Consider the following 72,089-nt stretch of genomic DNA (forward strand, 5'->3'; position numbering starts at 1 on the left):
GCCTTTTCCAGAATACAAAGATACGTCACTATGAAACAGTTTTGAAGTCAGCAATTTTGAATGCTGCCGAAACCTTATCCCTAAACGCTGATAAAACACTCCTCGACGAAGTTAAGACCGCAAAATTATTAGAAGAATCCTAGGATTCAAGTACAAGAATGACATTGATCAAAACAGATCCAACAAGGAAGTCTTCGAAAAAATTACAGACCCTATTGGTAAAGGACGGGCACGATTTTGTGGTCACGTCAAATGAAAGGCAAGAAATAGGTTAATCAAAAGCATATTTATCTTTTTTGATTCAAAACCAAAACCTACGATGCCATGGTTTAAAAACACCGAAGAAGACCTCCACAAACTACATATCAAACCCGAAGACGCTTTTGACAGGGTTGTTTTCTGAAAGAAGATAGTGACAAACGGAATAGCCCGAGACGATCAGCCGAAAAGAAGGCACGGTTGTACTTTGGACAGAAGAGGGCAAGCAGGCCTCGTCACAACGAATGAGGGAAATCTGTGCTCAGGTAAAAGCCAGGCTGAGTGCTAAGTGCAACTAGAGTTAACGTGGTCCTAGATGGTCCCAACGAAAAAAAAAAAATAATAATATGTATGTATTCCAAGAAAATGGCCTACTAATCAACAGAATGAAAGCTGCCATGCTATGTCATCACTCACATACTGGATGCAGCGTGACGTTCTGCGAACCTTAAACTGCCGACGACGGTTTCGCTCATAGTTGAGTGAGTTACCCAGATGTCCTCTATCTGATCAAAAGTATGCGGACAGTGCTATGTTATGTGAAACTGACCACTAGATGTCACGGGAGACGGACCTGCCAGTATATTAGGAGGCAGGAAGTATTGTGACGTCAGCGGTGAAGCAGAAACAGCAGAATGGGTCGGCAGGAGACCTCAGTGACTTCAAACATAGACTAGTTACTGCGTGTCACTTGAGTGGAAAATGCATCATGGGCATTTCAGCCTTTCTAAAGCTGCCCAAGTCGGCTTTTCGTGGCGTGACTGTGAAGTGGAAACGCAAAGGAACAGTCATAGTTCAACCAAGACCAGGCAAGCAACATGTGCTGATGGACGGGGCGGCATTGCGGAGTGTGGTTGTAAAAAGTCGCATGCAGTCACCCAAATGAATCACTCGTGTATTCCAAAGTGCTACCAGCTGTCCAACTAGCACAGTGACTGTGGGTATGAAGTTACAAAGAATTGTACACAATGATTGAGCAGCTCCTTTGAGCCGTGGTAAAATTTGCTGTTTTGAAGGGCGCGCCGCAGCGCGTAGTGTAAAGCAGTCGCCTTCCGTTTCTGGCGGTGGAGCCGCTGTGACAGTCGCAGCTTTGGTGTCTCCCTCTGGTGGGAAAGGGGAAAAGTGGGGCGCTATGAGCTCGGCGATAGGTCAGTCCGCGTGAGGCTGGGTCAGTCTCGCGTCACCAGTTGCTGGTCTGTCTCTCGTTTGCGTTTGTGCGGCAGTGAGTGTCAATCTGTCGTCGGAGTGCTAGTATGGCTGTCGTTTCGATCAAACTTTAAAGACAGAAAATGAGAGTTTTGCCACTCCGCCAGTGACAGAACTCAGCTAGTGGTCGCCCGGACGGGGCTTAGTTCCTGCATCTGAGTATGCGCGTTAGGTCGCCAGTCTGCTCGAGTTGCTTGGGCGACGGTCATTGGCGGTTGGATCAGTCGGTTGTTCGGTCGCGCACCGACACACAAGATGACTGGTCCGCCTTGAGCGTCGGCGCATGTGAGGTCCCCACGTGAGTCCAGTGGGCCGCGCAGTATAGAAAGGGGTAGTGGATTCGTGGTCGACACCAGAGCAACAGGAGTCAAACCACGACGTCGGTCTGGCCGGTGCGAGCTGCGACGCCGTGAGACGGGAGATCGGCGCGCCTTCCTGCGTCCGTTGAAGCGGCTGGCAGCGGACGGTTCGGGAGAGCGTTTTGAGGGTGTTGCGCCAGGTCTTCGCCAGAAATCGCGGTTTATTAGAAGTTAAGTAACTGGAGATATGTTGTTTCATTTACTTGTTAAATTCTACTTGTTTTCTTGATGAGGTCACCAGCCGCTTTTTTTTTGGGGTCGTCCCACCATTCTTCTCCGTTTGCCCACCCGCGGGAAGATGGTTATTTATGAATTGGGTGGTCCGTTTTCCCTTGTGGAGTTGTTCAGTAATCCCCCTGTCAATCTGCCATACATTAATAGCTGCCTCTGTCATGTTTGTCGGATTCGGTGTTAACGAATTTATTGCTTAAGGTGTAAAGGCCGAATTCCTGAAAAATGTTTTTATCTTTCCTATCAACTTGAGAGATGGTATATGTGTAATGTAGAGCATTTTGATACATTTTATGTAAAACTGCATTTCATGGATTTTATTTAAATGGTCATTTTAGTATATAAAGTTGCCACCCTTCCACCGTAAGAGTTCTTTTAAAAACAAGTTGCACTTTCGGTGGCAAATAATTTTTAGTGTGAGTGTTTTGTACCATTTCCATCCCTCTTACCAGGTTCATAGTTTATGTGTTTGTCTGAGTTGTTAAAATTTTTAGTTTAAAGGAATCTGATGTGTTCCAGATTTGCACCAGTGTAGGCTTTCAGAGGTTGTTGTGAGCGGTCGTGACTACGGGCGTGTTAAAAAAAGGGAGCGGCAAGGTTCTCAGCCCGAAAGCTCATACTATAAAAAAAAATTGTTATTTCTGCCTCTGAATAAATTGTAACTTTATATTTACAGGGTGCTTTCTGATTATAATTTTAAATCTGTTTAGAAAGAAAAGGACTTTTAGGAACAAAATTTCCGTTTATTGAAAACAAAAATTTTAATTTGTCTCATCAGTTACACATTGGCAACTACTTCCACGCTCACATAGTGTGATTAAATGTGTTAATGTTCTTGATGAATCGCTAGTAAACAAAGTAAATTCTTAAGAAAAGGTTTTGAAAGTAAATTCACGCTTCATCCTTGTAAATAACAAATTTCTGCAGTCAATGTTAAGGGATGCATGAGGTGATGCAAAAAACGACGCCGCTGGATGTGGTATGACTGGAAACGAGTGATTTGGATTGATGACCCTACTATTTGGAGAACGCCTGGAAAATGTTACCTGCCATCGTGTGTAGTGCAACAGTGGCGTACGGGGAATGTAGTGCTACGATATGATAGCGGTTTTCGTGGTTAGGGCGTGGACCCTTATTGCTCTTAAGACAACGCTTTTAGCAATGTGTACTGCGTGCAGTTTGGAGACGATGACCGATGACTGTATCAGCATGACAATGCACACTGTCATACAGCATCATAGGTGAAGCAGTGCTTTGTGGACAGTAGCATTTCAGAAATGGACTGGCCTGTCCGGAGTTCCCACGTGAATCCAACGGAATACCTATGGCGTGAGTTAGAAAGTCTACTGAGCTCCAGTTCGAGCGTCCATCACTACCTTCTCTGGTTTCGGCTGTTGAGGATGAATGAATTTCTCCACAGATGCCTCACTTAAGATGTCCCCAGCAATATTCAAGCCTTCATAAAGATGAAGGGTGGACATACCCCGTATTGATATCCACTTATATGTGGAAGCTAAGCTGGAATATGGGTTTTGGGTTGTTTGGGGAAGGAGACCAGACAGCGAGGTCATCGGTCTCATCGGATTAGGGAAGGACGGGGAAGGAATCGGCCGTGCCCTTTGAAAGGAACCATCCCGGCATTTGCCGGGAGCGATTTAGGGAAATCACAGAAAACCTAAATGAGGATGGCCGGACGCGGGATTGAACCGTCGTCCTCCCGAATGCGAAGCCAATGAGCTGGAATATGAACCGCATCATTTTTCCTCAGTGGTGCTCTATGTACTGAGCTACTCACGTGGTGCTCGTAGACTAAGGAGAAGTTTCGATCTGGAATTAGCTCACCAGCGCTCTTCGAAACTTACCACATCCCTTAAGCAGAGCGTTAGCTATATGCACTGCATATGGATGAATGACGATGCTAAGCAATTGCGTTTCCGCAGCTTTCAAACGCAGTGCAAATGCAAAGAGAAGGTGTTATGGAATTTCTTTAGGATTTAGAGAGAGCTACTAGGAAAGTAGAGCTTCAGTTTTACGTTCCGAAGGTTAGAAGATAATTAAATATGGTAAGTAGGCTCAGGTGGTCTGAGGCGACAGAAAGAGTTTCTTTACTAAACAACTCTTCCAACTTTCGTGTCGAAAGGTGCAGGGGGCACTTAAAAGTGGATGGCCAAACTGAGGGCACTTACAAATGGATAGCCAAACTGATGGCCAAACTCGTTTTCGAATTTGGTCCCTCCTGAATATACCGAATGAGATGGTCCCTTGGCCAAGGCAAAGGAGTCTTTTTCAAAACGAATGAGGTTGAAACGCCACACTGCTACTCTCATTTCCATGGTTTCAGTTAGTTGCTTCAAGTGAATTGAGAAATGGTTCCTTGAACAAGGTCATGTCACGATTCTTTCCTAGTACTTGTCCTCCTAAACTGGTGTTCCGTGTGAACTGATGTCTGCATCTACATCTACATCCGTACTCTGCAAACCACTGTGAAGTGCATTGCAGTGGGTGCTTCCCTTCGTAACAGTTATTAGGGCTTCTTCCTGTTCCGTTCACGTATGGAGCGCGGGAATAATGTTTATGCGCTGTAATCACCCTATCTTGTCCACATAATTTTTACGGGAGCGACAGTTAAGCAATTGTAGATTCCAGTTTTAAGGCTGGTTCTTAAAATATTCAAAGTAAGCTTTCTCGGGATAGGTTGCGTCTATCTTCAGATGTCTGCCAGTTCAGTTTCTTTAGCACCTCCGCGACATTGACCCATGGGTCATACGTACCCATTACCATTCGTGCAGCCATTCTCTGTATTCTTTCAGCATTCCCTCTTGGTATAGGTCCCACACACTTTAGCAAAATTCTAGAATGTGTCGGACGAGTGACGTGTTAGCAATTTCCTTCGTAGGCTAATTGCATTTCTCTGGTATCCGTCAATAAACTGAAGTCTGCGACATGTTTTACCTATGACTGAGCCTATGTGATATTTCCATTTCATATTCCTCTAAACTCCTACACTCACATACTTATACGAGCAGAAAGATTCTAGTTGAGATGGTTTATAGAGTAGTCATATGATGCTGCGTTTTTTCGTTTTCTGAAGTGCAAAATTTTACATTTCTCAACATGTAAAACAAGTTGCCAATCTTTGCACCACACTGAAGTTTTATCACGATCTGTCTGAAAATCTGTAAAATTTTTTTCAGACAGTGCTTCATTATGGATACCTGCGTCATCTGAGTAAAGTGTGAGGTTGCTATTAATATTGTCTGTAAGTTCATTAATGAACAGCAAAAGCCCCTGCGTTCTCCTCTGGGGCCCACCTTAAGTTGTTGATTTTCAACCCAGATAACATGTTGCGTCCTCGCTCCTAACAAATCCTCTGTCCGATGACAAATTTCGCTCGATACCCCATATTATCGTTCTCTCGATAATAATTGTGGATGTATTACTGAGTCAAATTCCTTTGGGAAATCGAGAAATATTGCATCTACCTGACTGATGCATTGGTCCATGCCTTTCCATACGCCATGTGAGAAAAACGCGTGTTGGGTTTGACATTAACGATGTTTTCGGAATCAATACTGGTTTGTATAGACGAGAACATTCTGTTCGAGAATACAGGGCTATTACAAATGATTGAAGTGATTTCATAAATTCACTGTAGCTCCATTCATTGACATATGGTCACGACACACTACAGATACGTAGAAAAACTCATAAAGTTTTGTTCGGCTGAAGCCGCACTTCAGGTTTCTGCCGCCAGAGCGCTCGAGAGCGCAGTGAGACAAAATGGCGACAGGAGCCGAGAAAGCGTATGTCGTGCTTGAAATGCACTCACATCAGTCAGTCATAACAGTGCAACGACACTTCAGGACGAAGTTCAACAAAGATCCACCAACTGCTAACTCCATTCGGCGATGATATGCGCAGTTTAAAGCTTCTGGATGCCTCTGTAAGGGGAAATCAACGGGTCGGCCTGCAGTGAGCGAAGAAACGGTTGAAAGCGTGCAGGCAAGTTTCACGCGTAGTCCGCAGAAGTCAACGAATAAAGCAAGCAGGGAGCTAAACGTACCACAGGATGGTGCTCCACAGCACTTCCATCATGATGTTCGGCATTTCTTAAACAGGAGATTGGAAAACCGATGGATCGGTCGTGGTGGAGATCATGATCAGCAATTCATGTCATGGCCTCCACGCTCTCCCGACTTAACCCCATGCGATTTCTTTCTGTGGGGTTATGTGAAAGATTCAGTGTTTAAACCTCCTCTACCAAGAAACGTGCCAGAACTGCGAGCTCGCATCAACGATGCTTTCGAACTCATTGATGGGGACATGCTGCGCCGAGTGTGGGAGGAACTTGATTATCGGCTTGATGTCTGCCGAATAACTAAAGGGGCACATATCGAACATTTGTGAATGCCTAAAAAAACTTTTTGAGTTTTTGTATGTGTGTGCAAAGCATTGTGAAAATATCTCAAATAATAAAGTTAATGTAGAGCTGTGAAATCGCTTCAATCATTTGTAATAACCCTGTACGTTGAGCACAGAATACGTTCACAGACTGCACAACGAATGGATGTCAAAGATACTGGACGGCAGTCTTGCGGGTCACTTCTCCTACTCTTGTTGTAGAAGGATGTGACCTGTCCTCTCGTCCATCTACTAAGCACGACTTTCTGTTCGCAAGATTTACGTTAGAGTACGGTTAAAAGCGAAAGTAAGTCAACTGCATATTATGTATAGAATCTGACAGGATTTCCACGGAGCCCTAAATCTTCGTTCAATTTTAATAATATCAATTGTGTATCATCACTATTGACACTAATATCTATATCACTAATCTTTGTCGTGCTGCAAGAATGTAATTAGCGCGATACCCCTGTATTATCATTTGTCTTCGTCGGAACAGTAATCGCTGTTATGTCAACTTCTTACCTTCTGATGACTGGATATCGCTGGGACGTGAAACTGTAGCCTGCCCTGCTTTCATCCAGAATACAAGTCCGGCACTTTGTCTTCGTTCCACAACGTTCGGTATAACCAGTTTGGTACATGTTATCTACATCTACATCGACACCCCACAAGATATCTGACGGTATGTAGCGGAGAGCACTTCTGATAGCACTACCTGATCCCCCCCCCCCCCTACCTCGTTCCATTCACGAATGGTGTATGGCAAGATCTAGCTCTAGTTTCTCGAATTTTCTCGTTGTGGTCATTTCACGAGACATACATGGAGGACGTAATATGACTTCTGCCACAACGTACTCTCTCTAATTTCGATAGTAAACATCTTCGCAATGCACAACGCCTCTATTCTAGCGTCTGCCTCTGGAGTTTGTTGAACATCTCTGTAACGCTCTCGCGCGGACTTATCACCTTGTGACGAAACGCCTTGCACTTCTTTTGACCTTCTGTATCCGTTAAGCGTGCTCGCATCAGTCAGTAGAATTCAGTGAAACTGTAAGTAGGCTGTTTATGTTTCCTTATTGGCAACGTTACGTAGCGCTCTATATGAAAATCACTGGCTGTGATGTGTGCGGTCTGTGGCTAGTTTGCATTGTTGTCTGCCATTGTAGTGTTGGGCTGTCGGCTGTTAACAGCGCGGAGCGTTGCACAGTTGGAGGTGAGCCACTGGATGTGGGGAGAGAAATGGCGGAGTTTTGAAATTTGTAAGACTGGATGTCATGAACTGCTATGTATATTATGATTTTTCAACACTATTAAGGTAAATACACTGTTTGTTCTCTATTAAAATCTTTCATTTGCTAACTATGCCTATCAGTAGTTAGTGCCTTCCCTAGTTTGAATCTTTTATTTAGCTGGCAGTAGTGGCGCTCGCTGTATTGCATTAGTTCGAGTAACGAAGATTTTTGTGAGGTAAGTGATTTGTGAAAGGTATAGGTTAATGTTAGTCAGGGCCATTCTTTTGTAGCGATTTTTGAAAGTCAGATTGCGTTGCGCTAAAAATATTGTGTGTCAGTTTAAGCACAGTCATGTTTAATTTTTCTAAGGGGACGTTTCAAAACGCAATGCCACGGCTTACCAAGCTGCATTGTTAAACTGCTCGGTGATACCGTACATTGTCGATAAAAGTGAGGCGATCATAATGGTTTACTGTACGAGACACAGCTAATTTCTCACAGTGGATGCAGGAAACAAGCAAATGACAGATCTGTTGTGAATCTTCAGGTTTTGGCTGCGCAAAGACTGTTCCATTAAGTTTCGGGTGTGCAGCCGCAAGAATTCTCCTCCTTCTTCTAATATTTCGGCTGTATAACGTTCAGCCATCTTCAGAGTGAGCCGCAAGACTGCCGCTCCAGTGCTCGCTTCGACCCTTATACTCGTGTACTGCGCAGGCGGCCACAGATGCAAATGCGCCAGAGACGTTGGTCGGCGGCAGAGACGTGCACAATGCGCGAGTTACATCTATGACTCCGCAGTCGATCTGTGTTGGCATGTCGATATACCATTGTGAGCTGCACTGTGACGACGTCTTTGTGAGTTTATTACACCAAGTGCTGGATTCCATGATTTATCAACGTTGAAACCACTATCTCTATTAATTAAATTCCTCGTCAAGTGAATCCCAATTGCCTCTTTCACTATCGATTCCCAAAAAGATGATGTAATTGCCAAAATTTCAACTTTGTCATACAACCTACTGTGACCAGCGTCAATACAGTGTTCTGCGACTGCCGACTTGTTAGGCTGTAAAAGTCGTGTGTACCTCAGCTGTTCTGTACATCTTTCTTGGACAGTACGAGTTGTCTGTCCAATGTAAGAAAGGCCACATTCACATGGAATTTTGTAAACTCCAGATTTTCGGAGCAGCAAATCATCTTTGACGGAGCCCACGAGTGCAGCTGTCTTGGGTGGAGGACGAAAAATCACTTTTACTTTGTGTTTGCTGAGAATCCGTCCTATTTTTTGGTGAGAGGCTACCCACATATGGCAAGAAGGCCATCGATTTAAAGGTTTCTTCGTCTTCTCTGCTTTTTTGTGGTCTCTTTCGGTTTCATTTTCAGTGCCTTCTGTATTTGCTGTGGGGAGTACTCATTGTCTTCAAACACTCTTTGTAAGTGGAAAAGTTCATTTTGCAGACTGCTTTCGTCAGAAATAATATGCGCTCTATGGATCAAAGTTCGGAGAACACTCATCGTGTGGGCAGAATAGTGGCAGCTATTTGCACGTAAATACAAATCCGTATGCGTCGGCTTCCGATACACTTCATGTCCCAAAGTGCTATCCTCTCTACGCCAAATCAGAACATCCAAGAATGGAAGGCATCCCTACTTTTCAATTTCCATTGTGATCGTGGAGGGAGTTCAGATGTCTTAAGAAGTCTAATGAGGAGGTATTGAATAGAATTGGAGAGAAGAGAAATTTGTGGCACAACTTGACTAGAAGAAGGGATAGGTTGGTAGGGCATATTCTGAACCATCAAGGGATCACCAATTTAGTATTGGAGGGCAGCGTGAAGTGTAAAAATCGTAGAGGGAGACCAAGGGATGAGTACACTAAACATATTCAGAAGGATGTAGGTTGCAGTAGGTACTGGGAGATGAAGCAGCTTGCACAGGATAGAGTAGCACGGAGAGCTGCATCAAACCAGTCTCTGGACTGAAGACCACAACAACAACAAGAAGTCTTGCAAGTTATGTTCACTATGGGGCCAAACTACAAAAGGTAACATCAACATACCTCCAGAATACCGTGGGTTTCAAGCCAGCAGATTCAAGCGCCTTCTCCTCGAAATCTTCCCTAAATAAATTGGCCTCCAGAGGGGATAAGGGACTACCCATGGCGACCTCGTCCGAAGCGAGCACTGGAGCGGCAGTCTTGCGGCTCACTCTGAAGATGGCTGAACGTTATACAGCCGAAATATCAGAAGAAGAAGGAGAATTCTTGCGGCTGCACACCCGAGACCTAATGGAACAAATGACAAATCTATCCATCATCACAACATCCACCAGCGGTACACGTACAGCAGATTCAATGTTTTTTTTTTTTTTTTTTTTTTTTTTTTTTTTTTTTTTTTGTAACACTTGACATCGAAATTAAGTAAGTCGTATTGCACGTTAGTTCGAATCTTCTGAGAGTTCGGCTTTTAAGATGTGTGAAGTTCTGTGAGCGCCACTGATGACGATAAGAGAGACATAACGAGATCTGTTGCCAGCGCGAAGGATACCCCAGGAATAGCTGAGATCAAGTATTCCGAAACCACGACCAGATCAGAACAATTCACATAGCCTTGCTCCCTGAGAATGAGATTTGTAATTTGACTCAATACACTGGCACATAGCGTAGTGGTCGGTGGCCCAGTGTCACCGTCTCACTTCCCCCTTACTGAACGACACACCGCAGTGATTAGCACAACAGATTCGCATTGGGAGGACGCCAGTTCAAATCCTCGTCCGACCATCCGGCTCCAGATTTTCCTTGATTTCCTTAACTGGCTTCAGGCATATGCCAGGCTGATTCTTTTGAAAAGGGCACAGCCGGTTTCCTTTCCCAATATTTCGTAATCCGAGTTTGTACTCCATCTCTAATGACCCCACTGGCGAGAGGACGTTGAACCATAATACAGGGTGATTAAAAAAGAATACCACAACTTTAGGAATTTAAAACTCTGCAACGACAAAAGGCAGAGCTAAGCACTATCTGTCGGCGAATTAAGGGAGCTATAAAGTTTCATTTAGTTGTACATTTGTTCGCTTGAGGCGCTGTTGACTAGGCTCAAATGGAAACAGATGAATCTTTCGATTCAAAGATTGTGTTTAGTGATGAAGCAACTTTCCACACTAACGGGAAAGTCAACCGTCACAATGTCTGTATATGGGGCACTGAGAATCCGCAGGAAACAACTCAGTATGAACGTGACTCGCCTAAGGTGAACGTTTTCTGTGCCATTTCAGCCAATAAAGTTTTTGGTCCCTTTTTCTTCGAAGGTGCTACTGTAACTGGACTACACTATCTGGAGATGTTAGAGAATTGGCTGTTCCCTCAGCTCGAACAAGAAGCACAACAATTCATATTTCAGCAGGATGGAGCACCACCACATTGGCACTTATCTGTCCGTAACTACCTGAACGTCAACTACCCGAGGCGATGGATCGGCCGCCAGGCAGCCCGTGACAGAGCACTTCATCACTGGCCTCCAAGAAGCCCTGATCTTACCCCCTGCGATTTTTTCTTATGGGGGTTAAGGATATGGTGTTTCGGCCACCTCTCCCCGCCACCATTGATGATTTGAAAGGAGAAATAACAGCAGCTATCCAAACTGTTACGCCTGATATGCTACAGAGAGTGTGGAACGAGTTGGAGTATCGGGTTGATATTGCTCGAGTGTCTGGAGGGGGCCATATTGAACATCTCTAAACTTGTTTTTGAGTAAAAAAAAAACCTTTTTAAATACTCTTTGTAATGATGTATAACAGAAGGTTATATTATGTTGCCGGCCGAAGTGGCCGTGCGGTTAAAGGCGCTGCAGTCTGGAACCGCAAGACCGCTACGGTCGCAGGTTCGAATCCTGCCTCGGGCATGGATGTTTGTGATGTCCTTAGGTTAGTTAGGTTTAACTAGTTCTAAGTTCTAGGGGACTAATGACCTCAGCAGTTGAGTCCCATAGTGCTCAGAGCCATTTTTATATTATGTTTCTTTCATTAAATACACATTTTTAAAGTTGTGGTATTCTTTTTGAATCACCCTGTATATTAAATGTATTCACAGTTGCGAATATGGACAACCATCAACTAGGTGATAGAATGATGACAGTGAGAACTTGTGCTGGACCAGGACTTGAACCCAGATTTCCCGCTTATCGCGAGCAGTCGCCTTAGAATTAGGCTATCAGAGCACAACTTTGAACAGCCCCAAACTTCCACATGTCGTCAATCATGCGTCTACAGTCTGCGCTCGTACATCCATTATGTATTTTCTCGTACAGGGGAGACATTTTTAACGGAAAGACGCTGAGCTGACCCAATTTCGGCGGATAACTACGATATTGTAGTCTCCGTGTTGTTTAGAAGTACTCTGCAAAGTGCCTTCGGACAAGTTCAAACGTTCACTGTCATCAATCTGTTATGCAGCTTATAGCTGTCCGTATTCGCATCTGCGAAAAGTGTCTGTGCTGTTCAGAAGTACGATGCAAATTTCCTTCGGACATGCATGCATGTGTCCCCTGCACGGGAATACACGCAATGCACGAACGAATGCCGGTTGTAGACACATGGTTGACAACGTATTCGAGTTTGAGTCTGGTCGTGAGTCGTGTTCAGATAGCCTAATGGTAGTCGTTTGGCGACTAACACGGAGTATCTTGGCTTGTTTACCTGCCTGCCACACCTAACGTGATTAAACCTCGGACCATCCTGTTTCCGTATCAGTATTACTTACATGATTCAAAAGACTGACCATCGACCACGTGTTCGGCGAAGCGGAGAGAGTGGAGCTTGATTACTGGCGGCACTTGACAAACGCTCACAGCGTTCTTGAACGCACACCGAGGTACCGCACGCTCTTTGAAAATTATTTACGCAGTGTTTCCATTAAGGTCCACTCTAGTTCGGGACAGCCAGGCTCAGTGTGGCGTTCTGCATAGCATCACATTCAAAACAGAATGATCTGAATTGTAAGCAGTGAGGAGAGAAAGAGATTGGCTGATACATGGAAAGCCGCATTCATTGAGACCTTAGCGAAGCAGTATGTGTCTGTTGCAAATATTTTAGGCGGCATTATGGGAAATAGAAAACGCCACTGGTGGTGGACAAGAAAACTTCAGACGTATTATTTCTTCATCAAAGATTCTTTTAGCTGAAGTAGCACATGTACTGTACCAAGCTTTTATTAGTTTATCCTTTGAATAACATTTCTTTGTAGCATTGTTTAATAGGACTTTCCCTTCCTCACTTTCACTAATTATAGTTATGTAATAAAAGAAATGGTTCAAATGGCTCTAAGCACTATGGGACTTAACATCTGAGGTCATCAGTCCTCCTAGACTTAGAACTACTTAAACCTAACTAACCTAAGGACATCACACACATCCATACCCGAGGTAGCATTCGAACCTCCGACCGTAGCAACAGCGCGGTTCCGGACTGAAGCGTCTAGAACTGCTCGGCCACAGCGACCGGCAATAAAAGAAATAAATAAGTTTTTAAAAAATGAAAAAAGAAAAATTATAGAACCGTGAATCCTATCGCCTTGGGAGAATTTTGGGAATAATTAGAGGCAACATATGAAGAGGGATTTTTTAAAAGTGGTGATGAAAAGTGGGGGTAGATTTGATTTTAGTTTAATTTTTTTTAAGTTAAATTTAATTAGACGAGGAGATAGGCGAAAAAAGTGAGCAGAAAAAGGTAAGGTGACTGCTCACGATCAACGGGAAAATTGGATTCGAGACCCAGTCCAGCATAAATTTTCATTCCCGTCATTCTGTTACAAAGCTGATGTTTGCCCACATCCGCAACCGCCAAAACGTTTCATGTATTTCATAAGGGCTATAGTCGCCGCAGTGCATAGTCCTTCTGACACGCGTGCATGTCCGAAAGAACTTTGCATCATACTTATAAACAACACAGGCACTGCAATATCGTATTAAACTTGTAACCTCAAAAAAAAAAAGAAAAAAAAAGTATATGGCATTTACATTTAGTGTAACCTTCCAACAGAAAAGTTCCGAAACCTCCCAACAGTAAAAAATATAACTATAACATTGACATTTAGCGTAACCTCCCAATAAATAAATTGCGTAACCTATCAATAATAAAATGTGACTAATCTCTCAATAAAAAATTGTAGCTCAGTTATAACCTTTCAATAATTGACTGTGAATTTAAACCGGTGAATTTGGACGTCAGCAGCTCTGCGTCATGGCCCTGAAAGATCATTCTGAATAAATTGAAAATTAATAAACTTCCCAGCAGATTAAAACTGTGTGCCCGACAGAGACTCGAACTCGGGACCTTTGCCTTTCGCGGGCAAGTACTCTACCATCTGAGCTACCGAACCACGACTCACGCCCGGTCCTCACAGCTTTACTTCTGCCAGTATCTCGTCTCCTACATTCCAAACTTTACAGAAGATCTCCTGCGAACCTTGCAGAACTAGCACTCCTGAAAGAAAGGAAATTGCGGAGACATGGCTTAGCCACAGCCTGGGGGATGTTTCCAGAATGAGATTTTCACTCTGCAGCGGAGTGTGCGCTGATATGAAACCCGCGAAAGGCAAAGGTCCCGAGTACGAGTCTCGGTCGGGCACACAGTTTTAATCTGCTAGGAACTTTCATATCAGCGCACACTCCGCTGCAGAGTGAAAATCTCATTCTGGAAATATCCCCCAGGCTGTGGCTAAGACATGTCTCCGCAATATCCTTTCTTTCAGGAGTGCTAGTTCTGCAAGGTTCGCAGGAGAGCTTCTGTAAAGTTTGGAAGGTAGGAGACGAGATACTGGCAGCAGTAAAGCTGTGAGGACCGGGCGTGAGTCGTGCTTCGGTAGCTCAGATGGTAGAGCACTTGCCCGCGAAAGGCAATGGTCCCCAGTTCGAGTCTCGGTTGGGCACACAGTTTTAATCTGCCAGGAAGTTTCATATCAGCGCACACTCCGCTGCAGAGTGAAAATCTTATTCTGGAAACATCCCCCAGGCTGTGGCTAAGCCATGTTTCCGCAATATCCTTTCTTTCAGGAGTGCTAGTTCTGCAAGGTTCGCAGGAGAGTTTCTGTAAAGTTTGGAAGGTAGGAGACGAGATACTGCCAGAAGTAAAGCTGTGAGGACCGGGCGTGAGTCGTGCTTCGGTAGCTCAGATGGTAGAGCACTTGCCCGCGAAAGGCAAAGGTCCCGAGTTCGAGTCTCGGTCGGGCACACAGTTTTAATCTGCTAGGAAGTTTCATATCAGCGCACACTCCGCTGCAGAGTGAAAATCTCATTCTGGAAATTGAAAATTCTTACCTCAATAAGGTCGCCGGATAACGCCTATATATCTGCTCGTATAAGAAATTTTTCTGGTACAGCCGAGTGCAATGCTGGCCGATAGATTTGTCATGTATAAAAGGAAACAACTGATTTTTCTTTTCAATAATCGGGATGACCAAGGATTGGAGAAATTAGTAAATTCTCTAAATTGAGTTGAATGATTGTCAAAAGTTAATTTTTATAAGAAAGATTATTATTAAGAGATTTTTTTTAAAAAAACATTTACGTGGGACTTGATATTACAATAGTATATATGCGCGAGGCTGCTTTTACCTTATACTACAACCCTCAGGCACCGCCATCGCTCCACACGACCAGCCCAGCCAACTCGATACACACGACTGCTAGCTACTACTTACTCCTACTGCTACACAGTTCCTACTGCTGACAACACTGCTCTTTGGTCTGAGATTCTCTTATAGCTTACATATCGCAGGCAGCGCGTGAGCAATCCATCGAAATTACATCTGCTCGAGTGCGCTAGCAACAAATTCCTTAATCATGGACCTCTTACAAACTATACTCTTCCTCGCTTTCTTTCTCACCTTTCCGGCTAAGTAGCGCTAAGAATAACTCCTTTTCACTGGATTCGTCCTTTCTGCCCCTTGGGCGAGAGCACAACTCTAGCATGCTACCCCAGATACAGTATCTGAAAGTGGCGATATCTACCAGATCAAACTTTTCTCACTCCTAAGCTACCTCGGTTATCCGTGTATGAGTACACAATGGCGGGTACTCTACGGAGAGAGTCTACCAGCTGTGCTAATTTCCGAGGTCACTCAGTTCATAACTGATTTGCAAATGTTGCAAAGTTTGCATACTAGTAGTTCTACTTTCTAAACTCAGTTAGTGCTCACCGCTACACTGGACACTTTCGTGCCATTAATTAGCTGCTACTAGTTGAGCCTACCTTCCCTCTGTTCTCGCCAGCCTCACAACGATCCTGAAAGAAGCCACGGAGACCGGTCGTTCCAGTTGCGGCGGCCTGGAAGCGACGCCGAACAGCAGCTTGAGCAGTACCTCGTGACGCACGACGAGGGTTTTGCGCGCAAACTGAACTCGACGTAACACGTGTTCGTCCTTCTTGCTATACTTCGACTGCCCCTTGCGTCACACAGCACGTCATGACCCAGAGGTATAATAAACCAGTAAATTATTAACTCCGAGTGCAGGTATGTAAAATGGTGTTGGCTGCAAGGACTGTAAGTATAGGTGAGAGATGATGACGGGGAGACCAGCGTCAGGAAAAAAGCAGACGTGACGCAAAAGAGGGAACTTGAAAATCGGGGTGTTAAAATGTGTGTGCAAATATTTCCCAAGGTAAGACCGATGAAAGACAGCTCAGTTCTGTCGCACAATCAGCTTAACGCCTCATGCATGCGAATAGCTGACAAAAATAATATACAGAAGAATGGAAAACAAAATCTGTTTTCTGTTAGATGCAATTAGTCTTACTTTTGGATATATAAAGTCACCAGAGAGTCCGTTTTGGCCTTGCAACTGATAATGGAAGCAACACTTAACGCAAATGAGAACACGTTCATTGTATTTGTCCATCTAGACATGAGCAAACAGTAATGTACAATATGGACAAAAACCACGTTGGAACAATAAGATGAAAGACCAAGAACGAAATGCCTGGGTTAACAGCGGTGAGAGACAGAGATGCAATCTCTCGTCCCTATTGTTCAGTTTCTAATCGGAGAAGTAACTGTGGAAATACGATGGTCACTCCAAAAGAAATGCACACTATTTTTTTTAATCCATCTTTTTTCCTATATGTTTGAAAGTCTTACAGTGTGTAGATACATCCTTTAGGAACAGTATTTTCATTTCTCCACATAATTTCCATCCCTCTCAAATGCCTTACGCCATATTGGAACCAGTGCCAGTATACCCGCATGGTAAAATTCTGGACCAACCTGTTGGAGCCACTGTTTGGCAGTGTGCACAAGGGACTCATCATCTTCAAACCTTGTTCCACGAAGAGAGTCTTTCAGTTTCCCAAAGAGATGATAGTCACATGGAACCAGGTCAGGACTGTAAGGCGGCTGTTTCAGTGTTGTCCATCCGAGTTTTGTGATCGCCCTCCACGGTTTTTTGCCTGACATATGGCCGTGCATTGTCGTGCAACAGCAAAACATCCTGCTTTCCCGATGTGCTCGAAAACGACTCAGTCGAGCTTCACGTTTCTTCAGTGCGGTCACATATGCATCAGAATTTATGGTGGTTCCACTTGGCATGATGTCCACAAGCAAGAGTCCTTCTGAATAGAAAAACACCGTAGCCATAACTTTTCCAGAAGAAGGTGTGGTTTTGAATTTTTTTTCTTTGGTGAATTTTCATGATGCCACTCCACTGATTGCCTCTTCGTCTGTGGTGAAAAATGATGGAGCCCTGTTTTATCACCTGTCACAATTCTTCCAAGAAATTCATCTCCACCATTCTCGTACTGCTCCAAAAGTTCGCTGCGTACCGTTTTCCTTGTTTCTTTGTGAGCCACTGTCAACATCCTGGGAACCCACCTGGCACAAACCTTTTTTAAAGCCAACACTTTCTTCTGCAAACACTTCCTTCCTCTTTCCCAACGTAGCGTGACAATTCGTTCACTGTGATGCGTCTGTCAGCAGTCACCAATTCGTTAACTCTGTGCACATTGTCTGGAGTGTGTGCAGTACGAGGCCTGCCGCTGCGAGGACAATCCTCAATATTGCCGTGCCCGCTTTCATCACGTAACCTGCTTGCCCGCCGACTAACTGTACTGCGATCGACAGCAGCATCTCCATACACTTTTTTCAGCCTCTTGTGGATGTTTCCCAGTGTCTCGTTTTCACAGCACAGGAATTCCATGACAGCACGTTGCTTCTGACGAACGTCAAGTGTAGCAGCCATCTTGAAGACATGCTGTGAAGGCACCACTCACGGGAACAGGTTGAACTAACTTTGAAAACAAGCGGGAAGAATGTATCTACACACTGTAAAACTTTCACACATGTAGAATGAAAACTGTATTTTTACAAAAAAAGTGTGCGTTTCTTTGGGAGTGACCCTCGTAAATGTAGAGTTCAAGTCTGAGTTTAAAATTTAGGGTGAAAGTGTATCAGTGCTAAATTCCCCCTATGACGTTTCTGTCTTCAGTGAACGTGAAGAAGAATTGCAGGACCTGTTGAAAGGATTAAACAGCCTAATGAGCACACAGTACGGTTGAGAATGAACTGAAGAAAGACAGAAACAGAAACGAGGCTAGCGATAAACTTCTCAAAGTTGAGGATCACGCAGTAGATGAAATAGGGAATTCTGCTACATCGGAAGCTAACTAACACGTGGTGGGCGATGCAAGAAGGACACAAAAAGCAAACTACCACATGTGAAGAGGGCATTCGTGGCCAAAAGATGTCTGCTAGTATCGAACATTGACTACAATTATATAATTCCCTATCGCAGAACACCAGGAATCTTCACCGACCAATCCACTTTTTTTTATATTAATCTCATTTTGTTCGCTTTTGTTCGTTGCGTCTGCTCGGGGCGGACGTCGTAAGACATCCATTTTTAAGTTCGTTGATGATCGATTAGCTCAGTTTTTTTATTACAGAGGGCACGTAACCCTCTGACCGAACACGCTGAGCTACCGTACCGGCGCTTTGACCTAGTATATAGTTGAGCCACTGACGTCTTTTCTAAACAATTCGCAGTTTTATCTGACTCATGAAGCTCTGGTTAAAAAGATTATTTGCTTTAGACTATAGTCGCAATATTTAATTTTGCCTACTAGCTACCGATTTCGGCACCGAGTACCATCTTCAGGTGCAGAATTCATGCTTGCTTCCCAAGTATGTGCATCAGACACTGAGTACGTTGTCTTGAGTCAGGAGAAGCGGTGGTGGAGAAAGTGGAGTCACATTCAGTAGGAATGTGTTTCGATTCATGCCGAGCAAAACAGAATTACATTTCTCACTGTTTCCGTAAATCAAATAAAGGCGAATGGCTGCATGAACACTCGGAAAAAGCTTGTTAATCTATCTTCCTAGGTTTTTCCGGATCAAGTTATCTACTTTTTCTAATGACAGGTCGTAATATTATGTAAATCCTCACTCATCCTTTTTTATTTTCGTCATACATTCCTTGGTAACAAACTGTCGCACATATAGAGAGTTTGTTTAATTTAGAAACATCACATGGACAATTAGTGTCTCTGCGTGCCAATGGGTGCAGTTGTCTGAGCATTTTAATCTACGTACTTGAATTTTACGAAATGAAACAAGAAGAGAAAAGCCACACCAGAAAAGAGGGATATATGCATTATCTGATCAGAAGCATCTGGATAGCCATAGGTAACGCTGAACTGACCCCTAGGCCCCTGTCACAAGAGGCGCAACTGCCAGTGTGAAAGGAGGCGGGGAGTACTCTACTCTCAGTAGAGATATAGCAACAGCGGAATGGGGCGGGCAAGAGAGTTCAGCGACTTTCAACGTGGATTAGTCACCGCATGTTACCTGAGTAACAGATCCATCAGGGACAGATCCTTCTAAAGCTGTCCAAATCGATTGTTGGTGATGTGATTGTGAATTGTAAACGCGAAGGAACAACCCCAGCTAAAAAAGATCAGGCACATCTGATGTAGTAAGCTTCGCGGACGGTGGCTTTAAAAATTACATACAGTCGGAGGAGGGAATCTCTCGTGAGTTCCAAAGTGCTTTGAGCAGTGCAGCTGGCACGGTGACTGTGCGTAGGGAGTTACAAGAATGGTGTACAGTGATCGGCCATCTCCTCATGAGCCACAAGTTTATATAGCCAGTAGTAAGCGTTGATTGAGGTGATGTGAAGAGCGGCTCGTGTGGACGGACGATGACTGCAAATGAATGATTTGGAGTGATCAATCACGGTGTATACAGCGGTAACCCTATGGAAGTGTTTAGATTTTGAGAATGCCTGGAGAACGTTACATGCCGTCCTGGATAGCGCCAGCTATAAAGTACGGAGAAGGTGGTCTTACGGCATGGGCGTTATTTTCGTGACTGGAATTTGGTCCCCTTATTGCGATTAAGGAAATACTAAATACAGAACGATAAGAACACAATTTACAACCCCGTTCACTGCATTCAGTAGAGGGTCAATCCTAAGACGATTATTCTTTGCATCACCATGGCAAAGCAGCATCAGAGAGGCAATGGTTTGTGGACAATAACATTCGTGAAACTGACCTGCTCAGAGTCCCAACCTGAACCCACTGTCGACATTGCTCCAGACTCCAGCTTCAAACTTCACTGCATTCTCCGGTATACTTCTACATTAGCTCAAGTACTGTGGTATGAACGGGACAGCGCTCAAATGGTTTAAATCATACCTAACTGGAAGAGTGCAGAAAAATGAAATAAGCAGTTCAAATAACATGCGAAAAACGGGTGATTTCTCAAACTGGGGAACAATGAAGAATGGGGTGCCGCAAGGTTCGGTCTTGGGTCCTCTGCTGTTCTTAATACATATTAATGACTTGCCATTCTGTATTCACGAAGATGCAAAAGTGGTACTTTTTTCTGATGATACAAGTATAGCTATCACACCCAACAGACGAGAATTAACTGATGAAATTGTAAACGATGTTTGTCAGAAAATCGTTAAGTGGTTCTCCGCAAATGGGCTCTCATTAAACTTTGACAACAGTTCCATACAATTAATGGAATGACACCGGCAATAAATATAGACTTCGATCAGAAATCGGTAGCTAGGGTAGAATATTGAAAATTTCTAGGTGTATGCATTGATGAGGGGTTGAACTGTAAAAAACACACTGAAGATCTGCTGCAACGTTTGAGTTCAGCTACTTATGCTATTAGGGTCATTGCAAATTTTGGCGATATACATCTCAGTAAATTAGCTTACCACGCCTATTTTCATTCTCTGCTTTCGTATGGCATCATATTCTGGGGTAACTCATCTTTGAGTAAAAGAGTGTTCATTGTACAAAAGCGTGTAATCAGAATAACTGCTGCAGCTCATCCAAGATCATCCTGCAGACACTAACACTACTGGCCATTAAAATTGCTACACCACGAAGATGACGTGCTACAGACGCGAAATTTAACCGACAGGAAGAAAGTGCTTTGATATGCAAATGATTAGCTTTTCAGAGCATTCACACAAGGTTGGCTCCGGTGGCGACACCTACAACGTGCTGATAAGAGGAAAGTTTCCAACCGATTTCCCATACACAAAAAGCAGTTGACCGGCGTTGCCTGGTGAAACGTTGTTGTGATGCCTCGTGTAAGGAGGAGAAATGCGTACCATTACGTTGCCGACTTTGATAAAGGTCGCATTGTAGCCTATCGCGATTGCGGTTTATCGTATCGCGACATTGCTGCTCGCGTTGGTCGAGATCCAATGACTGTTAGCAGAATATGGAATCGGTGGGTTCAGGAGGGTAAGACGGAACACCGTGCTGGATCCCAACGGCCTCGTATCACTAGCAGTCGAGGTGACAGGCATCTTATCCGCATGGCTGCAACGCATCGTGCAGCCACGTCTCGATCCCTGAGTCAACAGATGGGGACGTTTGCAAGACAACAACCATCTGCACGAACAGTTCGACGACGTTTGCAGCAGTATGAACTATCAGCTCGGAGACCGTGGCTGCGGTTACCCTTGATGCTGCATCACAGATAGGAGCGCATGCGATGGTGTACTCAACGACGAACCTGGGTGCAAGAAAGGCAAAACGTCATTTTTTCGGATGAATCAAGGTTCTGTTTACAGCATCATGATGGTCGCATCCATGTTTGGCGACATCGCGGTGAACGCACATTGGAAGCGTGTATGCGTCATCGCCATACTGGCATATCACACGGCGTGATGGTATGGGGTGCCATTGGTTATACGTCTCGGTCACCTCTTGTCGGCATTGACGGCAATTTCAACAGTGGACATCACATTTCAGATGTGTTACGACCCATGGCTCTACCCTTCATTCGATCCCTGCGAAACCCTACATTTCAGCAGGATAATGCACGACCGCATGTTGCAGATCCTGTGCGGGCCTTTCTGGATACAGGAAATGTTCGACTGCTGCTCTGGCCAGCACATTCTCCAGATCTCTCACCAATTGAAAACGTCTGGTCAATGGTGGCCGAGCAACTGGCTCGTCACAATACGTCAGTCACTACTCTTGATGAACTGTGTTATCGTGTTGAAGCTGCATGGGCAGCTGTACCTGTACACGCCATCCAAGCTCTGTTTGACTCAATGCCCAGGCATATCAAGGCCGTTATTAGGGCCAGAGGTGGTTGTTCTGTGTACTGATTTCCCAGGATCTGTGCACCCAAACTGCGTGAAAATGTAATCACATGTCAGTTCTAGTATAATATATTTGTCCAATGAATACCCGTTTATCATCTGCATTTCGTCTTGGTGTAGCAATTTTAATGGCCAGTAGTGTATTTAAAGTGCTAGGGATCTTCACTGTAGCCTCACAATATATATATATATATATATATTCAATTACGAAATTTGTTATTAACAATACGAACGAATTCAAAAGTAATAGCAGTGTACATGGCTCCAACACTAGGGGAAAGGATGATCTTCACTACTACTACTTTGGCTCAGAAGGTGGTAAATTATGCTGCCACAAAAGTCTTTGGTCACTTACCTAATAGCATCAAAAGTCTGACAGATAGCCATATAGCATTTAAAAGGAAATTAAAAGACTTTCTGAATGGCAACTCCTTCTACTCATTAGATGAATTTTTGGATACAGTAAGTGGGTAATTTCCCCACCACACACCCCAAAAAAAAATTAAAAATATTAAGTGTCATGTAATATTTTGTGTAATGTAATATCTTGTACAGACACCTTCTATGAACCTGACACGTTCCACATCATTACGAAGTGTCGTATTCATGATCTATGGAACAAGTACTAATCTAATCTTCGGCTCTTGAGGAAGAATGGGCTGCCCGTCCTCCAGAACCATTCAGACACCTCATTCAAAGTGTCCCTCAGATGAGTTCAACCAGTCATGAAGGTGAAAAAACGGACACAACACATACTAACGGGCACTAAAAGGTGTCCAGTTGCCTTTGGTTACATAGTGTAAGCACTCTCTACACAAGCGGACATCGAGACTACTGGTTACCATTTCGCGTCACCTTCGCGGTGAAAGTCGGTACAGCAAAGGATAGGCGAGAGAAGTTATCGCTACATTATTTCTCACGAGCAACTCGAGCGGAGAAGTCTTTTTTAGTGGTTGGACGGGAGAGGAAGACTGCCCCTGCCTTCTTCATATTATCTGCCCACGAGCTCTGCAGGTCATTTAAGTGGAGTACGACGATCGCAGAAGACCGGAGTAGCCGGCCATGACCTTGGCGTCTGCGTTGGTCTTCCATTTTGCGCAAAGTTGTTTGACCAGATAGCTGTTCTCTCACGCTGAGCTTTCAAATGGGAAAATACGTACTTGTAGTTTCGCAAATACAGGCCTCCCCGGATACGTTTAATAGAAGAGAAACTAAACCAACCGGCCCTGCGAAGGTGGTGTTTAGATTTTTCGCCGGTACAGCCCACGATCGTGACTTCTGAACCGGTCAGCGTTTTCCTATGACATCATTAATCTGCTTTCTATGTTCTCGTAAGGTGAGCTCTGCATAGGTGTTAGCCTGTTTCTCTCTCCTCGTGAGGGAGACATGTGGTTTGATAGGCAGTGTGTCACTTAACAGCTGTAAGAGTTTAATTGATGCTTTCGACGGCGTGTCTACATATAAACCCCTGATTTAAGGTATCACGTCTAGACTGCTTTTTGCAGCATGAAATCAGTTTAATCAAATGTTAAATGAACAAACAGATTTTGCAAGCCACAGCTGTTTCAGTACTTTTAAAGAGCTCTTCTAAAGTTATTACCTGCATATGTCAATTGTTTAATAATTACAGGGTGTCCGAAAAGTCTTTCCCTGATTACAGGCTAGAAGTAAGATACAAATATGAAACTTGTGTCGAATTCTTTACAACTATCGAAGTTTTTTTTCTGTTTTAGGTTCGCAGTACGTAGGTAGTGGATGAGGTGCAGTGCCCAAGAAACCATGTTAACCAATCAGGAGAAGGAACAGTGTGTCCTGTGGTACCATGAGACACGATCACCAAGCACAGTGCAGAGACACTTCCAGACAACATTTGGAAGGAATCCACCTGATGTCAAGAGCATTAAAGCCTGGTATGAGAAGTTCAAGAACACAGGATCGGTTGCTGACCTTCCGAGGTCTGGTCGACCAAGAACCTCAGCAGACAAGGTGGAAGCTGTAAGGCAGTCTTTTCTGCGAAGTCCGAAGAAATCGGTGCGCAGGGCCTCACGTGAATTACAGATGCCAAAAAGCTCTCTCCATGACATTTTACACAAGCGTTTATAGTTTCGTGCATACAAAGTGCAAATCGTTCGGGCCTTGTTGCCCAATGACAGTACACGTCGATATGACTTTGCGGTCGAAATGCTATCACGTATTGAGGACGATGATGGTTATCTCAGACGAATTGCCTTTTCCGACGAAGCGACCTTTTTTGTCAGTGAAGTAGTGAATCGCCATAATGTGCGCATTTGGGGTTCACAACCCCCTGCCGAAGTCATGGAGTGCACCAGAGGCAGTCCAAAGGTGAACGTTTGGTGCGCGCTATTGCACGATCGAATTATCTGGCCATTCTTCTTCGCTGAGGCTACCATCACACCTGCAGTGTATCTGGACGTGATGCAACTGTATGCTGTTCCTCAGCTGCTTCAGTAACACCCCGATGTCTTGTTTCAGCAAGACGGTGCACCGCCTCATTGGAGATTGGGCGTCCGTGCCTATCTCGATATGACCTTTCCTGGGCGATCGATTGGTCGTGATGGGCCAACGGTTTGGCCTCCACGCTCTCCTGACATAACCCCATTAGACTTCTTTTTATGGGGTTATGTCAAGGACGAGGTCTACCGAACACGTGTACCAGATCTTGAAACCCTGCGGCAACGGATAACCACATTGGTTGAATCGATCCCTCCAGTGATGTTGGCTAATGTGTGGACAGAAACTGAATATCGCCTAGATGTGCTACGTGCTACAAGGATGCTCATGTGGAAGTTTACTGATGTGTGAAAAAGACTTTGATAGTTTGTAAACAATTAGACACCAGTTTCATATTTGTATCTTACTTCTAGCCTGAGTTATCAATTTATGTAATCAGGGAAAGACTTTTCGGACACCCTGTATTTCTTTAGCACTATGAAAAATTCATTTTTTGACCACACCATGTACAAAAACATCTGGAAAGTGTTTACAAACATGTGTTTTCGAATGTGCCTCTTGAATGAAGTGATATATGCTTGAAAACGATGGAGGAAAAAACTTATGCTCTTACTAAAACGTTAAAAACGCTTTTCTTGGATTATTTGGTAAGTTCACACTATTAATCTTTTCCACTATTTCGCACATATTTTCCGCGTCTGACCTACGAAATTCATAACCTAACATCAAACCTTTTCGTGACAGAAATATGCATTTCATCTCATTCAAGAGAACAAATAAAGCATGTATTAAGACGAATTACACCTGAAGATGGACCTACAGGGTCCGAAATGCATCATGTACTGAATAAAGCACGAAAAATTGTGACTGAAGGCGTTTTTTAATTCGTACCTTGAGTGTAATACTATTGTACTGTAGAATTTATTGATACGTTTAGAGGCATGCGAGGCAACTGGGAAAATCTGGTCAGTTGGTCAGTTCACGTTTGAATATCGAACATTCTGCAACCCAGATGCCAGTCATATTAGCTTCCACTAGCGTATCATAATAACTACAGACTCAGTGGCATAACTGGATATGGTAGTCGACGTGCGTGGCCGGGAGCGGGGGTATGGGCGGTGCGGGACAGGAAGGGCAAACGGGGAGGAGGGAGAGCAAAAGGGGAGGAGGCAGGCCAGTTTGGAAGCAACATGAAGAAAAGGAATGCACCCATGGCTTAAGGGTAGCGTCTTTGATTAGTGATCAAAACCTCGGCGGTCCCGCTTTCGAACACCGCCACCGCTTAAACTTTGATTAAAAAGCATTAGCAGTTAACTGCCTTGTCAAAGAGGGCGCAGGAGCGGATAGTGTTTCAGGACACTTTCTTGCCCTTGGGGTGGGAAACTGCTCCTAAAGGCGGAAGAATCAGCAACGATCAACGGCGTAAGGATGGAGAAGGCAATGAAAACCACTGCATTAAAGACACATAATGTGCATCCACGAGACATGTGGTCTGTAACTGAAAAGTATCATGATGATCTCTCCATTGGAAAAAGATTCCGGACTAGTTCCCCATTCGAATCTACGGGAGGGGACTGCCAAGGGGATGGTGACCATGAGCAAAAGATTGAATAACCAAAGAAAGAATAACGTTCTGCGAGTCAGGGTGTGGGATGGCGGAAGTTTGAAAGTGGTAAGGAAGCTAGGAAATCTGAAAAGGGAAATGTAAAGGCTCAGTCTAGATGTAGTGGGGATGAATGAAGTGAAAACGAAAAGAAGATCAATATTTATGATCATACGAGCACAGGGTAATATCAAAAGCGACAGAAAATGGTATGACGAAAGTAGCATTTGTTTTGAATAGGAAGTTAGGGCAGAGAGTGACTTACTGTGAATAGTTCAGTGATAGGATGAGTCTCATCTGAATCGACAGCAAATCGACGCCGACAACGATAATTACGGTATACATGCAGACGTCGCAAATCGTAAGATGAAGAGATAGAGAAAGTATATAATTCTGTGCCTAAAGCGGGATGGACATCTAATAGTCATGGGGGATTGGATTGCGGATGTAGGGGAGGGAGTAGAAGAAACGGTTAGGGAGAATATGGGATTCGTACTAGGAATGAGAGAGTAGAAATACTAATTGAGTTATGCAATAAATTTCATCTAGTAATAGTGAATACTCTCTTCCAGAATCACAAGGGGAGGAGGTAAACTTGGAAAACGCCGGGAGATAGGGGGAGATTTCAGTTAGGTTACGTAACAGTCACGCAAAGATTAAGAAATCAGCTACTGGGTTCTAAGGCGTACCCTGAAGCAGATATAGACTCAGATTAAAATTTAGTAGAGATAAATAGTAGGCTGAAATTTAAGAGTGTAGTCAGGAAGTGAAGGAATGGGATACATAAGTGCTAATGAATGAAGATGTACGTTTGAAGTTCTCTGAAGCTATAGATATTGCGATAAGGAATAACTCAGTAGGGGGTTCAGTTGGAGAAGAATGGGTATCTCTAAAAAGGGCAAAGAAGTTGGAAAGAAAACCGTCGGTACAAAGTAGATAACTGCGAGAAACCTTGGGTAACAGAAGAAATACTTCAGGTGATCGATGAAAGAAGGAATTGTAAAAATGTTCTGGGAAATTCAAGAACACAGTAATAGAAGCGACTTAGGAATGAAACAAATCGGAAATGCGGGGAAGCTAAGGCGAAATGCCAGCGTGAAAAATGTGAAGAAATCGAGAACGAAATGATTGTCGGAAGGACTGACAAAGTATGTAGGAAAGTCAAAAGAACCTTCGCTGAAACTAAAAGCAAGAGCGGTATCGTTAAGAGTGTAATCTGAATTCCACTGTTAAATGCAGAGGAGAGGGCGGATATGTGGAAAGAATACACTGAAGGCCTCTATGAGGGGAGAGAACTTGTCTGATGACGTGATAGAAGAAGGAACAGGAGTCGATATAGAAGAGACAGGGGGTCCAGTATTAGAATGAAGACTTAAAAGAGTTCTGGAAGACTTAAAAACAAATAAGGTAGAAGAGGTAGATAACATTCCGTCGGAATTTCTAAAATCGTTGGGGGAAATGCCAACAGAACAACCGTTCACGCTGGTGTGTAGAATGTATGAGACTGGCTGTATACAATCTGACTTTCGGGAAAAAAAACATCCACACAATTCCGAAGACTGGAAGAGCTGTCAAGTGCGAGAATTATTGCACAATCAGATTAACAGCTAATGAATCCAAGTTACTGCCGACAATAATACAGAAGAATGGAAAAAATCAAGACACGTTCTTAGGATTTGTCGACCTGGAAAAAGCGTTTCGCAATGGAAAATGGAGTAAGATGTTCGAAATTCTGAGAAAAATAGTAATAAGCTATAGGAAAAGGCGGGTAATATACAGTATGTACAAGGACCGAGAATAATAACCATGGAAGACCAAGTACGAAGTTCTCGGATTAAACAGGGTGTAAGACAGAGGTGCCAAAGTCTTTCGTCCCTGCTGTTCAACCAGTCCATCGAAGAAGCAATGAAGCAAATAAAGAAAAGTTGAAGAGTGGAATTAAAACTGAAGGTGAAAAGATATCAGTGATATGATTGGTTGATGAAATTGCTATTCTCAGTGAAAGTGAAAGAGAATTACAGGATCTGCTGAATAGAATGAACAGTCTAATGAGTCTGAGACTAAATCAAAGAAAGACGAGAGTAATGAGAAGTAGCAGAAAGGAGAACAGTGAGAAACTAAACATCAGGACTGGTGATCATCAAGTAGATGAAGTTAAGGAATGCTGCTACCTAGGCAGCAAAATAATCCTTGAGGGTCGGAGCAAGGAGGACATAAGAAGCAGACGAACACTGACAAAAGGGAGATTCCTTACCAAGAGAAGTCTACTAGTATCATGCATAGATCTTAATTTGAGTAGTGAAACTTGGACTGTGGGAAAACCGGAGCAAAAGAGACTCGAAGCATTTGAGATGTGGTGCTACAGAAGAATGTTGAGAGTTAGGTGGACTAATCCGCAGAATCGTTGAGGAAAGTAATACATGAAAAGCACTGACAAGAAGAAGGGACAGGATGGTAGGACATCTGTTAAGACATGAGGGAATAACTTACATGGTATTAAAGGGAGCCGAAGAGGGCAAAAACTGTAGAGGAAGACAGAGATTGGAATACAATTGCCAAATAATTGAGGACGTAGCTTACAAGTGTTACTCTGAGATGAGGAGGTTGGCACAGGAGAGGAATTCGTGGCGGGCCACATCAAACCAGGCAGAAGATTGATGAGAAAAAAAGGAAAAAAGAGAGAAAGAAAAGGATGAAGACGGAAAATGGAAGGAACCGATGTGATATATGCAACATGCCTGCAACAGCAGCTGCTGTTCTATTCGGCTCCGGATGCGTTCACACGTTTCATTTTAATGCGCACTATGTGTGGTACCCCCTTTTCTTTCCTGTCCCCCATGGAGCAACAAGTTGTATCGGTATCCAAATACTAAATTGATCTCGTTGCCTGTGATAAACTATGGTAGAGATTCGCATCACTCTGTACGCATCTTTTGTCTCCTTCTTTTCGAACGCGGAGACGTTATGATAAAAGTGAGTTCTAGTGTGTCATTGGAAGCAGCAAGGCGCTTTTTGCTAACTCGACTGTCATTATCAGATATCTGCCACTACACACGCCGTAATTAATATTACTGCAATGTGGCGTACCAAACGTTATTGTGAAAGAATAAAATACCATATTTTTTATTACGAGTGCATACTAGGAATAATTTTGAGCTTAGAGGACGATAAAACAATAACGTAATTTGAAACGTCAATCCTGTGTCTTCTGTTTAACGCAAAAGTATTTTATGTTCTCAGAACCGTATTCACAGAGTTCCGACAAACTATGTATTGTTATATGCCTAGTCAGACGTTAGCGGTACATAACTACCGGTATTTAATTCATATGGGACATACAAAGTGCAGATAGTATTAGAAGAAACCAAAATAAGCGAAAATACGTAACAGACGAAATATAAAAAGGAATGCTACACTCCTGGAAATTGAAATAAGAACACCGTGAATTCATTGTCCCAGGAAGGGGAAACTTTATTGACACATTCCTGGGGTCAGATACATCACATGATCACACTGACAGAACCACAGGCACATAGACACAGGCAACAGAGCATGCACAATGTCGGCACTAGTACAGTGTATATCCACCTTTCGCAGCAATGCAGGCTGCTATTCTCCCATGGAGACGATCGTAGAGATGCTGGATGTAGTCCTATGGAACGGCTTGCCATGCCATTTCCACCTGGCGCCTCAGTTGGACCAGCGTTCGTGCTGGACGTGCAGACCGCGTGAGACGACGCTTCATCCAGTCCCAAACATGCTCAATGGGGGACAGATCCGGAGATCTTGCTGGCCAGGGTAGTTGACTTACACCTTCTAGGGCACGTTGGGTGGCACGGGATACATGCGGACGTGCATTGTCCTGTTGGAACAGCAAGTTCCCTTGCCGGTCTAGGAATGGTAGAACGATGGGTTCGATGACGGTTTGGATGTACCGTGCACTATTCAGTGTCCCCTCGACGATCACCAGTGGTGTACGGCTAGTGTAGGAGATCGCTCCCCACACCATGATGCCGGGTGTTGGCCCTGTGTGCCTCGGTCGTATGCAGTCCTGATTGTGGCGCTCACCTGCACGGCGCCAAACACGCATACGACCGTCATTGGCACCAAGGCAGAAGCGACTCTCATCGCTGAAGACGACACGTCTCCATTCGTCCCTCCATTCACGCCTGTCGCGACACCACTGGAGGCGGGCTGCACGATGTTGGGGCGTGAGCGGAAGACGGCCTAACGGTGTGCGGGACCGTAGCCCAGCTTCATGGAGACGGTTGCGAATGGTCCTCGCCGATACCCCAGGAGCAACAGTGTCCCTAATTTGCTGGGAAGTGGCGGTGCGGTCCCCTACGGCACTGCGTAGGATCCTACGGTCTTGGCGTGCATCCGTGCGTCGCTGCGGTCCGGTCCCAGGTCGACGGGCACGTGCACCTTCCGCCGACCACTGGCGACAACATCGATGTACTGTGGAGACCTCACGCCCCACGTGTTGAGCAATTCGGCGGTACGTCCACCCGGCCTCCCGCATGCCCACTATACGCCCTCGCTCAAAGTCCGTCAACTGCACATACGGTTCACGTCCACGCTGTCGCGGCATGCTACCAGTGTTAAAGACTGCGATGGAGCTCCGTATGCCACGGCAAACTGGCTGACACTGACGGCGGCGGTGCACAAATGCTGCGCAGCTAGCGCCATTCGACGGCCAACACCGCGGTTCCTGGTGTGTCCGCTGTGCCGTGCGTGTGATCATTGCTTGTACAGCCCTCTCGCAGTGTCCGGAGCAAGTATGGTGGGTCTGACACACCGGTGTCAATGTGTTCTTTTTTCCATTTCCATGAGTGTATATAGGCAGTACGATTTGCAGGACCCTAATAGATTTGTCACTTTTCTGTTGACTAGGTTAAGACGTTGTGTTACGTAAAATGTAATAAAAAAGCAAGCACTGAGAAAGAAAGAGCACGGTAAAAACGAATCAAAGCGGTTGAATTACTGGGACCAGTTGGTAGCTGGAGCTGTAGCGAAAACGAAAACATGAGGAGCGGAGCAGTATCGGAACGGTATGCAGAACAGAAGGCGCAACCAAGCTCACCCTCTGGATGATTGTTGTTACAAATCGTTGTCCTCTAAGCAACTAGCCGTTATTCTGATCTGGGTGTAGATAGAGCCACTTTTGTAATTGCAAGTGCGGTAACGAACCGCAGCCGGTTATTTTTGCAGGCAATGTGGCTTTGGACTGGGTGTTATTCCATTTTTTAAATTGTATCATACGAAAAAGAATAATTACTTCATCGCAAAGTCGTGATGATGTTAGTAAATGAATAAACATACAAAAGAGTGATGAGGATTAAACAAAAAAATTTAACACGTTGACTGCCACATAAGTTAAATATATCTCACAGGAAGTGTTCTCTTCGGACCACGTGAAGTAAATACAACTAACGGACATTTTTCCATTTAAAGCTCCGTGGTGCAGTTGTAACTCACAGGAGCATGCTGTGACTTGGTGTTATAGTAGGTTATGGGCCCAGTAACAAATCATGTTCGTGGCCTGCGGTTTTCAGAAGCTCAAGAGTAGTTATTGACACTTGAATTTGAGTTATATAAGTCACATGGCTCACTCGTATTGGACTTTTCTTCTTTTTATTATTTATTTGTTATTTAGTTTTACATATTACTTACACAGTAGATTGCAAATCACACACAGTTTTATTTACATTCTTCAATTTTAATCGCAACAACAATGAAACCGAAAAATTTGGGTCATTCCATTTTGTTTCTCTAACACTTGTATACACTGTGCTTTAGGAAAAAACACTCTACGAGGTGTGGCTAGAAAAAAACCGGACTAGTACTGGTGAAACAATAAAACGAATGCAATAAGGCTGAAAGTCGCGTGGCCTGTCACGTGACTCTCGCTCCGCCTACTGCTCGAGTTTCATCTGCCTCCTGCACTCAGTCTGCCCGTGGCGTCTGTTTTAAGTAGTTGACGTTTTGTCTGTGCGTCGGAAAACGTTGAGTGTACAGAAAGAACAGCGTGTTAACATCAAATTTTGTTTCAAACTAGGAAAATCTGCAAGTGAAACGTTTGTAATGTTACAACAAGTGTACGGCGATGATTGTTTAACGCGAACACAAGTGTTTGAGTGGTTTAAACGATTTAAAGATGGCCGCGAAGACACCAGTGATGACACTCGCACTGGCAGACCATTGTCAGCAAAAACTGATATCAAAGGGATTGTGCACATTGATTGGGTACCAGAGGGACAAACAGTGAATCAGCATTACTACATTAGCGTCCTGGCTACCCTACGTGAGCGAGTACGGAGAAAACGGAACGATTTGCGGAGAAAAAAGTCATGGATCCTTCACCAAGACAATGCCGCAGCTCACAGTGCGTTGTCAGTGAAGACGTTTTTGGCAAAACACAACATTCCCATCTTAGATCATCCACCCTACTCGCCTGATTTGGCCCCCTGTGACTTTTTTCTTTTCCCTAAAGTCAAGTCAGCTTTGAAAGGAACTAGATTTGAGACTGTTGAAGCAGTAAAAGAAAAAGCGACGGAAGTAATGTATGGACTTACCGAAAATGATCTGCAGCATTGCTATGAACAGTGGAAAATTCGTATGGAGCGGTGTAGAGACCGAGGAGGAGAGTACATTGAAGGAGATAACATGAAATTGTAAATAATTGTAAATAAATGTTTTTTCCAGCATCAGTCCGGTTTTTTTCTAGCCGCACGTCGTACACAAAAATATGAGTCACAATTCTTACATTTCCATGCAGTTTGTTTGCATTTCTTGGCAGCTTGCTCTCGTCCAAATCCATTCTTCATTTTTTTTGTAGCACATTGTACACCTACGTCTGGATGCTCCCATGTTCACATGCACACAATCCGCAGGTAACGTGGTGGCTTTGGTTAGAGATGTCTCAGGATCATCGCCATCTTCTGTATGGAGTAGTCTCAAAGTCACTTCTTTGAATGCTGTGATTCAGATCTTCTTGTTGTTGATGTATAGGTAAATCACATGACCATTTACCAGTGCTGACCCTGTCAACAATACAATTGCAAGCTTCCTGTACCATTTCACACCCCGCCTTAGATAATGAGAGTTCGACTGAATTTGACTGATTATAGTCAATTAACATTGCTGGTTTTTTTGGACTTCTGCTTCTTCTTCTCCATGAACAGAACTCAGCATCAAAACATCCCTCTTATCTTTCCATTTCAGTACTACTACACATGTTGTACTTTCCTTTGCTTTGCGTTCCCCCTTCTTTAGTTTTGCCTGTACAACATCTTGAGGTTTCAGTTTTCTGTTTGATCTTAGAGTACCAACTAAATGTGTTGATTGTTCAATAAGCTGGCGCGCTAGATGAACACTTGTGTAAAAGTTGTCTGTATACAAGTTTCTGCCCTCATTTAGTAATCCACTCATAAGGCTCATAACAACAGAAGTGGCAAGAGGAACACCAGGATTCGCATTGTTCCCACAGTAAACTTCATATTCCAGGTGTAGCCAACCTTTAGACAAAGTTTGAACAATTTAATTCCGAATTTATGGCACTTATTCTTTATATATTGGATGAAACTTAGTCTACCTCGAAATGGCACAAGTGTTTCGTCAATGCAAACTTATTTCTCCGGCACAACTGCACTTTGAAATCTCTGCGATAATTTATCAATAAGAGGTTGAATTTTGAATAAGCGGTTTCCCAGTGGGCACTGGCTGTTATCAGAAAAATGCCACGTACGTAGAAGCAGTTCAAAACGATTGAGTGACATAACACTTTTTACATTGTTGTGATAGAGCGTATTTCTTGACCAATAATTTGGAATCCTCTGTTTTACATTTAGTGATATCCATAACAACAATCCTAAAAATTGTTCAATTCCAGCTTTGCTGACATCAGTCCACTTTTTCAGTCGTGAATTAACAGTTACTGAATGACTTTCTAAGACTAGTTTTGCTTACAAATTAGTTTGTTGAGTCACATATTCTAAAGTTTCATTAGTTACAAAATATCTGAAGAAATCGTATGTCTTGCCTTTGAGAGTTAGTGCAACAGAACCATTTACACCAGAACTGGAGTCGCTACGGCCGCAAGTTCGAATCCTGTCTCGGGCATGGATGTGTGTGATGTCCTTAGGTTAGTTAGGTTTAAGTAGTTCTAAGTTCTAGGGGACTGATGACCTCAGATGTTAAGTCCCATAGTGCTCAGAGTCATTTGAAACAAAACTGGAGTGAACAAATGTAACGTTTTTCATATTTTTACCCGTAACTGGCCCCCAGACAATCTCATTAGAATTTGTTCTAAGTGTGTCATCTTCATCTTCAGACCTTTCTGATATTACACTTACTTCAATTGAACCTGAATCAACTGCAGTAGTCATGGCACTAACACGGTTAGAGGTGCTTTGTTGCCTGGTTTTAACAGCTGTGAAGCCTGGTTCTTTGACTGAATGTGGACATAAGACTGTTCTTCCTACCTTCACTGATGTGATTCCATCATCAGAACTTCAGGTTTCGCTTCCGGTCTCCTCTGGTAAAAATTCGTCTGAGCCATCACCAAATAAAGACACAGAATCTTCATCACTTATGTCCATAACTTCATCTAAAAGCTGCTGTAGATGCCTTTGTTCATATTCATAACTTCTACGATACATTTCCTTCTGCCACAATATCACTCTGTTACGGAGCAAACAACACTGAATAAAGACTGTAGCAACAATGCAGGAAAGCAATAATGGAACTGCACACAAATAATGCTGTGGAATGAAAAACTGACATGAGTACAAACCTAAAATTATTAGCGACGTAGCAAATGACACACTTGGTACCTTTACTCTGGGGCCATGTGAATCATATGTAACTCACAGAAAAAAATTTAAAAAAAGGTACTAAAATGCCATATTTTCACTTTGTTTTCACTTAGCAAGCTTACTTGGAGCAAACTAAAGCAGGATATTGAAAAAAAGTTAATGACCCCAAGGGGTCGGTAACCCAACTATACCATGGCAGTCAATGTGCTAATAAGACAACATCTGCCAATTGTGGAACGCCACGGGATTTTTCCCCCTCCACCGCGGTCCTTGACAGCACTTGCGATTAGTTCCAGCATTTTCCGTCGGTAAAGAGAGTTCAGACGGCAGCACTGCTTTCATTTGTTGTCCGCAAGCGAAGGACGGTAGAGCCGTTTACGTACAAATTCCCTACGTTTCTGCTAAGCGCGTAGGCCCAGCACAGGGAGGGAGAGTCTGAGAAACGCGAGGTGGAACAGTGGGAGTCCCCGGGGCGGTCAGCAGTTGCAGTAGTGGCAGCGCACGGCGTTTCGCTGTGGGCCGTGGCTGACCCTGAAGCAAGGGCGAGTTCAAGGCCCCGCCGAGCCCTGCCAAGGCGAAAGCAAAGGCGGACCACGTGGGCAATGAGCCAGCGGCAGCTCGTGTTGGCCAAACACTCCGCACGTGGCTGTGGTGCCGCATGGGGATAAGAGACGCCTCCGAAAGCGCAGGTAGCAGGATTGGCTAACGATGCCAACAGGATCATACCAAGCTCCAACGACAACATTCCGTAAGTTATTCTGGGTCTCAGATGGATCACTGACAGTAATATCGTGAATTCACCGTCACCAAAAAAGGCGAACACCGAACGGTAATAGGGGAAGATTATGCGCGATTCTTGTGACGACGGTAGCGTGGTGCTAAAAAATTATGCTCGTAAGGGGCAAACCAGAACAGGAGCACGCTACGAGATTCTCACATTGAATTTACAGCAGTCTATGTTCACGAGAAGTTGTGCGAAGCTGCCCATAGGGCTGTTTTTTAACCAACGATAATGTCCAGTTCATTATATACAGGAAACAGTAACGCTTATTGTTTGTTTAGACTATAAATTTTGTGGCCAAGTGACACGGTCCATCGTTGTCTAGTAACATGAATGACTGTAAATGCTCTACAAGTAGTCGAACATACACTACTGGCAATTAAAATTGCTGCACCAAGAAGAAATGCAGATGATGAACGGGTATTCATTCGACAAATATATTATACTAGAACTGACATGTGATTACATTTTCACGCAATTTGGGTGCATAGATCATGAGAAATCAGTACCAAGAACAACCACCTCTGGCCCTAATAACGGCCTTGATACGCCTTGGCATTGAGTCAAAACAGAGCTTGGATGGCGTGTACAGGTAAAGCTGCCCATGCAGCTTCAACACGATACCACAGTTCATCAAGAGTAGTGACTGGCGTATTGTGACGAGCCAGTTGCTCGGCCATCATTGACCAGACGTTTTCAATTGGTGAGAGATCTGGAGAAAATGCAGGCCAAGGAACCAGTCGAACATTTTCTGTATCCAGAAAGGCCCGTACAGGACCTGCAACATACGGTCGTGCATCATCCTGCTGAAATGTAGGGTCTCGCAGGGATCGAATGAAGGGTAGAGCCACGGGTCGTAACACATCTGAAATGTAACGTCCACTGCTCAAAGTGCAGTCAATGCGAACAAGAAGTGACCGAGACGTGTAACCAATGGCACCCCATACCATCACACCGGGTGATACGCCAGTATGACGATGACGAATACACGCTTCCAATGTGCGTTCACCGCAATGGCGCCAAACACGGATGCGACCATCATGATGCTGTAAATAGAACCCGGATTCATCCGAAAAAATGACGTTTTGCCATTCGTGCACACAGGTTCGTCGTTGAGTACACCATCGCAGGCGCTCCTGTCTGTGATGCAGCGTCAAGGGTAACCACAGCCGTGGTCTCCGAGCTGATAGTCCATGCTGCTGCAAACGTCGTCTAACTGTTCGTGCAGATGGTTGTTGTCTTGGAAACGTCCCCATCTGTTGACTCAGGGATCGAGACGTGACTGCACGATCCGTTACAGCCATGCGGATAAGATGCCTGTCACGTCAACTGCTAGTGATATGAGGCCGTTGGAATCCAGCACGGCGTTCCGTATTACCCTCCTGAACCCACCGATTCCATATTCTGCTAACAGTCATTGGATCTCGACCAACGCGAGCAGCAATGTCGCGATACGATAAACCGCAATCGCGATAGGCTACAATCCGACCTTTATCAAAGTCGGAAACGTGATGGTACGCATTTCTTCTCCTTACTCGAGGCATCGCAACAACGTTTCACCAGGCAACGCCGGGCAACTGCTATTTGTGTATGAGAAATCGGTTGGAAACGTTCCTCATGTCAGCACGTTGTAGGTGTCTCCACCGGCTCCAACCTTGTGTGAATGCTCTGAAAAGCTACTCATTTGCATATCACTGCATCTTCTTTCTGTCGGTTAAATTTCGCGTCTGTAGCACGTCACCTTCGCGCTGTAGCAATTTTAATGGCCAGTAGTGTAAGCATTTCCAGTCAACAATCGGTTCAGTTGAACCGGAGGGCCAAGTCCATTCCATGTAAACACAACCCGCCACGTTATGGAGCCACCACCAGCTTGTACAGTGCCTTGTTGACAACTTGAGTCGACAGCTTCGTGGTTTCGCGGGGTCTGTGCCACATTCGAACCCTACCGTCAGCTCTTACCAACAGAAATAGGGACTCCTCTGACTAGACCACGGTTTTCCAATCGTCTAGGCTCCAATGGGTATGGTCAGGATCCCAGGAGAGGGGATGTCGTTGGATTAGCAAAGGCATTCGCGTCGGTCGTCTGCTGCCATAGCCCATTAACGCCACGTTTCGCAGAACTGTCCTAACGGCATGTTAGTCGAACTTCCCTCATTGATTTCTGCGGCTGTTCCACGTAGTGTCGCCTGCCTGTTAGTCTGTTAGCATTGACAAACGCTGTTGCTCTCGATCGTTCAGTGAAGACTGTCGGCCACTGCGTTGGCGTGGTGAGAGGTGATGCCCGCAATTTGGTATTCTCAGCATCTTTACACTGTAGATCTCGGAATATTAAAATCCTTAACCATTTCCGAAATCTACTGTCCTATGCGGCTAGCTCCAACTACCATTCCGTGTTCAAAGTCTGTTAATTCTCGGCGAGCGGCCCTTATCACGTCGGAAATCTTTCCAAATGAATCACCTGAGTTAAAATAACAGCTCCGTTAATGCACTGCCCTTTTATACCTTGTGTACGTGATACTACCGCCATTTGTATAAATACATATCACTACCGCGTGATTTTTGTCACCTCAGTATACATTAGTTATTTCGAAAGACAAGGAAGTGATCATGTTCATACAAAACTTCCACAAGTCGTGCGTGACACCAACAAAAAATTATTTCAAATTTATGAGAAATCAGCCCGTAACACCAAAAATTCTTGGAGAGGTTACAGTATGCGACGTGCGGTCAGTTTTCCTGGTGGTTTAACAGTGAATCTACGCCCTAAGTAAAATGTAAGAATCTCTCAGTCTTCAAAGTATTGTTACCAATTGTTGTTTGGGACGCTTGATGATCAATAAATGGTTTAGTTGGAAAATCTTCATTTGTATACCTCCAATGGATAAAATATGGATTTACAGAGCTAGTACTGGCCAAGACATTGAGCCGGACAAATGCAATATTTACGGTTTGATTGAGTTAGTCGCAATTCTAGCATTGTCCCATATGAAGCAATTGTTTGTGGAGCATTATCCGGAACAGTTGTAGTACTATTTACTCATATCCGAACAACCTGGTGCAAAAGCTGGAAACTGATTGTAAGCTGCAGCCATGCCTAAGGCCAAATAATAGTTAAGAAAAGTCAGGAAACTACCTCATAATGCAGACAAAAGTGAATGCGAAAGAAATGTGTTCGCAATTACGAATACGATTACATGTCAGTAGGACAGTTAGTTAATGAAGAGGCAATGACAATTCTGCCAGACAGGGACTCGCTAATCGCGAGCAGTCGCCTTAACACCTTCGGTTTTGTCCGAACGCGCCTTCAGACCGATCCAAACTTCCAAGTGTCACCTTGCGTCCACCTCCTGCGCTCGCACATTTGTTGTGATTCCAGCACAGCGAGGGACTTTCATTGCTATTGTCGTGGCCTTGTCCACACATGAAATCTATTTGCAGTGTCTGCATTGTAGGGTGTATCATGCAATGTCCTTCAGGCATGCATGCATAGTACACCGTATAACACACACTGCAAATAGCAAAAGTGAAAGTATTGCAATTCACGAAACGTAAGTTTCTAGTAACCTGGAACAGCATGATAATGAACCACAAATGAAATCAGTCAAATCATACAAATACCTGAAAGTAACCAAGTGTTATAATACGAAGCAAAAGATCGCATAGACTTAGGCGATAACGTTGGTAGTAATCGTTCGGAGGATAGTGGTGTCAATCTTCTACATCTACATCTACGTGATTACTCTGCTATTTACAGTAAAGTGCCTGGCAGGGGATTCAAAGAACCACCTTCATACTGTCTCCCTACCGTTCCACTCTCGAACGGCACGCGGGAAAAAACGAGCACTTAAATTTTTCCGCCCGAGCCCTGATTTCTCTTATTTTATCGTGATAACCATTTCTCCCTATGTAGGTGGGTGCCAACAGAATATTTTCGCAATCGGAGGAGAAAACTGCTGATTGAAATTTCATGAGAAGATATCGTCGCAACGAAAAACGCCTTTGCTTTAATGATTGCCACTCCAATTCACGTATCATGTCTGTGGCACTATCTCACCTATTTCGCGATAATGCAAAACGAGCTGCCCTTCTTTGTACTTTTTCGACGTCACCCGTCAGTCCTATCTGATGCGGATCCCTCACCGCAAAGCGATACTCCAGAACAGGGCGGACAAACGTGGTGTAAGGAGTCTCTTTAGTAGACCTGTCGCACCTTCTAAGTGTTCTGCCAATGAATCGCAGTCTTTGGTTTGCTCTACCCACAATATTATCTATGTGGTCGTACCAGTTTAGGTTATTTGTAATTGTAGTCCCTAAGTATTTAGTTGAATTTACAGCCCTCAGATTTGTGTGACTCATCGCGTAATCGAAATTTAGCTGATTTCTTTTAGTACTCATGTGAATAACTTCGCACTTTTCTTTATTCAGCGTCATCTGCCACTTTTCGAACCATTTTGCAAGTCGTTTTGATCATCTGATGACTTTACAAGACGGTAAATGACAGCATCATCTGCAAACAATCTAAGATGGCTACTCATATTGTCTCCTATGTCGTTAATATAGATCAGGAACAATAGAGGGCGTATAACACTTCCTTGGGCAACGCCGGATATTACTTCTGTTTTACTCTATGAATTTCCGTCTATCTTTGTGGCCCCTTGCTGCTATCTAGGAGTTGTGGGCCGGATTTCACACATACCATTCTCCTGTCATCATACCACACAAATGAAGGATAACTGCAGAATTTGGTGCCACACAACGTGGCACTACACAAAACTGGCGCTAATAGCATAGGCGCATGGGGAACACACACGACACAGATCACCACGGTATTGGTGATAAGTTGAGAAAACCGTCCCGAAACACATGTGCTACAAAACGCCACTGTTTCCCGGGCATGTACCCCGACATCAATATGAGATATGATCACCATGCACACTTACACAGGCCGCACAACGGGTTGGCATACTCTGGATCAGGTGGTCGAGCAGCTGCGGGGGTATGGCCTCCCATTCTAGCACCAGTGCCTGTCGGAGCTCCTGAAGTATCGTAGGGGTTTGAAGACGTGCAGCGATACGTCGACCGAGAGCATCTCAGACGTGTTCGAAGGGGTTTAGGTCTGGAGAACAGGCAGGCCACACCATTCGCCTGATATCTTCTGTTTCAAAGTACTCCTCCACGATGGCAGCTCGGTGCGGCCGTGCGTTATCATCCAGCAGGAGGAAGGTGGGATCCACTGCACCCTTGAAAAGGCGGACATACTGGTGCAAAATGACGTCCCGATACATCTGACCTGTTACAGTTCCTCTGTCAAAGACATGCAGGGGTGTACGTGCAGCAATCATAATCCCACCCCACACCATCAAACCACGACCTCCATGCTTGTCAAAAATGGTTCAAATGGCTCTGAGCACTATGGGACTCAACTGCTGTGCTCATAAGTCCCCTAGAACTTAGAACTACTTAAACCTAACTAACCCAAGGACACCAAACAACACCCAGCCATCACGAGGCAGAGAAAATCCCTGACCCCGCCGGGAATCGAACCCGGGACCCCGGGCGTGGGAAGCGAGAACGCTACCGCACGACCACGAGCTGCGGGCTCCATGCTTATCCCTTTTAAGGACATTAAGGGGTAGGTATCTGGTTCCTGGTTCACGCCAGATGAAAACCCGGCGAGAATCACTTGTCAGACTATACCTGGACTCGTCCATGAACATAACCTGGGACCATGTACTGTGTTCTTGAAACCAGGCTTTATGGGCTCTCCTATGACCAGGGGTGAGTGGAATGCACCTTGCAGATCTCCGGGCGAATAAACCACGTCTGTTCAGTCGGTTGTAGACGGTGTGTTTGGAGACAACTGTTCCAGTGGCTGCGGTAAGGTCCCGAGCAAGGCTATCTGCAGTACTCCGTGGCCGTCTGAGGGCACTGATGGTGAGATATCGTTCTTCTAGGGATGTTGTACACTGTGGACGTGCCGTACTGTAGCGCCTGGACACATTTCCTGTCTGCTGGAATCTTGAGATCACACTTTGTGGCACACGGAGGGCCCATGCTACGACCTGCTGTGTTTGACCAGCCTCCAGTCGCCCTAGTATTCTATATGTGTTCTTTGAGCCATTTTCAACAAACAGTCACCATTAGCACGTCTGAAAACGTCTGCACACTTACTCGCTGCACCGTACTCGGACATGCACCAACACACCTCTGCGTATGTCGAATGCTGCCAGCGCCACCTTGCGACGACCGCAGGTCAAACGCAACGCATGGTCATACCCCGAGGTGATTCGAACCCACAAACCGCCCACCAGAGCGTTGTTTCACCATGTATCAGCATTATCCTTAATTTATGAGCATGAGTGTAGATTTCAATTAATTCCAACGCTGTGGCACTGGCATTCATCAAATAATTCCACGTGCCCTTATAGCATCGTAAAATACACTTCTCTCTTATATAACTAACAGACTGTTTCAGTGCACCATAGTCACAACTCTGTGACTGCGCAATACACCACAGTGGCGGATACAGAAAAACCTCAAGAATGGGACGCTTGAGCAACCTTTACTTATACCGTAATAAAAAATAATCAAGTCACATGCAAAGCTTATGAAAGTTTTATTTCAACTGGTTATACACATATACATGATAATGCCGTCTTATGATATAAACAGTTACAATTTTGGTTCTCTTCCTTAAATGATTAATTCTAGGCGTTTACTCTTCCTGGCAAATTGGTTAATTACATCGTCAATAGGACAATCAATGTCACAGTGAGTGTTCAAGATAGCTAAGCTATTAAGGGGGGACGTTGATGAAATTGACCAAAAATGTCAATTTTCGATTTTTTACTTGGTAGTAAAACTCATGAACAATAAGTTCCCAAAATTTCAATGCTGAAATCGCATCCGAAGTGCCTGAAAATTAATTAAAAGTGCGACGCGGCCTCCCTGCCACGCCCACGTTTTGGAGCAGCACTTCAATACCAGCTCAGTGAACAACGATTCTGGGTATTACTTTCAACCAAACGTGAGCGGCATACATCTAGAAGGCCATGATATATACTCTTTGATTTTATAGACAATCTTTGGTCGATCCTGCACTTCTCAAAAAATGTGTTCGTGGCAAAGCCCAAAATCCAAATGAGTCTCTAAATCCACTCATATGGAAACGATGCCCTAAAAACACATTTGCATCTGCTACAGTTGTCAGAATTGCAAATTATGATGCAGCTATTGTATTTAATGATGCGAACGCCGGGAGGAAGATTCGAAGCCTTGAAGGGAAAGACGACCTAGAGCACAAATGTGGTCCCTTTTGAAGAAGTGACATAAGGAAAAAAGTTAGGTTGAACATTGCATTGCGTTTCCTGAAAAGTTTGTTTTTTAACGTTTACTTACCTTTTTGTCAGATTCTATGAATGCTAGAGTTATGAAATTTTGTACACATATTTCTGTAAACCTAATAAACGTTGTCTCAAGAGAAAGTTTTTAAATTCTGATTGCAAGCTGAGATATGGGGCAAAGTGCTTGGAGTTTTGCATGAACTTAAATTGTACTTGTGGAATTATAATTGAAAAATTACGAAAATTCTCCTATTTGACCTATTCCAAAAACCTCATGAGAGGAGCTTACAACATATAAAGAGATGAAACAGAGGAATTTTTGTAGAAATCTCTTGAATACTTTCTGAGAAAAACGAACAATCATTATTTTTTAAAATTAAAACTTCAAATTTCATTCAAAAAAAGTTGAATATATATAATCAAAGGATTTTATATGTAAATCTGTTACTTTCATGTAAAGCGTGGTACAAAATTTCATTCCCATATCTCCAAAACTGTGGATTTGGTGCATTTTTGAAATAGTGGGTGTTTTTCATCAACGTCCCCCATTACGTCGATCCTTCTGCATGGTCGACCTCGAAGGTTCTCTGTACAAAAAAAAAACTTTAGAATATTCGTGACTTTTCTCGAACAAATTCCAGAGAGAATAACGTATCGAGATGATTAGAATGACCGCGACTTTTCTCGTAGGTATGTGTTAGCTATCTATGTGCCAGACAGAAACGTATAAAACATGATGACGCGGACGCGCGTGCTACATAGGAAAATACAACTACTCGCTAACTCGATTCAGTCAAGTTGACTTAACGAAGGAAACGAACGAATGGCGTGCGGGATGACCGTATGTGTCCGCCACTGGTCAGAGCACCGAACACATCTAGTGCGAATTCTATTTAATGTGACGCACAGTTTCCTGTTAAGTTCGACAACAGCAGTATCACAGTTATGTTCTCGAGCCATTACCGTTCTTAGTAATTTCCGATGTGTTGGCGTATCTTGTTCTAGAGATCTCTTACTTTGGTGTTAGTTGTAGCTAGCTGTGCACCGTACTGTAGCGGGCGATGTCTCGAACGAAACCTATGTCTTCGTAAGACAGGTGTATCGTGATGAATGGGTAGTTGCTTATTCCCTTGTATTTGTGGTAATCTCTAAGCAGGGTCTCCGTTATGCGAGTCTGTGGTGGGTAGGTACTGCTGTAGATATTGCTTAGTAAAAAAATGGTGCAAATGGCTCTGAGCACTATGGGACTTAACTTCTGAGGTCATCAGTCCCCTAGAACTTAGAACTACTTAAACCTAACTAACCTAAAGACACCACACACATCTATGCCCGAGGCAGGATTCGAACCTGCGACCGTAGCGGTCGCGCGGTTCCAGATAGTAGTATTGCTTAGCAGGAGAGGCCAGTACAGAGGAATTGGTCTGATTGTACTACTAACAATGCGCGTCATGTAGAGCTGCGCATCGATGTGACTGGTAAGACAATGGTCAACCACAACGAAGCACAATACTCTGCGGCCGAAAAAACAGTGCAAGTGCTGATACACGCAAAGTCTCCTTTGAAGCTGTAAGGTTCTCACATGTTGTCTACTATTGTAAATAATTCGCCTTTACTGTACTGGGACAAAGGTTAATGAGCACAGTGCATTAGTCCTGAATAATATTCTTGACTCGGTGTTTAGTTTTACCCGTGGTTGATTTGCTAGTCAGTCAGTTACGCAGCGCTGGGCATTCTTACTTGAGGCACAATAGCGAAGAATTGAGTTTTTAGGGAATTATTTGTGAATCTGGGGAAACCATCTGGAATACTTAATTATGAAGATGAAAACTCTTTTATAATACTTTCTTGTCCGTTATGTTGGCGGAAAATATTTTGGAGGAATTTTAAAGCTATGTTTGCAGTGTCAAATGGTTCAAATGGCTCTGAGCACTATGGGACTTAACTTCTGAGGTCATCAGTCCCCTAGAACTTAGAACTACTTAAACCTAACTAACCTAAGGACATCACACACATCCATGTCCGAGGCAGGATTCGAACCTGCGACGTAGCGGTCGCGCGGTTCCAGACTGTAGCGCTTAGAACCGCTCGGCCACTCCGGCCGGCTTTGCAGTGTCTTCGTAAGAGAGAGTTAGAGTCTACTTATGTTGTGCAGTCTTTTTGTCAATAATCAGAGTTTGATTTCTCAAAAACGATTTTTTAAAAGTAAAATCTACCTCCATGATTCATAACACCGTTTTAAATATTCTGTCTTGTGTGCACTGCACCTTGCGCCACACGCAGCAACAGATTGTTTCGGACAAGCAAAAGCTTTAGAGTAGATTATTTATCTTTAGCTGCTGCATCTGCTAGTTTGAATTTGCTTTCGATAACGTCAATACTCCAGTCACAAAAACAGTATACTGAGCAAGAGGTAAGTCGCTTTTATTTCAAGGGAGATCTTAACTCGCATTCTTGATCATATAGCTTGTAGTCAGGATTGTCGGGCGTCGTACTAGCAAGCAGGTTAGGTTTCAGTGAACAGCAATGGTAACTTCAAACAGCTATTTTCTTGCGAGTAGAGCAGTGATTTATTTTTGTGGATATTCCAACATTGCACTTCATACCACTCAACGTTCATAATATATTTCGGTACTGAGTTTTAGTTATATTGTTTTCATTGAGCACACAATTAGCTTCCTTTGGCATTTAATTGATCCATTTTCTTTATTTCAAATTTTGAATTTCATAAAGTTTATTGTTTTATTTCAAGACACTGTTCACATATGCGACACACGGGCAGCCGACAATCAGTTCTGCTCAGCAGTTGAATACTTTACCTAAAGTACACGTTAGTGAGGAGAAAGATTTTGAAATAAATATATTCATTTTTCTCATATATAGAGAGTTCCTTCGTAGAAAGCGCAAAAAGCCTCCCAGGTCCGTGTAAGAACTACAATGGTTAAACTTTAGCAGAGTGATTAGCTTAGAAACTTAAGACTGTCCATGCTTTAGCATGAGTCAGATTTCCATTCGCGTTAGAATAACAAAAATAGCTTACACATAAGTAAGCATTACTTGCATGAGCAGTGTAGCTGGTTACCAGTGGCAGAGTATACAATTTGTTTACAAAGGGTTCATAAAAAAAATGGATGCACATAAGGGTCCAATTGATTGTTGAATGAGAAGTACATCTGCCTAAAGGCACAACGATTAACAAGTCTCCTAATATTATTAACCAGCCACAGAAGGCTTAGTCTCGAACTGTTTGTTATTTACACGGCGAATAGTACCGGGCGATACTTCGGAGAGCAAAGGTACAGGCAGGAGGGGCAAGTAAATTATTTACCTCCTCCATTTGTTTTGCTTGCTTCTTTCACGATCGAGAGTAGCTCCTGCCCTCAGTCGGCAGGAATCGGCAAAACTCGGAAGTCTTCGGTCGAACAGAGTATTTGTTTCAGCCGATACTAAACTGGGGAAATTAATGTACAAAGCAAATCTGTGACGGATGACGTCACTATCGCCATTTTCGGTCGAAGCCAGCTGTCATATCGTTCTGCTAAACGGGAGAAATGAAATTACTGTTAACTGCTATCACGTGATGATGTCTAAGGTTGGTTAGCTCTTCACTGCATGAGTCATTCTAATGTTGTAAGCACGAGCACTACTAACGACTACGAGTGCCCCTCCCTCTCATCGCCCCCTTCCAACATGGCGACTCCCCTAAAGTCCATCAGTGTTTTCTAGACAAAGACGCCTTCGAGTAGTCTCTCCAGTTCAGCACTGAGCTCTGTGGTTTCAGCATCCGGTCGCCGATTACCGTAGCGCAGTAGTAGCAAGAACTCCACTGTTAAAACTGAGAGAACTGTGTACGCGACATCTGTGTGAACGAAGCGCCCTGTACGGTACTCGTCATTTCTTTTCGAAACTACTTGGACTTAATGACACTGCAGAAATGACAAAGCGCGAACCGCAAACCGCATTCGTTTACAGCAGTGGTTCCCAAGCCGGGGGTCATTACCCCCTGAGGGGTTCTAAGTGGAAAAAACAATAGGGTTGGACTGTATTTCGGTCATGAGACTAAATTATTTTTAAGATCACTATTATCACTATTTGAAAAGACTGTAATACTGATTACATAAGTTGCCAATAATTGCATTTCTTGTCATTTCTTTTCAAATACTAGCATTAATGTACGACACGATGTAGTATATAATACAGCTTGTGAAACGAAGGTATGAACAACATATTTCTCATACAGCCCATCCACTACAAACAAACTTTATGCCTTACATCTATGACATTAAAATTGAGACGTATATGTAACATATGCTTACATATCTAATGAAAATACCTTGTCCTACTTGTAGGTACGAGGGTGAGTCAAATGAAAACCTTAAATTTGTAATAACAAATCGAGATTTCGCGTCGTTGTCCTGTAAATTGGTAAGCGTGCTACAAACAGTGTGCAGAATGGCCTGTAGGTGGCAGCATAGTGCAGATGCACACATACCGTCGCAGTATCAATATAAAGATGACCGCCCCACTTGCGACTTGCACCAGGGAAGAACAGCGTTCTGTTATTCAGTTTTTGCGTAGTGAAGGTGTGAAACCTATTGAAATTCATCAACGAATGAAGGTTCAGTACGGTGATGCATGTTTGTCACAGTAGCAAGTCTACGAATGGAGTAGGAAGTTCGCAAATGGTGTGACTTCAGTGGAAGATGCTCCTCGTCCAGGTCAGGCATAACGAAATGTGACTCCACAGGACATTGCAGCAGTTGAAGTCATAGTGAAGGAAAACCGCCGAGTGACACTGAATGACATTGCAGCATGTTTACAGATTAGTCATGGGTCAGCACACCACATTGTGCATGATGTGCTCCGGTTTCACAAAGTGTCTGCAAGATGGGTGCCACGGCAGCTGACTCCTGAAACGAGAGAACAACGTGTTGATGCTTGTGAAGAACTTCTTCGGCTCTTTGAACGAGAAGGTGATGACTTTCTTGCAGGAATCATTACTGGGGACGAAACCTGGGTTCACTTCCACCAAAAGTTGTAACAATCACAGACCAGCATTTTGAGCGTCTTCGTCATCCACCATACTCACTAGACCTTGCCCCAGGTGATTTTCATATGTTTGGAGCACTCAAGGACGCAATGGGAGGAAAAAAGTTCCGTTCTGATGAAGAGGTACGCCACTCGTTGCATGAGTGGTTGTGCAGCCTACCCAAAGACTTTTTTTCTAAAGGAATTTATCACTTTGTAAGCGCTGGAGGACTTGCATTGAGCGTGGGGGAGATTATGTTGAAAAGTGATACAGCTTTGTACCACTTCTGCACAATAAATAATATTTAAAAAAATATTTAAGTTTTTCATTTGACTCATCCTCGTAGTTCCCACAATAGTCCATAAATTGCTTCGTTATTCCCTTCGTAAAAATAAACGAAATATTAGACAGCACAACATAACGGTAACTATGTACGTAATGATCATAACATGTAAGCTTTCACGGCTTACGTACATATCATTAATTAAAACTTCCGGGCTGAATTGCCGTGGTCCATATATAAAACTTCTTCTCCTCGCCGACTCACCTCAGATGATGTTGCCCGCAGTAGGCAACGAAACGTCAGGAAGGAGAAGAAGTTTTATATATGAACCACGGCAGTTCAGCCCGGAAGTTTTGATTAATGATATGTACATAATGGTTACTAAGCTGTTGTAGGACCTAAACTGTATTATTAATAATAATAATAATAACAGTGTCAGTGGTCAGTGGTGAGGCACAAAGCATGGCAGCTTGAAGTCTTCCGATTTCTGCCAGTTCAGAAGTAAGGGGTCCAGCATTCAAGTGATGTTCAAACAGCATGGCTAAGTATACTACACACATTTTACTTTGGTTGATTTTAAATGCGAGTGCAGAGTGTGGGCCAATCAAGTGTCGCTAGGAAGAGAAGTGGTGCAGAGGAAGCATGCTTTGTATCAAGTGCCAATCCTCAATGCAGAGAGTTAGGTTTCTTTTCTGAGAAGGAGTTACAGGTAACATTAGTGGTGCACAGGAAATTGCTTCATCATTCTTTAAAAAATGTTCTTAGAAATAAATAGCAACAATTGTCTCACTGAATCACTAATTCTTTGTTCAATAAAACTATAAAAACTAAATATAATTCATCTTCTGTCATTTTAAAAATGAAAGTGTTCTTTTTCAGTGTAAAGTTAAGCTAGGCGGTAATTTTGTGGGTGGCGCGGGGGGGGGGGGGAGGGGGCGGAGGTAGGGGGGAGTTACTAGCAAATATCTGGTTGCACTCAGAAAAAAATGATCTCAGAAAGTTTGGAAACCACTGGTTTACCGTCACGGGCGGGGGAAATGCTTCTTCTCGTTGGCAGAAGACAATAAAACGAGGTGTTGTGTACTTCCTCCGGTTAATTCTGAAGCAGTCTTTCTTTTTTCATTTTTTCGCTCAGTTTTTGTGCCTCTCTGTGGCTGCGCTCTGGGCGAGGACCTATCTTGCCACGCCCTCGTTGCGGAGCTGGTCAGGATGTTGAACGTTCTCAGAATCGAGGCACATCACTGGAAAGCTGGCATTTGACAAGCGTAATGCCCACAAGCTGTAAGAGATGGAGGGCCTCGTTAGTTGGACGTAAACGACCTAGCCGCGAAACAACTGCACTCGATACCAGGCAGGTTGTCAATCACTGCAGACAGCCGGTACACGGTCGACTGTGTCTCAGCCATGTGACATCTCGAAGTGTGCTATCCACCGTGTCGACAGTGGCGCGATCTCTCCTCCGCAGCAACTAAATTAAATCAGCTGCACATGAAATGCACCTGAAAGTTCCGCACTCTCTTTTCATTGGCGCTTTAAGTTTGTTATTGGCTTTCACTAGAACATTCAGTTGTGAGCTTGGCTAACAGAATGGTTCAAATGGCTCTGAGCACTACGGGACTTAACATCTGAGGTCATCAGTCCCCTAGAACTTAGAACTACTTAAACCTAACTAACCTAAGGACATCACACACATACATGCCCTGAGACAGGATTCTAACCTGCGACTGCAGCAGCAGCGCGGTTCCGGACTGAAGCGCCTAGAACCACTCGGCCACAACGGCCGGCCCACTTGGCTAACATTTTTGCCGTCTGCCTCCTGTACTTGTCGCATAAAATGCGCTACCATTTTCACTTGCGGTCTTATATTATTTGTGCCACTTCAGTAAAGCTATCAGCATTATACTGGATCTCCGAGTACTCGCCGAGGGGCTATGTTTGAATTCGTAAAGCCAGTTTTATTTAATATGGGTGCAAAATGCGGTAAGAGAACCGTGACATGAAGCTGTTTTGATCAACTGTATTACTAATAACTATGATTTTATCATCGGTAATGGAGCGTATCAGTTATAACTTATAAAAAAAAAGGATGCAAACTTTAGTTGGAGACAATTTAAAATACATGACTACAGTGATGTCTTAATTGCAGTGATGCAATGTTTAACCTATTATTATATGAGATTAATTACTCCGGACCAACCCAGTAAAATTTTTAGCGAAGAGTGCATGGTGCAAATGAATAAGCATATGGGGAACGTTTTTGAATAATTTTTAAACTACTCGTTTTCCAGAGTAGATTAATGGCTGTGTGCGTGGATTTCCCCCTTGTTACAATATAGTGAACCCAATATATTTGAATTGAAACTGGGGATAAAAAAGTTAATAGTAATTAAGTTTATACTAAGTTAGATATATCTGAATCTTGACATTTGTGAGTTCCATCACCGGTCGATCATAACACTTTGCTTAACAATCACCTGTGCCTGTAAACTATGCATATCCCGTAATAATGCCCAGTCATACTGTTGTTCGAATACCATGTGAAACTGTAGATTTCCAATTACTGACTAGTTCTCAACCCAGAACGAGAGAAGGTCAATGAGACAAAGTCAATGAGACAAGGTCATTCCCCTTTAGTGGCTAGTTCTCAACTCAGAACGAGACAAGGTCATTCAAACTCTATTGTGATTGTTTCTGAATAAAATAAAGTTGACTTTCCAATCCTACGTAATAAAAGTGTCAGTTCCACAACATTATTTAAGTATAAATTCTTACAACTGTGGGGCGGTGGGTGGAAATTATTTTTATATTATTTCTATTATTTGTTGCCGTTTTCAACAAAGGCTTTCTAACTACAATGTTGTCAACCAGAAAGTGATTAGCAAAAACCTGATGCCCGTAATTAGAGTTCACTGTGCCCACTCTGATGGAGAAAAGTTATTGATTATTGAAGTTCATTACTCTGAGGATTTAGGATGATGCCTGGAATTCATAGAAAATGCAGTTTACTATAACAATTTACACTATATTCTGAAAACGATAAAGCATAAAATTCCAGACAAATGATTACCGTTGTCAGCTATTGTACTATCAGAGCTGTTCAGAGTCTATTGCGCGGATCCTATTACCCCTGGATAACGAAACTGTTCAATAATCGTTATCGATGTAAATGTTCAAAGTGAATGCTCTCCAAAATTTGATGTTAATACTCATCAAACGTCACGATAGTAATGGTAGAAAGTCTGTCCTGTGGCGACACGTGAAAATACGACATACGGAAACTGAGAATAAATCATTGGAGTCGTTCTGCGATAAACACTTTACCCCAATGCGAACTGATTGTTACGTGCATATCGAGTTATGTAATACGAGATCCAAGGCTGTTCCTACCAACTGCACAAACGCGACGCGGCTTTCGGCATGGAGTGCACGCTGATACGAATCTAGAAGAGAACTGGGGCCTGACTCTAGCTCGCACACTCTTATTTATATAGCCGCGGTGCGGACCACCAATGGCGCAGCCGACGATATTTGCCTTACTGATCAGCCGCTGGGTCTACCAGAATACCACTACAAGTTACTAAATAATTAATTGCTTCATTCGTTGAAGGCCAATGAAGCTCTCGATTTAATTGTGGAATCAGCACACAGGTAAGTATCTACAATAAAATTCTAATGTGGCTAGGTTAAATATTTTTGGCGAGAGAATTATTTTATTTGTTCCGCACGCAATAGATGAGCTCTGAACTTGCCCTTTTGAGAGATGCTACAGCTATAGATTTATAGCTAACTTTTTGAAACTTCTCACATCTTTGTAATTATAGCGATCTCCATTCTACCTAAATCTAAACATCCTAGCTTTATCATATCTCTTACTTAATCTATCTTGCTTCCGAAATATCACTCCTGACATGCTATTAACTTTTCAGATTATTTACATTACTTTTAAGGTATTGCACAACATTCGTGACGTCATAGCCAGTTACAGCGGACTAGGCTGGCACACAATGAAAAGCATATGAATTCTCTATATGGCGTGAGTTGGCTGCTTCCCTACACAACACATATTATAAATAGGTAGTCAGTGTGTTTAAGTAACTGAGTATAAATGTTGTGTATGACTGTACAAGAAATAAGTTTTATATGCATGTGTTATGATGAGATTAATCTGAAACATCGCTAATGATTGTGATGATGGGCGTCAGTTAATCGATTGTCGATACGTCTGAGATCTTGTATCATTTGACACCATCTTTGAACGTAGCATTGTCTGTGACATACAAGGGTGTAACTGGTGTAAGTGCAGATACATTTATATGTGGAAGCTTAATACATACACACGCCAGTGTGATGGCTGTTTCTATTTCTTTGTGTCAAACAGTCTTCCCACAAACACAGCGCAAATTATACAGACTGATGTTTTCCACATGGCTTTTACTATACCACTAAGTGGATTATGCCTGTCAGTATATACTAACCGTTTCGCGTCCACTTGTCCACTCGTAAACTCCTTGTCTGCTGCCCAGGGGAACGTAAGCAGTAACGGCCTGTTCTTACCACATGTACTTGCAGGCACTAACGGACCTAAACACATACCACTCCTAATATCTATAATTATTAGTATGCAGATGAAGAAATACTGGTGTAATTTCCTTCAGTACACCATCCCTGGCCATCAATGGAAATATCTGCCCGTTTGTTTTTAAACAGATATTGTAGTAGTCAGCATTATTGAAAAAGTAATATTTTGCCAATATTGTATGACGAGAAGAGCACAAGTCGTACAAAATACAAACAGTTATAGGTATGAAATATGTAATACCTTAACGATTTTTGACAACACATATGGAAGAAACAGCGATCGCAAAAAAGATGGTGTCTTATTAATGGAGGCCGATTTCAATCTATACAGATCGTCTTCAGACTAAGAATTCGCTTTCAGTGATCCGTGCAGACTCTGACCTGAGCCGAACTGTATGCCAGAAGTTCGAACGACTGTTACTTCTAGCATACTGCTTCGGCTCAGGTCAGCCGCTGCACGAATCACTGAAGGAGATATCTTACAGTCTGAAGATGGTCCGAATAGATTGAAAGTGATCACCATTAAGAAACACCATCTTTTTTCAGATAATGAACTATTACTATGTAACACCCACATAAGATAAAATTGTATGTCAAAGAAGTAATCATATACGTGAGGTTACATCACACCGTTAGCTGTTAATAGGTTGTAACGACATTTTTGAATAGGTGTTTGTTACAGTGAGAGTTTCGAAGTTAATTTCACGTTGTCTTATGTAATTAGCACGAATCTAACATAAGGTGCACTCTATAAAAAACAGTTGTGTTGGTAAAAATATGCTGCTTTGAAATAAGTAGGTCTATTGGAAATGGCCACCGACCGAAACATGTCCTGAGTTACAACAACAAATGGTAGTGATATGAACGAAATGCCTCTTTAGTTGCTGATATACAAAGCAACAGATGATAAGTCTTCAACGTAAGTTGTGTTTGTAAATGTCAGAAGGAGTAATATGCGACTGATACGCATCGAGGCTTTGAACATTAAATCGCGTGAATTGCGTTACACACATTTCCACGACATAGAGATTGGGTGCATGTGAACATTTATCTCGATGCGCATGTTTTTTCAAGATGGTGGTAGTTTCTTCTTGCTCGACTGGAGACAAATCAAAGTGATTTACATTTGTCTCTAAAAGAACGCAAAGATTTTTTTACACTTAATATACACTCCTGGAAATGGAAAAAAGAACACATTGACACCGGTGTGTCAGACCCACCATACTTGCTCCGGACACTGCGAGAGGGCTGTACAAGCAATGATCACACGCACGGCACAGCGGACACACCAGGAACCGCGGTGTTGGCCGTCGAATGGCGCTAGCTGCGCAGCATTTGTGCACCGCCGCCGTCAGTGTCAGCCAGTTTGCCGTGGCATACGGAGCTCCATCGCAGTCTTTAACACTGGTAGCATGCCGCGACAGCGTGGACGTGAACCGTATGTGCAGTTGACGGACTTTGAGCGAGGGCGTATAGTGGGCATGCGGGAGGCCGGGTGGACGTACCGCCGAATTGCTCAACACGTGGGGCGTGAGGTCTCCACAGTACATCGATGTTGTCGCCAGTGGTCGGCGGAAGGTGCACGTGCCCGTCGACCTGGGACCGGACCGCAGCGACGCACGGATGCACGCCAAGACCGTAGGATCCTACGCAGTGCCGTAGGGGATCGCACCGCCACTTCCCAGCAAATTAGGGACACTGTTGCTCCTGGGGTATCGGCGAGGACCATTCGCAACCGTCTCCATGAAGCTGGGCTACGGTCCCGCACACCGTTAGGCCGTCTTCCGCTCACGCCCCAACATCGTGCAGCCCGCCTCCAGTGGTGTCGCGACAGGCGTGAATGGAGGGACGAATGGAGACGTGTCGTCTTCAGCGATGAGAGTCGCTTCTGCCTTGGTGCCAATGATGGTCGTATGCGTGTTTGGTGCCGTGCAGGTGAGCGCCACAATCAGGACTGCGTACGACCGAGGCCTACAGGGCCAACACCCGGCATCATGGTGTGGGGAGCGATCTCCTACACTTGCCGTACACCACTGGTGATCGTCGAGGGGACACTGAATAGTGCACGGTACATCCAAACCGTCATCGAACCCATCGTTCTACCATTCCTAGACCGGCAAGGGAACTTGCTGTTCCAACAGGACAATGCACGTCCGCATGTATCCCGTGCCACCCAACGTGCTCTAGAAGGTGTAAGTCAACTACCCTGGCCAGCAAGATCTCCGGATCTGTCCCCCATTGAGCATGTTTGGGACTGGATGAAGCGTCGTCTCACGCGGTCTGCACGTCCAGCACGAACGCTGGTCCAACTGAGGCGCCAGGTGGAAATGGCATGGCAAGCCGTTCCACAGGACTACATCCAGTATCTCTACGATCGTCTCCATGGGAGAATAGCAGCCTGCATTGCTGCGAAATGTGGATATACACTGTACTAGTGCCGACATTGTGCATGCTCTGTTGCCTGTGTCTAAGTGCCTGTGGTTCTGTCAGTGTGATCATGTGATGTATCTGACCCCAGGAATGTGTCAATAAAGTTTCCCCTTCCTGGGACAATGAAATCACGGTGTTCTTATTTCAATTTCCAGGAGTGTAAATCGAATAAACTGGCGTACGTGAAGCGTTTATAATGAAAGTTGTACGTTAATGATTCTGCTGTGTGCATACACAAACTCTGAGTCTGAGATATTATTATCGCGATTAGTAGCGAGAGAGCAGTTGTCGAGGGGAGTCTGAAACGGTCGGACGCAGGGTGAGGTGGAGAGAAACGGCTCGACATGAGAGGTCGCTGCCTACCGTGATCGTGCCAGTAGCGCCGGAGCAAACTTTCGTATTTACTGAGGATTTTTTGGTAATTTGCCTTTTCGCTGCAAGTAGTCGTTGGTTGCTTGCGCACCGGAGGGATTTTGTCAGAATTGAGTATGGATACACTCGAAATAATTTGTTGTGGCCAGAAACGTGTTTATTGAGTATACACATTCTGGAATAATTAAAAGTTTGTGTAAAGTTTGTCAACATTTAAAGCATCAACTCTCTGAATATAGTAAAATAGAAGTTTTTATTGGTTTCTTTCAGTTTTCTTTACATCGTTAAGGTTAGCTGACGAAACCCCTCCTGAACATTCAATTTCTAGGTACAAATGTATGGCAGTAACTGTTACTATTAGTCCATGCATTGCACTCTGCATGGATTGCAGTATTGCTTTTTGAAATATTTTAGCATGTCGCAGTTGCAGCGGCAAGACGAGGTAAGTTTTCTGTTGGGTACAGGAGCATTGCAGAACAGCTGTTAGGAGACGTTAGAGGCTATTTTAAACTCGCAGTCAGCTGACTGAGAATTGATTTCTTTATAATTCGTAGGAGAAGTAATTAATTTTTCTGTTCAAGCTCTTTTTTTTTAAAAAAAAAAACCAATCAATATACTAGTATTGTCGGAGATGTACACCACACACACACGTTTCCGTACGTCTTACAAAAATAATTATGAACTTGTTTCAATAACTATGACTGTTATAGGTTCAAGGAGCGTTTGGAAGTTAGATATGTGTATGCTGGCAAGATGGTTTCCTGCTTGGATGCTACCATGTAAGATGTAAGAAGTGTTGCAGTGTTAAATGTTCTGACACATGTATCTTCTGTCTTCTCTGAAACAAAATGCGCTTGTGGGCATATGCTAAAAATTTATAACATTAATGCGACCTGGAAAACAAAATTCTTTTTCGGGTACTACCGCCTAAGCACCATGACGACTTGGAAAACATCTGTACATCAAACGAGATGATGCAATATTGTATACAAATCCGTGACGGATACCCACACACATTACACACACACACATACACATTTACTTTACTCACACACAACAGCAAATACAGACAAAAAGAAAAAAAGAGGGACAGTAAAATGTTCACAGCGTTAGTTAACCTAAAAATAACTGATGATGCTAATCACCAAGAATTATAAATGGCAAGATTAGGAGTGGAAATTTCTATCAACAGTGTATGTGTATAGTGGTGCAATGTATATTCCACCATGCATCATACGGTGACTTGCGGTGTATGGACGTAGATGTATTTATATGTAGCCATTTCTCATGACGTTAGCTGGAGCAGACAGTTGGGACTCATCAGCAATTTATTCAACATAATTTATGTGATATTTGGCGATACAGGCACTGGCTTTTAAATGCAGTACGTACTCTCGTAGTAGCTAAGGCATTCGGACGGTTCTATTATAATGCCCCACGCCGATTTTAGATTAATGTTATTTGTAGAATACTGGCTTCTTTAGTTTACTGTATGTAGTATTGGATTTGGCATCGGACAATTTTATCTGGACAGCTGTCCCAACACCATTCAAACCTTGACATATTATATCTACCTCCCTGTGTGCATATTTATCTACTTGGTAGGTACGAGTGAACGTTTATAAATATTTCAATGTTAATGGTTCTTTCTCTTTCTTTTCGACGTAATCCACCTCATTTCTTCCGTAGTGTACTGCTTCTTACGATTCGTTTCTCTTTACAGCATTTCACCCCGTTTCTACTGTTGCCTATTTCTTCTTTATTCATCTTCAACATTTTGTTTTAGCGAAGCGGCACGACGACTGTGCTCATGCGATGCAAATCTTCTTTAATTTAAAATTTCAAAAACGCTGGGCATTTTATTCTTTTCCCGTTAGATATGACAACAGCTCCTACTGTTTTCAAAACCACTAACGGGTAAACTTGTAATCTAAGTTCTTGTCTTCAATACTTCATTATAAACACTGTTTGCTATGGCATGAAGCTGATAATCTTTTGTTATTCTCCCACAAAGTTTAACTGTAATAATTTGAGTAAATATTAGAAATAATTTATTATATTTTCTTCTTCTAATAAATTACTTAAATTATCCTGTTCTAATGACGTAAACTGATTGGATGTTACTAGCTGCTTATGATCGTACAGGTTTCGTTCAAAAAACTAGCGGGACTTTTGTGCGTTCTCATTGACTGGTTGATTCGCGACCATTCTCGTCTTCCATTATTCATATTCTTCTTCGGCTGAACCGCGCCTTTTTTCTCCCTCCTGCTTATCTTTCACGCTTCGCTGTGTCAAAGGACGCCAGTACGCACCGCATCGATGATTCCTTGCCCGCTCATTAGTATCTTATCTCTGCAGTAGTGCAGGCCTTTGTCGTAATTCCTTTCTGATTTTCGGCGGACTTTTTGCCGCTGTCCGCCTCCTTCGAACAGCTTGTTTTGCGTGCCCGGCCGGCTTTGTATGCGTCTTTGCTACGTTACTATTATTCTTTTTTGTTCCACCGTTTGAATATCCTTTCATATTAAGTGGCTGCATATTGTACCTTCTCACACACTGTTATCATGATCATAGTTGTTCGGTGACTGAGCACTTTGATGGAGGGGTCCTGCACCGTCCACCACGTTGTGCCTTGTTCGTCATCCTGCACGTTTAGAAAATGCTTCCTTCCGTTTGCCCTTCAACAGAAACTGCTTCCAGATTCAATAAATTATCTCTTGCTCGTTCCACGGGTTTTTTCACCGTCCATTGCACTTCTGTACAACTTAGCCCGTAGTGTGTACTTTTAGTTCTGCTTGCGTGACACATAAAGTTGCTTCGCTCCGGTCGGGCGTACATAATTAAGGGCAAGATTCGAAGTGTAGAAACGGTATCATACCTTTTCATTTTGTCCAATAGTTAAAAAGTCGTTTTTCTGGAATTCCGTTACAATGATCTTTAGGATACGGTATTCCGTGTGGTTGTTTATAGTTTCCCAAAAGTTATATGCATCGGTATTCAGGTGCTGATATGTTTTTATGTTCTATTGTTGTTGTGGTCTTCAGTCCAGAGACTAGTTTGATGCAGCTCTCCACGCTACTCTATCCTGTGCAAGCTTCTTCATCTCCCAGTACCTACTGCAACCTACATCCTACTGAATCTGCTTAGTGTATTCATCTCCTGGTCTCCCTCTACGATTTTTACCCTTCACGCTGCCCTCCAATACCAAATTGGTGATCCCTTAATGCCTCAGAATATGCCCTACCAACCGATCCCTCTTTCTAGTCAAGTTGTGCCACAAACTTCTCAATTCTATTCAATACCTCCTCATTAGTTATGTGATGTACCCATCTAATCTTCAGCATTGTTCTGTAGCACCACATTTCTAAAGCTTCCACTCTCTTCTTCTCTAAACTATTTATCGTCTCACGTTTCTCTTCCATACATGGCTACACTCCATACAAATACTTTCAGAAACGACTTCCTGACACTTAAATCTATACTTGATGTTAACAAATTTCTCTTCTTCAGAAACTCATTTACTATTTTAAGCGTCTCATTTCCTAATCTGGGCAATATAATTAAACGAACGTGTCTGGACACTCTCAGGCAGCGCACAGTTGAAATGTACCGTACCTTATATTATGGCCCTAGAGTCCAAGACCTTTTGAGAAGTTGTTGCGTACGAGGCTATTTTATTTCCCTGAGAGCTCTACCTGCTCTAGTTTTCTTCTGACTGTGGCCGTGATACGTTTTGTTTTACAGTAGTGAATGCGCCAAGGCCGCGAACGCCCATTTCACCGTCCGAACGATTTACATTTCCAGTTCTTGTAGTCGTAATTTGCATGTTTCGAACTAGAAGCAAGTGTTGACCAATCCTTGACTTAAAGTACTTAGTTCAGATCCCGTTACACAAGCCTTTCAGAACATGGATTATATTCGCGGAACTTGTAGCAACGGTGCTGCACGTGATGGATTAAATCATTGAAATATTTTGTTTCATGTGAAAAAATTACTGTGTTAAGCTATTCTGCATCCCGAGTAACACACACACACACTTAAAATTGTAGATCTTGATCAGACTCGACGAAGTTTCAAACATGGAAAATTTCTGGTGGACTATTGCTGGATTTACGACTGCATTTATATCTAATATATCTGTGCTACTATTTGATAGCGTGTTAAGTCCGAAAGTAGCGAAAACGAGTTAAGTTCACAATTACTTTGCACGCACTTCACTTCTTATCTGGGAACATTGTGTCAGTTCTTACTGGCGTCCTTCGCTGAGCAGTGCATTTGTTTATAGTGGGTTATATTCGAAAATGTTGACCTAGTGCAGGGAACAGCGTGTGAAGTCCATCCATCCTAACGCTAAACATTTTTCCCTAAGCTTATGGTGGATGGGAGCGTATATAATGGGTCAAGTCCGTTGACCTGTTCTACGTGTCGTGCCGTCGTCAGTCTAGTCTTGAGTTTTGTGAAGAACAATGGCTAACAAGTGCAGTATGTATCGTAACTTGAGACCAGTGATGAACATGAAGAGGAGGAACTCGTTCACAACCATGCTGAGAATGCAGAACCAGGTTAATATTCTTCACTTTTTCTTATTTTGGTACCTATTGTATTCAAAATACACAACTACCTGCCTTGGTATACCTATCGAAAACCAGAGGTTAATTAAAAACGAGGACCATCAATGAGTGGCCACCGTGCATCAATTTCAAGTGCCAAGATAATTCATTTTATATTTTCAAAACAGACAACATGAGTGATAGTCTTTGCAATAACTTTTCCACAAATTAGCAAACAATTCTTATTTCTTCGCAAGTAAAGAATTTCGTGTCTTTTCTTCTGGGTCGTAACACATCCAGTCATGTACCAGCCGCAGACCAAATATTGATACGATCCCTTGATTTTGATGATGGCATCCCGATAATAAGAAAAGGAGACGAACTATATCATTCTATCATCAGCGAATCTGATGACGAGGTGAGCGGTAATTAACCAGCGAACCATCTTATGAAAAAGGAGACTCTTAGGAAGAGATGGCTGAAGGGGGAAACACAGCAGAAGAGGGATTCTCGTAAAATTCTTCCAAATGGGGAATTGCAGTATGAGATGAAGGGAGGTAACAACAAAACGTACTTCAAAGAGAGAATCGTAACCTTTACTATCGTGCTGGAACAGGTGTTCAGAAAAATTAGCAGTTGAAAGTCGTGAAACATTGCTTAACGAATACTGGGGAATGGAGGATTTCAATCGGCGATTAATGTACATGTAAAGCCTCATAGAAAGAACAAGACACAAAAAAAAAAAAAACAAGATTCAGACCAGGAGAACGCAGCTGCAAGTCAGGCGCAGTATCGTAGTATGTACTGTTTAATGATGAAAAAGAACTCTGCTGTGCAGACCTTGTTTCTTGGTTGTGTTTGGTGAAACAAGGAGATCCTTGGAAACAGTAATTAAAAAAAAAGAGCAGTTCCTTCTATAGTAATTCAGATATACGGAATACTGATAGGCTCAAGAATGAAAAAAGGAAGGTGTTAGAGCCGGTGTCAGAGAATTTTACATGAAAATTTCAAAATACGAGAGTCATTATTCAAGAAGAGACTGTAGTAAAGCCCAACAGCTTACGATAACATCACTACATCAAGAGAATACTGGAGAAATAGGGGTTAATGGTAATGCGTTAAATGGGATTTCTTTGTGAGGTGTTCCGGAAGATGAAACTCAAATAAAATAACCGAAAACTAACACTTTTGCGACCTATGACGAAACAAAATGCGACTAAAACTTGCTCCAGAAAAATCTGAGTTAATGAAAACTAAGAAAGGACATCACGAGGCAGCTCATACAGCTTACAAAATTAAGTGCTGTTAATAAAGAAATTGCAAAGAACCGTTACGAAACGCAGACTATTAGATTTGAGTTACTATAAACTTCAAGATATCGAACAGAATTAAAATCATTGATTAAAATTCCAACATCTGTCCACGTTAAAATAACAAAAACCATACTGCAGTGATGTGCATGTTTGCCCTTCAAAAGTCCCCAACCTTGGAACTAATCGATCATAAATTTCTTACTTCTGGACACATCCACATGGAGTGTGATTCATCTCACAGACTGACAAAACGGAACAGGTAGACTTTCAACAGACATGTGAAACACTCACGCAACTGGACACCATCGATTAAACAAAGTGAAAAAAATGTTTCACTGTCGTCGAAGTACAGAGAAACGATTTTCTTGACTAAGCTGAGTTCTTGAAAATCTAACTACAAAATCGCACCATAGATAACGACGGTAATTCATTCCAGTGGAGACAGGTCAATGGCTACTGTCATATCTCTAAGAGAGATATACAATAGTGGCAGGATAATAACAGCATTGTTCGAGTACATATTCTCTAAAAGTGTCTCACCCGGGTTTAGCGACGTCTAAGTCGTCTTTCTTCCAAGACTTCCCATTTCAGTTCCCTGAGTATTTCTGTATACTTTCGTATTGGCCATATAGACCCGTTACACTCCTAGCACAGCGCCTATGATTCGTTCGATGTTTCTCTCATGCACACTTGATGCGGATTTCAGTCACTCTAAGAATACTCTAAAATTGACCATAAGAGCGTCTTATCTGTGACTTTCTTTACAGATGCGTTGCATTTAGCCAGAAGCCTTCCATTCGCCGACCTTAATACTACTTTAACGTGATCGTCCTGTTTCTACATGGAGTCTTAGTACTACCTGTAAATACTTACTAGCACAGAGTGATGGATAAATAAGCAAGAATAAAAGCGACGCGGATACGATTCAGAGACGTCACTGATGTTCTTTGTGATAATAAGATGCCAATTCGCCTAAAATCAAAACTACACCGAACAGTGGTGAGGCGTGCTCCCTTATCTGGCACCTAGAAGTGCTGAGTACTCACTTCGTGTCGAGGAAATGCGGATACTGATCTTTAAGGATTTCTCTAGTGGACCGTATCAACACACAATGATTTGACAACTAGCTGGAGCAGCTCCAATCGACGAAAATATGCAAGAATGGAGACTTGTTGGTATCAATGTACACGCCGTACTGGTACCACCAAGTTCAGTCATCAGCTCAGCTGACTGTAGGAGGCCAGAGACAGCGTGGAAGGGCTACACCACGGTGGCTAGACACTACAAATCCAAATGTGCGATCAAGAAGCCTAAATCCCTAAATCCACGGAAAGCGCAAGATCGTCGGAGATGGCGTACACTGACACAAAAAGTGGACCACATTCCAATGGGAAGGCATTAGGAAGACGGTGATGACAGACATTATCTAAGACTGAATAAGTGATGTATGTTCGCTTTGTGCATCTGTTGTTTACAACAGAAGGGGTGGGATTCCAAAAATCAACCAATTTTTCTGTGGTTTCGCAAAGTCATTTGTTGTGAACGTCGGGATAATTTCCTACACCGTCGCTGTGTGAGGAAGAAAATGGCTTCAAATGGCTCTGAGCACTATGGGACTTAAATTCCGAGGTCATCAGTCCCCTAGAACTTAGAACTACTTAAACCTAATTAACCTAAGGACATCACACACATCCATGCCCGAGGCAGGATTCGAACCTGCGACCGTAGCGGTCGCGCGGCTCCAGACTGAGGCGCCTAGAACTGCTCCGCCACTCAGGCAGGCTGTGAGGGAAATGTTTGTCCTTTGTGTAACACTTATATCGATCAGAAGCAGGTTTGTACGAGGGTTGAATGAAAAGTAATACCGCCACCTTCCTTAATTGGGTTTGGATGGGAATATTTTACTAGATCAAACGAAGAAACAATCCTTAGAATGTGACCTTTAATTATCAATATTCACTTCTCCACAAATCACCAGCCAGTCGGATACGTTTCTGCCAACGATGAACAATTTTTCTGATGCCGTCACGGAAGAAGTCGACACTCTCTTTACGCAACCACAGTCTCACAGTTCTCTCAACATCTTCATCAGAAGCATGTTGATGTCCCCGCAGAGCGTCTTTCATTATCGGGAACAGATGGAAGTCAGACGGTGTTAAATCTGCACTGTACGGAGGATGCCGTACAGTGGTGAGATTTCATTTCAGGTGTCAGCATCCGGGGTACCCATCGTGCACAGATCTTCCGATAGCCAAGCAAAACAATAATGTGACCCACACGTTCTTGTGAAATGCCGATTGTGAGTGATACGACGATCGTCCTGAATCAATCTGTCAGCATTTTGCTTCTGAAACTCGGTGGTTGCTGTCACAGAATTTCCAACTATTTGTTTGTCACTCAGGTCAGATGTTACCCTCAGCACTTTCAAACTTACTCCCCCAACGACGCACAGTACTCACATCAACACACTCACCATAAACTCTGCTTTCATTCTCTGATGAATTTTTTTTGGGGTGACACCTTCTGCAGGCATGAATTCAATGACTGCGCGTTGCTTAAATCTCATTGACCGACCGTCTGCGCAGGATTCCATACTTTACACTGTAACAACACAACCGTTCACTGCTAAGGCTTCCTGCCAACTGGAGCTGTAGAGAAGAGGCTATGGAACAAACCAGTACCTGCCGCATACCAATGCTGCAAACTGTTGAATTGTTACGAAGGTGGGGGCATTACTTTTCGGTCAACCCTCGCGCTATGTAACTACGTATCTGCAACTATAGAGTGTGTATTCTTTGTTAGTTAAAGTGCCGGCCGTTGTGGCCGAGCGGTTCTAGGCGCTACGGTCTGGAACCGAGCGACCACTACGGTCGCAGGTTCGAATCCTGCCTCGGGCATGGATGTGTGTGCTGTCCTTAGGTTAGTTAGGTTTAAGTAGTTCTAAGTTCTAGGGGACTGATGACCTCAGATGTTAAGTCCCATAGTGCTCAGAGCCACTTGAGCCATTTTTTGTTAGTTAAAGCCCTTGATTTGTGACAGGAAATCAGAGTTTTCTAATGTATATATGGAAAAAGCAAAATGAATTGTTAATAGGATAAATTATTATTAAAAAAAGACACTGTTTGTTGAAAGCTAGTTCATGCTTAGGGCACTTGTATTTGTTAAACATAAAAGACGTAAGGAAGTCCCTCCGCAACGGAAGTGGCATGGCGCGATGTAAAAGGTGGCGGTCGAACTGGGCGGCTCTTTGGTTTGAACAGTACGCAGTATATGGCTAGCCGTAACACGGTACACTTCGACGGTGCCAAGAGAGCAATTGGGAGCGGCTTTGTAAACGATTTTTGCCTCGGATATGTATCTGGCTATTATTTGGTATTCTCGGTAAAAAAGGAATGGCTCTAATATGTTGAAAATCCGACGCCAAGAAGAGATTTTGTAGAGCATACGAACATCGAGAGCCGTGAGTACAGTTAGCCGCCATGTCCCTTGCGCCAAAACTTCGCCACTGCTTTACTAACTTCATACATCCAGATATTTACACTCCTGGAAATTGTAATAAGAACACCGTGAATTCATTGTCCCAGGAAGGGGAAACTTTATTGACACATTCCTGGGGTCAGATACATCACATGATCACACTGACAGAACCACAGGCACATAGACACAGGCAACAGAGCATGCACAATGTCGGCACTAGTACAGTGTATATCCACCTTTCGCAGCAATGCAGGCTGCTATTCTCCCATGGAGACGATCGTAGAGATGCTGGATGTAGTCCTGTGGAACGGCTTGCCATGCCATTTCCACCTGGCGCCTCAGTTGGACCAGCGTTCGTGCTGGACGTGCAGACCGCGTGAGACGACGCTTCATCCAGTCCCAAACATGCTCAATGGGGGACAGATCCGGAGATCTTGCTGGCCAGGGTAGTTGACTTACACCTTCTAGAGCACGTTGGGTGGCACGGGATACATGCGGACGTGCATTGTCCTGTTGGAACAGCAAGTTCCCTTGCCGGTCTAGGAATGGTAGAACGATGGGTTCGATGACGGTTTGCATGTACCGTGCACTATTCAGTGTCCCCTCGACGATCACCAGTGGTGTACGGCCAGTGTAGGAGATCGCTCCCCACACCATGATGCCGGGTGTTGGCCCTGTGTGCGTCGGTCGTATGCAGTCCTGATTGTGGCGCTCACCTGCACGGCGCCAAACACGCATACGACCATCATTGGCACCAAGGCAGAAGCGACTCTCATCGCTGAAGACGACACGTCTCCATTCGTCCCTCCATTCCGCCTGTCGCGACACCACTGGAGGCGGGCTGCACGATGTTGGGGCGTGAGCGGAAGACGGCCTAACGGTGTGCGGGACCGTAGCCCAGCTTCATGGAGACGGTTGCGAATGGTCCTCGCCGATACCCCAGGAGCAACAGTGTCCCTAATTTGCTGGGAAGTGGCGGTGCGGTCCCCTACGGCTCTGCGTAGGATCCTACGGTCTTGGCGTGCATCCGTGCGTCGCTGCGGTCCGGTCCCAGGTCGACGGGCACGTGCACCTTCCGCCGACCACTGGCGACAACATCGATGTACTGTGGAGAGCTCACGCCCCACGTGTTGAGCAATTCGGCGGTACGTCCACCCGGCCTCCCGCATGCCCACTATACGCCCTCGCTCAAAGTCCGTCAACTGCACATACGGTTCACGTCCACGCTGTCGCGGCATGCTACCAGTGTTAAAGACTGCGATGGAGCTCCGTATGCCACGGCAAACTGGCTGACACTGACGGCGGCGGTGCACAAATGCTGCGCAGCTAGCGCCATTCGACGGCCAACACCGCGGTTCCTGGTGTGTCCGCTGTGCCGTGCGTGTGATCATTGCTTGTACAGCCCTCTCGCAGTGTCCGGAGCAAGTATGGTGGGTGTGACACACCGGTGTCAATGTGTTCTTTTTTCCATTTCCAGTAGTGTATATGGGCATGGACCAGTTAATTTGTGTGTGGGTTTTAATAATAATCCAAATGCTATAAATCTGTGTTCGAAACCATATGTTCTGTCCTTATCACGAGCCTACGCAGGGTCCTCTCCTAAGTACTACTACAACCGAGTATCCTGTTTTAAATGAACAATTTTTGCATTCATGTGTTTGAAAGTGTTTTTTTTTGTTCATCAAATGCAAAAGCAGTAACAAAAGTTAAAGTTAAAACCACAAAAGTGAAGTTAGATAGAATTTTGCTGAAGTACTCATTGCTTATTGCAAAGTAGAGTTTTGCAGGAATACAGTGTCAGATTGTGTAAATCTTATTGTCTAAAATACCAGCTTCACGGGTGGTAAAAAAGACAAATAAATTAAGCTCATTTCAAAAATAGTGGTGTTTTGGTTCCTATCATGAACGGTTCCTTTTTCGAAGTTAATTGAGCTCAGTGTTGAATTTTTTTTGTCTTGCGAAGTAAATTATGAACTACTCCAAGTGAAGTGAAGGATTAGCTTTGTTTGAATTATTTTTTTTAGTGAAATTATCATAAAGCTTGACTACTGACACTATAATAGTTTATGGGTCCCCATCATATTCACCACATATTAGAAAGATAATTGGACTGTAATTGCTGCTAAGGAAAACTGATATATGTAGAGGAGTAGTAACAGTGTATTTATGATATTCTTTATCTTTATTTGTGTTTTTACATGTCAGTTAAGATAGAAGCCCCTCATGTCCAAATTTCGTTCCGAACTTCATGCAGTAACATTTCAGTATTGGTTTAAGTAATGATCTTGAGTGTAGTTTTTATTAGTATGAGCTTGGTGAAAATTTGCTTTCCATAATTACTGGTGTGTGCGTTATTGATAACTGCTGCTACACACAGCTCAAGAGTGCCTTGTGTCAGTTTGTATCCTGTGCGCTATTCAAAGGGAAATATCAACGAAGTGACTGTAATAACCAATGTTGAATTTTCTTAAACTTATTTTTCCAAATTAATGTGCGTAATTGGGCTGTCGACCGTTTATTTTTTTTTTCAATCACATATGATTTTTACCACTTTCATTGACTCCCAAGATTAAAGTCCGTTTAGTTTTTCTATTAATTTCACCATATTCAAAATTATAATCCGACACTTTTGTCCATTAGATACACGCGCGGTCAGAATTCGAAATCCTCTCAGAGGGTATTGTTAGCTTGTTTCACGGTACGCTTGTGCATTTACACATGGCAAGTTAGCGTTATACGTGGCTTTTCCCGTGACAGGACTAAAGGTTCGGTTGTTAGGGAAGAGTGACGTGTAACAGGCTAGCGTTACATTTATAACTGTTATGTGTGAATTTCACAGTATTCTCTGTTTTGCTGACTTACTATTTTTCCAAAGTAGAGTTATTACATATATTGCTGATTTTGTTAATACAAATAAGTATCATAATTGTGTATATCTGAATGTGCGAAATTTGATTTATTTATTTATTCCTTTTCTTGTGCTTCTGTGTAATATTAATTTATTAAACGTATGTACGTTAGTGCTACATCCGTTAGATTGTAATTTTTATCTACGTTCTGTAAATGAGAAAACTTACAGTTAACTGTGGAAAGATGGTGTGAGATGACAGCAGTACTTTAGTTGAGGAACTGTTCATGTTATTATGGTGAAACGTGAATTTTAGAGCAGCATTTAGAGAGACACAGCGGAGAAGGGTGTAGAAACAAGTCCGTTAATGAGAAGGAGTGAAGCTGCTGAGGAGAATTCGTAAACCTAATGAACAGTGTGTCGCGGGCGGTGAGTTAGGATGTGTTAGTTTCTTGGCGACAGACTGTAAGCTGAGACATTCGGTATGTAAAAAATTAACCAAGTGCGAGTACGACTTGCGCACTGAGAATTCTGTGCAAACTGAATTATGTATTTATATACACTACCGGCATTGTGTGAAATTCCGGTATTATATAGCATGCCAAGGTAATGTATAGGATGCCTCCTGGTTTTAGGCAAACTATGAAATATAAGTTTTTTGTGAAACTGTTACATGCTTTTCCTAAGCATTCTATACCATTCCTAGACATTCTACAGAATGACCAGTACCACTTACGCAAAGCGTTAAAATGACATGAGATGAGAAGCCTTTATTAATTAAAACGTATTTGAAACTGAAAGGACAAAACTACGAAATAAGGCGCAGCATTTTCTTACTGGAAAGTAATGGAAGCAAAACTGAGAATGAAGTACTTGGCTGTAAGTACTTACTATTCTTCTTCACAAAAACACTTTTCGTTTTGGCAATTTGATCGTGTGGATACAATTCACGACTTAGAGAAAAATGCTAACACAGTACTGTTGCCGTAAAACGCAACGCAGAACTGGCGTGACCTACTTGTTGCAACAAGGTAGGTAACATTTTGAATTTCCTTAATTTTCTTTTTGACACTAGGGCACCACATATTTTGGTCTTTTTTGTTGTACAAAAAACTGATCGATCCTTGGCAGCTCCCTGTAGTTGCAGATGGGAGAGGTATTTAGTGGTCAGGAACATCTTCAATTCCCGTAAAGTTCTTTGGACGTATGATGAATTCTGATCTTGCATAGAGCTGTTCAAGATTCCTTCTGCAGTTCCAAGTCGGTAAAACCCATTTTCCGTCACGTTCATGACAACTGTCAACAGACTGCCTGAGTCACCCCATCCTTTGTCGAACGTTGGGAATCGGAAAACGCATAGTGGCACCCAAAGGCACAGGAGGAAGTATTTTGTGAGAATCCCTTATCATTCTTTTTTTTTTTTTTGCCCTGAATCTCAAGGTTCAATTTCTATTCCATTTTACTTTGGATAGCTTTCTCAGTATTGGAGCAAACATTGCGCAAAATGCTAGTCCCATAACCTTGTACTTTGTGGTCGTCATCGTCTTTCGGAGAATGTCCACAGATGGTATGACCGTTTCGGCCACACTTTTGACAAATATGAGCACTGCTAGTTTGTTTTTAAGCCGCCACAACAGAGATCAGAAAAAGAAGCATTTTTTGGTAACCACAGAAATCGATAACCATGGCTTCATCATTGTTTTGGTTTCCTTCATTATGGAACGCATTCTCATCTATGTTTCCTGCAGGGACCTATGCCTCTTGCATTGATTTCTTGTAAAACGTCGTCAGGTACGGGCGACGTCGAGAGACCTACCCTTGCTTTGCAGCCTAATGGGGCTTCGTATGGTGACCTGTTAATCCCAGAATGAAAAGCTCTGTTTTTCATAAATCGGACGAATTGAAGTCCGTCACTCCAGCAGCTAGGTTTTTCATCTTGCATCCAAGCATGCTGGCCATGGTGGCCGTGCGGTTCTAGGCACTTCAGTCCGGAACCGCGTGACTGCTACGGTCGCAGGTTCGAATCCTGCCTCGGGCATGGATGTGTGTGAGGTCCTTAGGTTAGTTAGGTTTAAGTAGTTCTAAGTTCTAGGGGACTGATGACCTCAGATGTTGAGTCCCATAGTGCTCAGAGCCATTTGAACCATTCAAGCACGCAGCATATTTTCAATGTCCTGAGTTAATCCCAGAATGAAAAGCTCTGTTTTTCATAAATCGGATGAATCGAAGTCCGTCACTAAAGCAGCTAGTTTCTTCATCTTGCATCCAAGCACGCAGCATATCTTCAATGTCCTGAGTTGCTCCTTCACACTACCCTGAATTTGTGAGTGGCGCGGCTCACCAAGGACGGTCTTCAAGGTGTGCTCCCTTAGGCTGCTTACCATGCCTACCACATTGTTTTCAAATTCCCTGCCGTTATCGGCCTGTAGAATCGTTGGAGCACCAAGTAACGTAAGTATGTCGATGAGCTTGTATGCTGCTTCTTCTGCACTCTAATACGTCAGAGCCCTGAAAACTACAACCTTAGTGAGATGGTCTTGGTAGATCATTATAAAACTTCTCTATCAGAATGGGACTAAATAAAATGTCTTGTGGCTAGGGCCTCCCGTCGGGTAGACCGTTCGCCGGCTGCAGGTCTTTCGATTTGATGCCACTTCGGCGACTTGCGCGTCGATGGGGATGAAATGATGATGATAAGGACAACACAACACCCAGTCCCTGAGCGAAGAAAATCTCCGACCCAGCCGGGAATCGAACCCGGGCCCTTAGGATTGATGCTCTGTCCCGCTGATCACCCAGCTTCCGGGGCGGACAGAATGGGACTGAAAATCGATGAGATCGATCTGACAACGGGAACTGATTTCCTAAAAAACCATTGGCTTGAACAAGCCACCTTTTTTAACACCTTTTTGTTTTTTTCCGGCAAGGATAAATGTACAGCTCAGTATCATGATGCGTAATATTCTTATACTTGGGTGAAAGTTCTTTCAACATCCTGTCCCGCCCTCCATGACCAATAGCCAAATGCGGCCTTATAGAGAATGTCAAATAACTCAAAGTCCGCGACGTAAAATTGAATAGTACTTGTACCTTCTTTAACAGACTACATCAGCTTAGTCTTATTCTCGACCATCATTGCGTCATAGTGCTTCAGCAGTCAATAGCCCCATGGCTCCTCCTTTCTGGTCGTCTTAGCCTTTTTTACATCATTGACTAACTTTTGATAACTGGTTTCGGTTAGTAATACACAGTTTTTTACTTGAGATAATTCATCGCAGTCGTGTCACCATGGGTGTCCTGTCTAGACACTACACTCCCCAGACATGGTACGCGAACAACGGGAAAGGATGACGGAAGGGCGCCTCCGGAACTTCAGCCAGGTGCTATATAACTGAGAACTACAATGACAGTATCCGTGGCGTGATAGTTGAACGCCGTACAACAATACGCTGTCTTCGCAACATTAAACAAAGAGCCGAACGCAACCGCAAACAGTGGTGGTGGGAAAAAGTGGCGGGATTAGGTGTATTACATACTTTGCCAGCAGACAATCTAGCAATATACAATACTTAGGCAATGTATAAAATATCAGCCTTTTCATACTTTGACGTTCGATTTTAGGCATTCTATGTATTACCTAAGCTGTCTCTAGAATGGTGGATTTCACACAATGCCGTTAACATATACACCGTTCATCCTTCCTGGGAATCGAGAATCTAAACGGTTCTTGCTTGTTTTCGGTATACACTCCTGGAAATTGAAATAATAACACCGTGAATTCATTGTCCCAGGAAGGGGAAACTTTATTGACACATTCCTGGGGTCAGATACATCACATGATCACACTGACAGAACCACAGGCACATAGACACAGGCAACAGAGCAT

Source organism: Schistocerca nitens, chromosome 2, assembly GCF_023898315.1.
Source record: "Schistocerca nitens isolate TAMUIC-IGC-003100 chromosome 2, iqSchNite1.1, whole genome shotgun sequence".
NCBI classification, from domain to species: domain Eukaryota; kingdom Metazoa; phylum Arthropoda; class Insecta; order Orthoptera; family Acrididae; genus Schistocerca; species Schistocerca nitens.